The sequence below is a fragment of the Protomyctophum bolini genome (assembly GCF_963924005.1).
Source record: "Protomyctophum bolini genome assembly, chromosome: 12".
Classification (NCBI taxonomy): Eukaryota; Metazoa; Chordata; class Actinopteri; order Myctophiformes; family Myctophidae; genus Protomyctophum; species Protomyctophum bolini.
The window spans coordinates 21,440,104-21,512,192 of NC_137873.1; the positions used below are offsets into that span (position 1 = coordinate 21,440,104).

General features: G+C 42.5%; 1 protein-coding gene across 1 annotated transcript; it reads right to left on the bottom strand.

Annotated features, from left to right (window-relative positions):
• Nucleotides 1-13,329: 13,329 nt before the first annotated feature.
• LOC308326139 (long-chain-fatty-acid--CoA ligase 1-like) lies at nt 13,330-34,542 on the bottom strand (the record flags this gene model as incomplete). Its single annotated transcript, XM_080778946.1, has 7 exons — nt 13,330-13,544; nt 13,635-13,656; nt 29,734-29,868; nt 30,671-30,805; nt 31,534-31,611; nt 33,490-33,563; nt 34,530-34,542. 7 exons carry the CDS (start codon nt 34,540-34,542, stop codon nt 13,330-13,332), a joined length of 672 nt encoding a protein of 223 aa, XP_080635072.1.
• Nucleotides 34,543-72,089: the final 37,547 nt, after the last annotated feature.

Sequence of the window (72,089 nt, forward strand, 5' to 3'; positions counted from 1 at the left end):
AGGCCCGAAAATTAAGGCCCGGCCCTATCTGGGCCCTCATCAAACCCTGTACACTCAAGAGAATGTCCCTGCTACCACCCTTAGATCTCCATATACTGTATGGAGCTGACCTGCTCTGAAATTCCATATGTTCATCTGGCCTCATCAAGCCCTGTACACTCAAGACATGTATATGGCCAGTACAGAATTAATTCCATGTTGATCTGACCCCACATGACAAAGTGCCAGCGCTCGCCCAGCAGTATGCCGTCAACGAGGCAGATGCGTGCACGTGACCTCGCCCTGGTCGCTTCTCGCCCTCAGGTGTCTTACTGGTACAGTATGTTGAAATATATGTATGGAACATTTATCACAAAAAAGTAACACAGTTTAAAATGAATGCATAGACTGAAATCCATATTTCAAATTCAAAAGCAATTGGTCCCTCAGGCTTCAAATAATTAGCAATAATGGACAGAATGTTCCAAGCAATGCAATTAACTTTTTTTTTTACTGATTAGGCCTACCATTCATAATTTCTGTAATTTCTTCCTCTAATTTAGAGTGAGCTAAATATATATCCAGTTTGGAGAACATCTAGAAACAGCAAAACACTGGCATTATAGTTGGAGTTCAGTTGGCCCATGGATGGCACTAATAATGATACTAATTATGTTTTCCTTTTTTAAACACACATGTGATATAATGTCCTTTGCATTTAACCCTTCCCTTCCCAAACTCCATGCAGAAAGTTCCCATGCAGTCAGGTTTAGGTTCAAGCCCAGGCATCTTCTTGATGTGAGGCCGGCATGGTGCTATAGACACTGAGCCACCGTACACTTACACTGTAGTTTAGGATGACTTAAATGCATAAGACAAGCTCTAGCTATGTGCACATGTTAACAAAGAAAGATGTTTCTTAAATGTAAATGTATTTATTTTGAATACGTTTGCCCATAGCCTAATGCTATGCCCAAATTACCACGCTTTGTCATTAGTATGGCCGTGCACTCTGCAAGCTCTCATGAATTGTTCATCGACTAGGAGATGTAATGAAGACTTTCTTATAATTTGGCCCATCAATAATTAGAACACCTCTCGGACTGGCTCTTTAGGTCTCTGGAAATGACGGCTGTGAGAAATCCTACAGCATTAATATTTCATTGACCTCTTCAGGCTTATTAAGAAGGCCTGGTCCTTAATGAGCCGATAGCCCTCAGTGTTGTCAATATTTTATCTGGTAGGTACCGCTGTCGATTAAAAAGGGCTTCATGCATTAAGGGAAGGGTAATGACCCCAAAGATCGAGGTCCAAAAGAGCAGTGGAGAAGTTTAGTTTGAAAAAGTAAAACAAACTGTAAGAGAACATTTGCAGTTATTAATACAGTACTATAGTGTCATTAGGAAGATGTGTCTTTGGGTTCGATTTTTTTTGTGGGGGGGGGGGGGTGAGGAGGGAAATCCATAACTCCCATAATATCCCCCTTCTGATCCTTAATCTTTATCAACAGTGGGGATATGATTTATTGATGCTTTAGTTAGACTGAATTCATATCTTCCTGTACGATTGAGTCTCTCATCCACATGAAAATGCGTAGATTGCAAACAGTAAAAGTTACACATACAGGACATATGTACAAAGTATAACAAGTTAACAACCAAACTAACCAAAGCAAAACAAAACCTCAACCCACTAATGTACGTCTGCTTTCTCTTCTCTGACTACTTGGCACAGATTATATAAGGTAATTAGCAGTTGTGAACAAAATGATTGACATCATCTGCCAGCAGTTGCAATAATGCAATCGCATACATTGCTCCATGAAAACATGCCTTGCGGGATCTCAACAGCTCAGTCGGCTGTTCAAGACCCCTTGGTGAGGGGGATTCTGCTCCCGCACATGAACTCAAAGTTCACTGTCCCAAAAATAAACTAGTTCACGTTCATTTATTCATTTTTTTAATGAATTGCTCCAAGCTATATTCTTTTTCAATAGAGCCTCCTCCTACCCCATTCATTTCCAGACTCCAATAATTGCCACTGCCAACTTCACAAACTAAATAAATTAATGTGCTATTGATTCACAGAGAATATTTGAATAGCCAAGGAAAAAATAACAATGTACTATAAGTATAATGTTCTACCACAATGGTTCATATGATGCAAAAACTGAAAAGAGGTGCAGCATAGCTATACCTTAATTGAAATGCAATGGAAATGACAGAAACACACAAAGCTGATTAGAACAGTGAGCTGCAATGCATGATCATGTGACCTCAAATACAGTACAAGTCTTCCTCAAACTAGAACGATGCATGCTCTGGTCTCATGTTTTTTCCCAAGTCCGTTTTTTGCATTCTTGGTATTTAGAAATGTGCTATACAGTCTGGTGTGCATCTTCATTCGCCAACGCTAACGGTGAGTTCCGTTAAGTCTTACAGGAGTTAATGACGCTCGCACATTCACATTCATTAGCTGCAAATGGATGGGCGACACTGCTCACCAAAACATGAGTAAGCCTACGTTCAATGAACATGGTCTTTTAGCATCTTCATGCACAACACTGGGTACCTCCAGACATACTGTACTATACATACACAAACCCGGTTCTTAAAAAAACCAAGAAGAGGCATAATGGCTGAAATGATATGCACTTGCGCGTGTCAACAAGGACATTCAACACCCCAGTCACAAACTGCTGCAGCCAATCAAGATTCAAGACAGGTGCATCAGAAGTCGTACGGCCAGACTTCTCACCAGTGGCAACCATAAGACTGATGAACAACCGCTGAGCCAGACACAGTCATCCACTCAGGCATATCACTTAATACACATGATTGACTGCACTCTCTGCTGCTGCAATAACACGATTAGTTTTGTATACTTGTGTATGATACAGTTGGTATCATACACAAGAAGACATGGTGCCTCAGTCAGTATCCGTTGCTATTGTTATGTTTTTCTTCAACCATGCACATGGAAGCGTAATTTCTATCCTGCTGCTATTTGATGTTTTTAAACCTAATGCTCAGTTTTAATATATTTACTGTATCCATATCACTAACCATTCTGTGATTTTTATATACCTGCTGCTTTTTATATGCCATTTTCCACCTGCACGAGAAACATTTCTGCCTTCTGTACCGGCCATTTATCCATTACTATTTTTAGCATGCTCCTGATGTATACGGGACTTTGTATATGTATTTGATTGTGCATTCTTGTTTGTCTTCAGTTCCTTCAGTGTTCCTTTCTTCTCTATCCTCTATTTCCCTATGATTGTACTGTAATTTATCCTGTAACTGCAATGTTGAGAGTTTGCACAGAAAAAAAAATAATCACGCACTCTTTTGCACCTGTAATCCTGTGATGTGACAATGAAGTTTCTAAAGCAAAGAGTAGAACTCTAATCAAGCCTTTCGTAGTAGTTAGTGGTGGTGACAGGGACCAGGGTAGTCTAGCTATTGAGAACACTAGACGCATTCACACTCTTCTTGAACGGCAGTTTGTATATACCTGTACTTATACCATGTACACATACTGCTAATGGCCTGCATGGAGATAGTTTCAAAAACTAGACCACAGAATGGAAAAGAACAACAAATAATGCCTCGCAGTAATTGGTTGTCTGGAAAAGTAATATGCAAATGTCAGAGCTTTTCTACTGCATAGCTTTGTAGTGCATATAGGCCTTTCTGTCGAGAGCAAGCATCCATTAGCAGTAGGCTGCTGGACTGAGGACATTGCCTTAACAGAGGTTTGAGATTCCCTATGGGGACAATTTATGAAAACTGAAAAGCTTTGTTCTCACATCTGCATGACAATACCTGTCATGGACATAACAGAACCCTATTGCTGTTTAATATTACTTGTAATAACAGTATACTTGGGGGAATCACATCATAGCGTGACTGCATGATAACATGAAAATGCAACTTGTGAATTTGAACGACCACAAACCCCTGGTGGCCTACATCGGCATACTCTCGGATAACCGAATTGTGTCTGTGGTACTGTAAGTCACAACACTGCTGTCAATACACAGTGATGGAAAACAATAAAGTTGTTATCCTCCAGACAATAACCTGACAGCTGACAACCTGTTATTATACAATCGGTGGGAGGTAATTTCCATGCCTGCCTTCAAAAACACATCAACACATGAAAAACAAAATAACCGCAAAATGTCAATCAATAGAGTGCCATTATTACCAAATATCCTGATATCGGCAGACACGCACGTGCAGGCACGCACGCACACACCTACGTGCACACACACACATACGTGCACACACACACACACACACACACACACACACACACACACACACACACACACACACACACACGTCATTCATTCAGTGAACTTTATAGGCCTACACTACAGTATTGCTTTATTTGCTTCATAGAATTGTCTGCTGTATGTGCATCATAAAAACGCCAAATCTGTAAACGGTGTTAAGCATTACCCATAATTAATTTGTGACTGACGCAACAACACTAATAGCCTGTTCCACACACTTTGGTCAGCATCCCTACACGACAGCCTGGCCAACACTCCGAGCACTTCACATTTTTTGGGGGGGACTTTCCACACAGCAAAGCATAGGCTTTGCTGCATGTGTGACAGTGCCCAAGACCTTGACTCAAGCTCCTTGAGTGATTAAGGTTGCCCAGGGCTGGGTGTCTCATCTGCATATTCGTGGCTCTGCATTTCTCCCTCCTTTTCACATAAAAGTGCCAGAGCTAGCTAATTAGACTTCCTGGGTCAAAGGGCACAGAGCTGGAGGAGGGGTGGATCCTCCAGGGAAGGCGATGGACAGATGTGGCCTTCTATTGCTTCGTACGGCAGGTTCTCATGCTTTATCACTTCCTCTGTTTCGCCGGAGCTTATCGTGGTCACGTGGCGACTGTCCTCAGGACCTTGGAGACTCATTTGGAGGCCATGTGCATGCATACTGTACGTGATTGTTGCGTTTTGCTTTCTCCTCTCTCTCTCTCTCTCTCTCTCTCTAAGTGTGTCGGATCGTCGTATGCCCACACATACATAATTCTTCCAATTGTTGTGACATAGAATTCGTCACAGATGTTGTCGCCAGAGAAAAGAGAAAGCTGTTTGATTTAAAGCTGACAAGAACTGGGCTGCTGCATCTCTCTGACACGAGTCAAGTCAAGCTATTGTGTAACATAAAAATAGGAATGCACCAATACAGATGGCTGACACCCCCCACCCCCCCAAAAAAAGAAAAAGGCCATCAATTACAAAAGCTGTGTCACTTTGATTCATAAGTGTTCCGCGAGCAATATCCCCACACATGGGCAGCCTCTTCATCATTTTCAATTACAGCGGTGGGGACATCTGAATCGGCAAACACATGCCGGGCAGGCCTGCTTTAAGATCACATAGACATGACAACAGCAGTGAATGTTGCATGTAACCAACCAAATATTGATGTTATGTGTGTCTATGCAAGTGTGTGGGTGAGTGTGAGAGTTTTCTGCACATGCAGTGTGTGTGTGTGTGTGTGTGTGTGTGCATGTGCGTGTGTGTGTGTGTGTGTGTGTGTGTGTGTGCATCCATAAATGGTGCATTCATATAGTGTCTTTATCCAAAGTGCTTTACAACATGCATTACATTCACACACCATTTGCAGTCAGAAGAAACTTTGCAAGGCACCAACCTGCTAGTTAGGGGTTCAGTGTGTTGTTCAAGGACACTGGTAGCATGCAGGCACCGAACCGGGAACCTTACCGTTTCGAAAGCTGCCGCTCTACCTCTTGAGCCACTGCCAGCTTTTTGTGTGTCTGTGTCTGTGTGAGCGTTCGTGTGTGTTCTCTGAAAAATGTAGCAGTGCTGTGCCATGCCATTAGTCCAACAGCCAATTGTTACAAAGAACCATGGTCCAACGCACCGGTGCACATTATAATTAAGCTTAACCCTAACCTTAACACTAACCTTAATCCTAACCTCACACTAAACCCAAACACTTTCAGACTCTTGGGACGTCGGGATAATGGGCCCTAGGACTAATGGGCAGTCCAGCTCAGTGCTGACATCAGTACCGTGAGGAAGGCTAAAACTGATGATTGGAACACTTTGTGCCGTACAGGAGCAGACAGCAGGCAAACACTGATACGAGGCTTAAGGCCTATATCCCTGCATGGATAAAATATTCACAGCTCCCAGTAATTGCATTATCCAATTTACATCTTTAATGTTGAGACATAATAGAGAGTGCAAGTGTGAGGATAAATGCTCCGGCACCAGACGAAGAATTGTCCTATTAATTGGTTGTTTATTGCGAAGGCACTCCGCTCACATTTCAGTGAGCTCATCCTGGTGGAGGGATATTTTTCCATTTGTACCACATCTGCGTCTGGTCCCCCCCGGGGTCATTGAAGGGGTTCCAGGGGGTCTACAAGCTCACAATGTGTCACGATGCGTTGTGAGCTTGTAAAACCAATTAAAAATAAATAAAACTAATTGTAAATGAATTGGGCAGTCCAGTCCTTGACATGACAAAGTTTGAGAACTATTGCTCTGACACAATGGTTCTCAAACATGTTCATGTCGAGGATTTTGTTGTTAAATGTGTTCAAAACAGCATTTTTCAAGATCTTTCCAAATGTTTTGAACATTGCGATGCGATGCGTTGTGAACTTGTAGATCGGCTATTTTCGAATAGCTGAAGTAAACAAAAAATGGGAGTGGTTAAACTGATTTGTATGCTTTATTAACTTATTTTCCTGGGGAACGGCGTAAAGGACCGCTGGGTATACCCAGACCCCACAATAAGAATAATTGCCGTAATCACGTCATCCATGCATCACCATCAGACCATCCCCTCGCCCATCATCCCATCATCATCTGTTTACACCTTCATCCCTTTGCCCCTCATCCCTTCATCCCCAATCTCTTCATCCCCTCATCCATTGTTTGAACTATAGGTGTGGCCTTTATTAGTGAGCAATTCTCAATTTCTCCTATTCGAAACGGTATTTCAAATGTGGCTGCACTCTGCAAATTTGTCCTGGTGGAGTCCTAATATCCCCTTTTCTTGGTCCTTTCTAACTCCTCTCTCCATTCCTCCTCTCTCCTCCCTCCTCCACCTCTTCCTTCACCCTTCTCCCCGATGACGTGACCCGTATGTATGTACCGAGGCAGATTGCAGTGGTTACTGGTTACGCTTTTTTCTGTACACTCGCAGTATGGAAATCCAGCTGCAGTGGTGGGGGGAGGGTGTGTGTGTATGCACGCGTGCGACTTGCGTGTGCATGGGGGGGGGGGGGGGGGGGGGGGTGTCATGTTATCAGGCAGTGGTGAGGTATACCAGTCTGCAGAGAAAGCTACTTTATTCAGAAATCCAATTTGAGAGATTGGCTTAGCTAGGGAGTCATTGAAGGTAAATCCAATGGTAATTATAGGTAAATCAAAGGTAAGAGCTTGCAAAAGATGCACGCTCTCTCTCTCTGCATGTCTCTCGATCCCCTCACCTCTTTTATAGGTATTTTAGGTAAATCAAACGTAAGAGCTTACAAAAGACGCTCTCTCTCTCTCCTCATCCTCCTTTTATATGTATATTTTATAGATATTTATAGGAAAATCAAAGGTAAGAACTTGCTTAAAAATCATGCATACACACATACACGCACAGATGCACACACACAAGCATGCCTCTACCGTTAGCACCGGGGTTATGCTATGTTAATTATACTTAAAAAAATTAAATGTCCTGGGTTCGATTCCCACTGGGGACGCTGTGGGCGCTGAATGGGCCGTGTTCTCGGTTCCGCATCATCAGCGCCCATACCTGAGGTGGGGTTGGCGAAAGGGCCTTTCTGTGTGGAGTTTGCATGTTCTCCTCGTGTCCCCTAGGGTAGGTACCCTCACAAAAAGGATGCAGTAATCCTGGTCTCTAAACTACCTCCCCCTGGCCAGCCGGGGTGCCTGATGGAGGGGAAAGGAACTGCAGGTCGGAATAACGTGTTCCTTCCAGGTGCTGTGTCCGGCCGGGGAAACTCCCCCCTTTCAGGTGAAAAGAAGCAGCTTGGACTCCTCATGTATAGAAGGGAGCATGAGGTCAGTCCGCTGCCCCCCCCCCCCCCCCCCAGGTTGGCAGAGGAAGTAGCGCCCAGGATTACATTAGATAATTGACACTGGCGTGAAAAAATGGGTTTCAAAATCGTGGGATAAAAAAAAAATATATATAATGTTGGAAAACTTTGGCACTACTTCACACTTTCACCTACAAACTAACAATTTTACACTTTCACCTAAAAACTATACATTCAATATGTAACAAATTCACTTCAGCTTACATTGGACACACACACACACACACACACACACACACACACACACACACACACACACACACACACACACACACACACACACACACACACACACACACACACACACACACACACACACACACTAGTCGATCTACGTGTTGCTGCAGCTTGGGGGCAGCGAGCCTTTACTGAAGGGATAAGGTTAAGGAACTGCACCTTTCCTATAGTGTCAAAATGTAAATGTCTAAAAAGTTGAACCCATAGAATATGGTTCAACAACCATAACAACTGGACAGAATGGAAGAACCTGCCATTCCCTCTTCTGAGCTCAGGATGTTCAGTATAGGTAATAGCCGTCCATTACAACCTTCAGCGTGTGAGGACTTAAAACAGCAGCTGTAGAAGCAGTTCATTATACTGTATACACCTGCAAACTATAGGGACAATGTTGATTGTGAGAGCCAATTTTATCAGATGAAGGCTAATAACCTATATTAGGAAGACTAGGTGTTTTGTGATACTCTGACATATAATTCATGGTTTGACATTACAGAGTGACATTTTGAAAGAAGCTTCCTTGCTTTCCTATTTGTTCTGCCCTCTGAGGGGAACGGTGAATTCATAGATTGTAGAAAGATGGGGGGCTAATAAATAGCAGAGCCAGCCTCTCAGAAGTCATTTATCGTGACCTTTTATTTCAGGCAAAAATCAATTTACTGTTAATACGGCCCCAACATAACATAATATGCTTGCCTCTCAAACGGCATTGATGCTTTTTAGGATGGTGGTGGCAAAACATGTGTTGACTAAACTACTCTGCCCTGAGAGGAGAAAGATGATCGTTAACAAGCACAACAGAAATGGGCACATGGTAAAAAATTACACCTGTGCGAACTGAGCAATGCAGTGTGTGTGTGTGTGTGTGTGCGTGCGTGTGTGCGTGCGTGCATGTGTGTGTGTTAGGTCACCCAGGGGTATTGCAGCTGTTGCTACTCTAAACATATAGGAACATACATATAGGGACACACGAAGCCAGTCATTGGAGCAGCGTGCACCGCTCATAAAGATAATTTTGGGGTGCACTGCAGGCCACTGCAGGCACAAAGGAGCAACAGCACACATGCATGACAACAGACAGCATGATTAAATTGTTTTAATTCACACTGTGGTTTGATGCGTACTGGACCTATAACTCTGCATTTGCACATTCACGTGGACTATGTTGTCTGAATGCAGGATCCAGCATACCCCACACACACACACACACACACACACACACACACACACACACACACACACACACACACACACACACACACACACCTGACCTTTACTCTATTGCCATCCTTCGTCCACAGTTTACAATAACACAATATCTAAACATCTAATGTCCAGAATGTGATGAAACATATTGAGCAGCACCTCAATGAAGGCTAATCCCTAACCATGAGAGTGACCCCATGTTCTTTCCTCTAGTGCCTCCTTCAGGCCAAAAGGTCTACTTTGCATCTCATCTCTATATCTCATAATCAAATTTTGAACCCTACAGATTTTGGTGATCTCTAGTGCAGGGGTTCTGAACCTTTTTTGTCGAGGACCACCCCCCCTATTTATCATTGGTTCATGGATTGCTGGGACCAGATTACACAGATGACCATTTCTCTTACGTCATCACTGAGAGCTAGTCATACATATACACACTTACGTCATCACTGAGAGCTAGTCATACATATACACACCATGTACTCTGGTCGCAGCTCTCAACGATGACGTAATGTGTAATCTGGTCCCAGCAAACCAGGCACAGATTTGCATACACATAAAAACGGTTGAAAAAGACGGCTGTCACTTTTTGGCACCAAGTAACCACAGTATACTGCTAATCAAATTACAACTACATACTCTATATAGTATAATGTATATGTATATGTATATGTATGTCTAGTCATTAGTCATTGCTGGGACGGTGCATACGCATCGAAAAGGCTGGGACGGTGCCATTTATGGCCTACTAGTGTGCAACAAGCAAGTATGCACTCGGCAGAGTGCAGTTCTAGTTGTTTTAAATGTTTGTTTATTAATAAAGTGCGAAAATTCTGTGCTTTATACAACATTTAAAAACGTTAATGATTAAAGTATTTAGCTTCAGTAAATCCATATTCAAATAATTCTGGATTAATATTTCAGACTGTGACCAAATTTGACTGAGGGACTGCCATTGGATTTTTTTGAATCTTCGTTTTGCCATGTCATATGAAAGCAGGGAATCATAGCTTATCCAATTGGCCGAGGGGGCCACCGACATACGCAGCGCTCCCCACCAAAAATACACAATCCCTGATTGGCAAAGCGACAACACCGACTTCTGTGGATGACGTAACCAATTTGAGTTTCAAACTTATACTGAATAGGACACAAAACATTTAGAACCCATGTTAGGGTATAGGCCATTCATTGTTGGTAGCTCGACAGAAAAGTGGTTTAGTGGTTCTTTAAGTATACCTGGTTTTCACCCTAGCACCCCCCACGAACAGCCCACTGTTGTATGATAATAAGGAGGGGTTAGGAAAGGTGTCTGGGTTATGATGTCACAAAATGTGGTGTATTTCGATTGAGCCTTTTGACTCAAAGGCTCAGTTATTTTTCTGACATAGAACAAGTGGCGTTGGTATGGGAAGTAAAGGGTTTGCACTGTCAGGTGTGTTTGTTTATTCAATGTGCAAATAGTGCAGAGTCACTTACGAAACTTACTGTAGCTCGATACGATCTCATTTGGCCAAACTTTCCAACTCCGGCTCCCCCCCTGGGTAAAGTGATGTTTACAGGTAGACTGATTGGACTCTATCTACACTGCTTTGGGAATAGAAACAATCAGGTGTGGGGGTTGGAATGGATAGATAAGATACTGTGTGATCAACCCTAAGAGTGAATGGAAACCGATAAAAGGGGGTCTTGAGACTAAGTTTCTGAGACAAAACAATCAAGGTGGGCCACGGCGACAATATGTTGGAGTGTGTGTGTTTGACAGCTGATGTGGTACAAGGGGACCTGCTTAATCTCCCAGGGATTGAGGTGAAGACATACATCAGCAGGCCCATTGCTATAGCCATTGTCTCCAAATGATTTATTCCCTGCCTCTCCCCCCAGTGAGACACAAACAGACAGCACGAGGGTTCCACTGGGCTCTGCAGCTGTATTATGGAGATTTGAACCACAGGAAAAAAAAATCTGCAAACAAGCTTCAAGATCACAAATGCCAGCCTTGCTCATAGCACAAAAACCTTGTAGAGCCTCCCTCCTCGCCTCCACCCCCACCCCCTCCCTCCTCGCATCCACCCCCACCTTACCTCCGCTTCCCAATTTATATGTAAATTCCGCCTTCCCTAAACAATGCTATACTCACTTCTATCCTTTTGTGGCAGGGGGCCAAAACCAGGGATGAATAAAAAGTCTGAACCCTTGCATAGGAAAGAAGAATGAATCATTGCAATTTAGGGGTTTTTAAACTGTGACCTTGCGAAAACACCTGATGATGCCTTTGATGCTGCATTTTTGCCTCAATTTACGACTGGCAAATGTAGTACTAGTGCTCTGATTATCAAACTGTGCATGTTCCAACAACCCCACACAAACAAAATAAAAGAAAAGAAAGGGAAAAGGAAAGGAAAGAAAACAAAAAAGCAAATTTTCACACAAATGGGTAGTACATTTGTATGATCCGAAATTTAGCTATTTGTGAATGCTTGCGGGTTGGGTCATAGTGTTTTGACTCCCAAGTACGGGTAAGCTTTAATTACGACCGCAGGTTAACTATGGAATCTAGCATTTCCCGTCAGTGTGTGTGTGGGTTGGTTGGTTGGTTGGTCAACCCAGGCAAGCCCCCATAGGCCTAAATGGTGCCATCATCGTGACATCACGTGACATCAGCCCACATACAGTATGGTGCCCACGTCATCGTGACATCCATCCCTGATGTACGGCTTTCACTTCTAGTGATTTTTACTAGTTGACTCGTTGCCTAGTTTGTTTTTTTAAATAATATTTGTACATTTTAAAGCTGTGTACAGCTGACTATAATCTAACATTCTAGCTGAGGCCTACAAAAACAGGAGGAAAAAAAAACTAGTTTTTTTGCTTATCAACTAGTCAACTAGTACCAACGAGGTCAACTAGTGCATTTACTAGTCGACTAGTTGAATAGTCGACTAGTTGCTTAAAGCCCTACCCTGATAAGCCCATATGGAGATCCCTGATATCATCAATATTGTCCAGCAACTCTACATCTCGACCTCAAGCCCTTAGATCTCCATATATGGATATATCAGAGCCTGTTCTCAACAGGCCCACCTGTCCATTCAAACTCTAGCCGGGCCTGCCCCAAAGTTATTAGTGCAGCCGCACTCGGCAGCCGGCGAAAACTAGAGTTCTCAACAGGCCCGAAAATTAAGGCCCGGCCCTACCTAGGCCCTCATCAAACCCTGTACACTCACGAGAAGTGTACAGGGTCCCCGCTACCACCCTTAGATCTCCTATACTGTATGCAGCTGACCTGTTCTGACATTCCATTCCATATTCCACGATTTTGTAACCCATTTTTCACCCCTGTGTCAATCATCTAATCATGTGATCCTGGGCTCTACACACCCTCCACCAACCTAGTCCCCATATATGGGGGACAAGGGGAGAGCAACGGACTTGAACTCATGCTTCCTTAGTTCCTTCATGCCTGACTGTCTCGTTAAGCCTATGTTTTATTTTCACAGTTTTACCAAATCGATGTTGGATCCTTAACTAAAAGGCCTATCTACACTTCGGTCTCCTGGGACTTTATTTAGCAACGGCTCTCATCATGTTAGCTATCTGCTAAGCAAAAATGCAAGAGCAGAATAGTGGTCCTATGTATCCAATTCATTAACAGAGCATATAATATCAACACATTAATACATGCAATCAACAAATATCGGTACTAACAAATACAAACAGATGTGTTTTAGAGTGTTACCCGTTTGTTTAATAATATAATATTCTTAATATTCTCTAATATCTTTAAATTGTTTACACCGCCAGTGGCACAACTTCATAGAACTGAAGCACTGTATTATGATCCAATAGGGTCACCGGAAGGTCAAAACCCCACATCAAAACCAGCAGCCGTATATGGAACTCCACTTGCCTCACAGTGTGAAGGATGTCATCTGACATGCTTTCCCTGTGTTTCATCCACACTAGAGTGGGGGTGCCAATCTCCTCTTGACAGGCTTGGAGTATACCTGCGATAGGTAGTGGATTCATGAAGCTGTGTGGCAGGCAGTATACTGCCTGCCACACAGCTTCAAACAGTCAAAAATTTGACTTTGTACCTGTACAACGCTGGGTACCCTTCTAGTAGACGATAAAAACATACACAGAGTTTAGAGGTCGGAGCCGTTTGGTTTAGGTCTGTAATACTGGTAATCTCGCAAACCACTAGCCTGTAATCCAGACTAATTCGGGCTAACTTTTATCATTTTGCTTCTCAGTCTGGCCGTCTTTTTCTAGTCTCATCCTATCTTCCCTCTCTTCTCTTCATTTTCAGTAAAGAAAGTAAACAGGATGATTTTAGATACTTAATATCAAACCTTAATTCACAGCAACAAGATGCTAGATATAACTTTATTATAAACACAATAATTAAAGTAAACAAAGTTGGATAAATCTCTCACAACGACAAGATGCTAGATCTTTAACTTTCGGATAAGTTTTGTTGTCAAAGATGCTAGAAATCTTTACCATTAAAAATTAAATGATTATGTTGTGTACACTAATTTAACAACCTGTATAATGAAAATTGATTTGTGTGCATGCCGTCGCGTCTCCGTCTCCGTCAGGGAATGTTCCCTTTTGAATCAATTAAGGGTGGCTCCACTGCCCGCGTTGCGTTATCATGTTATGTTGCGTGACTGCATTACGGTGGGGCTCCACCGGGCGCGTTGTGTCTCCGTTGCATGCGTCAAAAAACGAAAGGAAAAGGGAACATTCCCTGACGGTGACGGAGACGCGACACTGACGCGCCCGGTGGAGCCCCGGTGTACGATTCGATGCTGCATTTGTCATGACATCCAAGCATGAAACATCATTCCTGATCACTTGATTGAAAGTAGCCATATCATGATGGGTGGCCACTGTTTAAGCTAGCGCGACCACACAGGAGCTATTTGAATCGTCAGATGTTGTCAAGCAGTCCACTGGTAAGTGGTAATGTTCTCTCTCTCTCTCTCTCTCTCTCTCTCTCTCTCTGTCTCTCTGTCTCCTGTCATGCTTCACAAGGATTCAGTGGTTGCCTGTGGGGATTCTTCAAGTTGTTGACATGCAAGAAACCACATATTGAGTAAAGATTTTGCAGTAACGAGTAACGTGCTGCACACTCAAGGGTTACACACACCGTCTGCGAACGCCGCACGTCAAACCAGCCGCCTCCGTTATTTTCAATGAACTTATCGCACACGTCCGACGCGCGTTCACGCCTCGCCTGACGCTCCGATACGCCACTGTTCTATTTTCCAGGCGTTGCCGAGCGGCAACGCCTGTGCCGCGTCGCTGCGCACCCAGTGTGTGTAGGGCTTCACACACCCACACAGTGCACTCATATATACGAGTAAGACGCGCAAACGTGGGAAGCGAACGCAGATCGTAAATTGCAATAACAATTCACCATGACTCAGCCATAACCATATAAGGAGTCCCCAAAGCAGCTATATGTCCAAATATGGAGTGTGTTGCATCAATGACAAACAAATCACTCAGCTCCATATACGGGCACAAAGGGGGGACGGACACACACACAGACATGATCTGCTAGGTCTCATAGTAAGTGCTCACTGCGTTAGCAATCACTGCGTTCGCAATAAACAATGCTGCCCGGAGAATGAACAATACTGAGTTTGGTGGTCTCTGGCCTTTGCTCTTCTAGCGCCACCAGAGGAAAGGCCTCTTGTGTGCAAATTTCCAATTTGCATGCAAGATGTGTCAAAATCAAAAAGGGGAGATTGCTATGAAACTTGCTGAGTGTGGCAGATGAACACTACGCATTTGAGAGACACCATGATGTATAGCCAATACCAGCCTCAGGCCATCTTTACACAAGAGATCTCAGTCTAATTGAAGGATGAATCCTACTGATTTTGGTAACCCAGTAGCCTGTCCTCCGAGTGCCTCCTTCACTGAATGTGCAATAAAGCAATATATGAATGAATGCATGAACGAATGAATGGTTTATTTCGATCTTATGCCGTTGGAAGTTTGGAACATTACAAGAAGAATCATGTATTAAAATCATTTGACATGATCGAAAAGGTATAGGCGGAAGCTGGTAGCTTATTAATGCTAAAGTGTCTTATATTTGCATGCTTCTAGTATGTCTATAATATAGAGACATATGTCTAAGCTTTTAACTGTTTAAGTGGCTTATTAATGCCTATCCTTATGTATCACACCTTTAGTTGTCTATGTTCTGTGCATAAACATTTCAATAAGCTGTAATTCTACAACTGTTCAATCTAAGCAAGTGATACCTCAACAGTGAAAAAAATGCAATGCAAACATCTTCAATGATACAACTTGAGTGCATCTCAAAAGCCAATAGTGTCGTGATTTATTGCGATCACATAATTCACCTCATAAAATCTCAACTTTGGCAATCACATTTTTGACTAACTACCAGATCTTTCTTGTAAAGTGGGTGGCCCTGTGATGATGCACCAGGCCTCGTTCTGCCATGATTATTATAACAGCTGATCATTGTAAATGGTGCTGCTGAAAGACCATGCACCATCTCCAATGTTTCTAGTACTCCCCAGAGTCCTCACCTACTTGAAAACTCAACTGTATGCTAATTGATTCAACACGTTGATGACTTCCCAAGAGGCGAGGGTCAACTCCCGGCATAAATATGCACACACTAGGCGACCCCATCACATGATGGGACCTGCACTGTTATTGGCAAACTGTCGTCGGCCTACTGGATTTGCCACTTAAACGGTTAATAGCTTCCTGTAGACATACTGTAGTATGTCTCTATATTATAGAGACATACTACAAGCATGCAAATATAAGACACTTTAGCATGTATATATATTCATACATGTATTATTCAGGGCACACTACAGCCTAAATGTGCACATACAGTAAACACATATACACAACACATACAGTAAACACATATACACAACACATAGTGGAATAATAGTGGGCTGCCAATTTCAAGTTCCATTATTTGCACGCCAAGGAGGAGTACTCAGCCTTAATGATCATTTATTGATACATTCATTAAACATTTATCAACTTTAACTAATTGCCATTTGTAAGCTTTTAATGATTAATGACCCCAAATTAATAGGGATCCCATTGTTAGCTTGTGGTGCATGTGTGTTTCGCACTCACGCACGCACACTGGCATCGCTCAAGTAATGGCTTACTGATGTTTTTTGTCTATAATTAGCAGTTATCAGTAAATGGTCCGTCTAAACTAAACACTTTCCTTTTTGGAGCACGTCCACCGAATAACAAAGCTTGCTGATGTACCCAAATAAAGATTAACTTTGTGATATTACCCCATGCTGCAACTGAGGGTTTTCAGAAAACAAATGTGATAAGAATGTTTTTTAATAGCTCACAGACATTCCGCGGTGAGTTGCCAAAAAATATTTTGATGGATATGCTTTTAAACTTTTCACCCCAACACAGGCTCCGTCTGTGACGAGCTGACGACCATCCCCATGGCTAAAAACGGCAATGTCTGCCAACAGCAGGTGGCCGGGCCAGAGGAACAGATTCATCAAACATTTAGATTTTCCTTTCAGAGAGTAAACTCTGCGCCCACTAAAGGTTGACCAAGGATACAGTTGAATTAATCCAGCGGCCACATTCAATTCTACATAAAGGTCTAAACTCAATAACGCATAATAAGAATAAGAAACAACACATCCATGACGAAACTTGTTCTATATCAGCACAACTTTGCGACTTCAGTGTGAAATATCACAACACACATCATCTTTGACACAACACAGCCAAATAGCGGAATTGTTTCTCAGCACAAATAAGAAACAGATCAATTGCAAAGGACACACTGCAATAAAACAGTCAATCATGGTCCATAAAAGTAGGCCATTTGTCACTGTTATCAACGCTATATTAACCCTACATGGACTGAACTAGACTGAGAAAGTCAGTCCTTTAGTTTGCTAATTAGTTTGCCTCGTCATTATGATGATCACAGGAATCACACAGCTGGATCTGAAATAAATAACCCATGGGGCAATATACAAAACAAATATTCAGCCACTACATGTCACACGTTTACAACATCTTTGTTGCATAAGTTTCGCTGTTTCGCCTTCACCTCTATAAGGTAGTAAAGGCCGCAATCATGGAGTCTGCAACATGATGAATGCACGATGCGATGCTGCACGATGAAAACTAATTCACACAAGTGTGTGAAAAGCAGCTGCAGGTTGTGTGAGGAGGATGCTGTTGTGGCCTAGATGCTCCACAGAGCGTTAAACTCTGTCGCCTCGGTGTGTTGAGGTGTCGACCTAATACCATTTGTTTCCTGTGCCTCGGCTGAATCACTATACGCTGGATTAGGTTTTGCCTTTCTGTCCTCGCCCTCCATCCATCTGAAGCCTGATTTATGCTACGTCGTACACCAGAGTCGCGCAACCAAAAATAGCCCGATCTACAAGCTCACACCACTATTTTCAGCAACAAAGCATACATTCAGCATGAGGAAAGGCAGCCCACCTGCCAGCCAACACAAATGCAGAGACCACTGCAGAGCTGTCCGGCAGGCGCGTGCGCTCACACACACACACACACACACACACACACACTCACACACTCACACACACACACATCACAGTCTCCCATTGACCAGCGTATGGTGCCTGGCTTGCCAAACGCTCTGCTGCCCAAGCACAGATAGGGATTAATCCATTGGCAGCTGGCCCTCTAGATTTCAGTTCACAACCTCGCACAACGCACACAGACCACACACACACACACACACACACACACACACACACACGTGTGTGTGCACTCTAAACATTATCTCATCTCCATCCTCCTCTCTGTCTTATTGATTCTTAAATGCAGATGGTTAATTTGCCGAGCTCAGTTGAAGCCTGGAAGCGAGAGGATGCGGAGGAATGACGGTGGGATTCTGATAGACCTGTGGGAATAGGGCGTGTGCTACCTAACGCTGTTGAGAGGGGCAAACACATTTAGCCTTGTGGGTCTGTTATGACGGTTATGACGGTGTGACCTGTTCTGACAGTATATGTTGATCTGACATCCTCAAACCCTGTACACTCAAAACATGCCAAAGCCGTTAACGAGGCGGATGCGTGCACGTGACTTCGCTTCTTCCCCTTAGGCAGAAGGCTATACGTTTATTGGGACTCAGGTCAATAAATGATGCTGTAGGCCTATGTTTTTATTTGTTTCAATAATTTTTATCCCACGATTTTGTAACCCATTTTTCACCCCTGGGTCAATTATCTAATGTGATCCTGGGCTCTACACACCCTCCCCCAACCTGGGGAGAGCAACGGACTTGAACTCATGCTTCCTTCATGCCTGAGTGTCCAAGTTGCTCCTTTACACCTGACAGGGGGGAGTTTCCCTGGTTGGACGTAGCACGTGGAAGGAACACGTTATTCCAACCAGTTCCTTTCCACTCCATCAGGCGCCCCGGCTGGCCAGGGGGAGGCAGTTTAGAGACCAGGATAACTGCATGTTTTTTTGTGAGTGTACCTATGGTTTTTAACTAAGATTCCGTCATCTGGCTTTCTGCTGAAATCCTCGATTTCATTCTGAATGAACCAGACAGATTGACAGATTGTATCTAGTAATTTTCACATATTATACATGCATTTCTGTATCCGCTCCATGCCCAGACAGGATCAACAACCTGCAAAGTGAACTGATCCAGTCAAATTTTAATTAGATAAGATAATTAGATTTAATTAATAAATCTAATGTCAACATTTTCCTCAGCTATAGAAACTGGTACATACTGTATGCTAGGATTATGAAATCAGAGAGGGAGTGAATGATACAGTTCATTACATTACTCTACCAGGCAATACTGTTTCAATTATGCAATAGCACCCTCTCTGGTCATATAGCAGCTCACATGCAGTAGACAGATAGACTGGATGTTAAACAAATAAACACACCATAAAAGATCAAGTGATTCAATGATTTCAACTCCTTTTTTTTCTGACAATGGCAAAAGATTAAGGTACCTTATATGCCACTAATGGTATAGGTACTTACTTTGTTGCCTACTGTATTCCTTCACTTAACTCACTCAGCAAAACATAAGTACCTTGATTGCTAGTCATTACCACGCACCTAGCAGCAACTAAACAATGGAGCAGGCGTGGAAAAAATGATAAATTGAGGCTGGTAGAGACTCGCTACTGTAACACTTTTACAGTAAGTGGCTACTTGATGAGAATATGTCTGTGGAGTGTTTTGCTATGTTGTGGACAGGCCTTTTCCCCTTCTTTTTTACACAATGTGTAGAGTTTGTTGTTAGTAGGAATGAAAACAAAGACGTACCACCGGAAGAGGAGGGCTGAAGAAGGATGAACAGGCCGAGATCCCTCAAAGGTAGGAATTAAGGAGTCATTGTTCCAACCTCCCGTTAGTCTGACCGATTACTAACATCATCCCAAACCAAACCCTAACAGTCTTAACCGTCCACGCCCCAGTCTTAACCGGCCCCGTAGGTTGCTAACCCTAACCTCAGTCTTAACCGGCCACGCCCCAGTCTTAACCGGCCCCGTAGGTCGCTAACCCTAACCTCAGTCTTAACCGGCCACGTAGGTCGCTAACCCTAACCTCAGTCTTAACCGGCCACGTAGGTCGCTAACCCTAACCTCAGTCTTAACCGGCCACAAAATATACAAAATATATCCCAGTTCCGTTGGGGCACAGACAGCAGCCCGACCGTGAGTCAGAACACAATAAGACAGTAGGTCTATAATATTAACATTAGCAGCAGCCTGCAGCAGTCGGCAAACACACAATAATAAATGACCCTCACATTCCTCCTCCTCCACAAGAAGTTAAAAATGGAGTGCCACATTTTTTTTATTTTTCCAGTTTTTCATGTGTCTATGAGGTGACAGTACTTCATTAGACACCCTGGAGTTGTTTTTATGTGCAATGGTGTATTAACTTTGTATTTAGGGCTTCTTCCTGGAGGCTGAACCCTTGACAGTCAAACGGGCCAATGAAGTAAACAGTAATATAGTGACGCCACACTATCAGCCCCTCCCTTAACCCCTCCCCCTTTATCATACAACTACAGCTGTGGGTGCAGCTTCAGTTCAGGTGGATCACCACCCATCACCACCCACCAGGCAAACCAGGCATACTTAATGAACCGGTGGGCGTGTCCACATAAAAGCATGATTTTAACAAATACTGTACACTTTTTGGAAAAAGTTCTTCCCCCTTATTGTAAAAATACCTGATGATCATGTTTTAGGGTGGAAAAAATGGTGGTACTCCATCTTTAAAACTCCTCCGAGTGAGTGACAACAACTCTCCACAAAGTCCTCAATAATCTCCTCATCATCAATGCTAGTATTTGCTAACTCATTTTGGATTTAGCCCACCAAAGAAATCCGAAATTATTTTCTGAGCCATGTTCTCTGTCACACACAGACACACACACTCTCTCACACACACACACACACACGCACATGCACGTGTGTGCGTACAACCTTGCATGAGCACACACGCGCATATAAATGCACACACAAGACATTGAAGCGTGCATGCCTGCTGTGTGAAGGGTGTTTCATAAAGCAGTGCATTATTGCTATTAGAGTGCAGGCTCCGTGCCCAGTTGCTGGTGCCGGGTTGAGCGGAAGCAGTCATTAAATTTAAATTGAGCAATATTTTCTTTTTGATGCTTCGGGAGCCTGTGTAGGGTGAATTCATATTGGCTTGGCACTACTCGTTTATTTGTTGCATAAACCCAACTTTATTTGCTTCAGCCATATGAATGTGTGCATTCATCACGGGGACACTTTAATAAACCCAAAGCACAATGCTAAATTGCTAACCTATTAGCATGCTGCTGCTGATGGAGTTTATTAGCATTGTTGAATGTGGTTTTATTAGCATTGTTGAATGCGATTTCTAATGTAATAGCTTCGGGAGCCAAGGTTTGTATACAGTAGCTGCGTTACACAACATAATGGGTGGAAGATAATTACATTTTTTCATTGAAAATGTTTCTGGTAATAATAATAATAATTATTATTATTATTATTAATAGTATTACAATTATTATAGTACTATTAGGAGTAGTGTATTCACCTAGCATCTGTTGATTCGCAAATTCGCTTGGCTACGCGAGGCTACTGCTGGCCGACAACTGCGGGTTGGGAGGGGGGGGGGTTAGTAGAGGGGTCGTTAGAAGCGAGTGTATTTACAGTATATCGAGATTGAGATTGAGATTTTTATTTTATTTTTACAGCAGCTGAAGTCCTTGTCATGTCATCTCTGTCTATCAGTCCCTCCACTGCACACATCACTGACCACTTTCACGGTGAGGAAGGCTTGACACCGAAAAGCTATTACCATAATTATGACGTTTTTCTCCCTCGCTCGCCCCCTCTCTGTCTCTCTCGTTGACTGTTCCTCTCGGGCACTCCCTCGAGTTGGTGTTGCTATACTGTATATCATGGATTGGCAAGCCATGATATGCTGCACATTGCCGCACAGTGCACATTGTTGTGCACTGCGGCTGTTGTTGTGCACATTGCTGTGCACTGTGCATACAAGGTTATACACACAGGCATTCTGAAGCCCGCTAAACCTGTCCCTAACCGTAACTGCACGTAGAAACCATGTAGTCAGAATGGCGGTGCGTCGGCATACCACTAAGTCCCCGTGTACAACTGCACACACCACTTCACACCTATAGCTTTACAAAAACTGCTGAGTGTCAATTGCATAATGCATATAAATGGTCCATTGTGACCTGTAGTAGGCCTAGGCCTGTAGACACTGTGGATGGTAAAAAGTCAATGTGTGAGCTACTTTACATTCATTTTGATACCCATTGAAGTTAATGTAAATATGGCCCGCTCGGTGGCCGCATGTCCCACGCGATGGCCGCATGTCATTTCTCCTGGGTGCCCGAGCGAGAAGGCACACGCAGGAACTGCGCCTATGCTTGGTGTAGTCGCGCGATAGCTCAAATACACATGCAGAGTGGACAGCACTGGCATTAAAGTCAAACAGCTTTGTGCATCAAGTGTGTTTGAATTCTGCATGATGCTTTGAATTCGCACCTTGGATGCTGGATGAATGACAGAGCACCTCTCCCACCATCCTGCCAGGGGAAGGTTGGCAGAGCAGTTAGCTGGCGCTCTTGCTTTGATCTTCCCTTGGCATTCTCTGAGCCTGAACCCCCTTTTTTCATCGGTGTGCATTTGCTCACAAAGGAGTGGGGGAGAGAGGATAGATATCTCCCTGAGAACAGAGGGATCTCCACCTAGGGACTTCAAAGCAGGCTTTGAAGTTGGGGCAGCAAACAGCAGCACCCATAGAGCCCCAGCAGCAGTGCAGTGGTGATGTCCTGCCCCCTCCTATCCATATCATTCACCACTTTGCTGACAAACAGAAAGCATTTCTATTCAATAAATATTTGCAGAAAAAGATTGGTTGTTAATAACAATAACAATAATAATTATTATTATTACCCTTATTATTATTACTAGAATAGTGCCCGTTGTGAGTGATCAGGTGTGCTCAATTGGCTAATAATAGGGCGAGGTCGCACCTCATTGTGATATCAGAACATCATTGTGATGTCAGAATAGGCCATATATGGATATCTAGGGGTGATAACATGAACGTGCACAATGATAGTCAACGGCCCAGCACTGGCTCGAGCTGCAATACCAAATTCGGCCACTATGTCCATTTCGCCTCAGGGTTTCCTCCCGGTGCCGTCTCTATTATACTCTAAGGTCCAGAGCCTGGGCAGAGGCCTTTTGTGGCGGTTCTGGAGAACCGTGGGTCTGACTGCACTCCTGTGGTGGTGTGGAACGTGTGTGTCAAATTTGAAGTCGGTGGGTCAAACAGTTTCCGAGTTACGTGGATTACAGACGTACGTACAGAGACTTGGTACTTTTATGCCCAAATATGCAGTCTATGCAGATATTAGAACACCATTGTGATGTCAGAACAATCATTATTGATGTCAGAACAGGGCACCTCCATAGATATAGGTCCCGGTGCCCGGAACCCGGGCAGAGGCTTTTGTGCTTTGTTCCGGACAACGGTGTATCTGATGGAAATGTGAAGTCGGTGGGGCGAACGGTCCTCGGGTTACGTGGATTACAGACATAGACATACGTCGTACGAGATGCAGGTGCATAGGTTAGCCTGTTGATGTGCAAATCAATGATAAAATAGAACAATACACCCACACAATGTTGATCTGCTCTGTGCAAGAGGATAATTTTAGGGTCACTGAATTTATCATCTTAAATGTTACAGTGTTCCAATATCTCTCTATACAGTATATATGTTTTCATCACTTCCAATTTCACTTGTTAATGCTGTATCCTATATTAGTTCTCTTTCAGAGACAGGGACCCCTAGTTACTGAACAAAAACACTATAGAGCTATTTAACACGTATTAAAATGTTGCATTCATTGCATTGAACTAACATTATAACTCATGGAACAAAGATTATGTGTGTTTATAATTTCACTGATGGCAAAAATAGCAGACAAAAATATGCTCATATATAGCACGTCACTTAGTGCCACGCTGTGAGCTTGTATCACAGACACAGCATTCACATAGTCACTCAACAACGAGTACATCCTCAAGAAGGCGCAGCAGCGACTGTACTTTCTGAGGCGCCTTAAAAAATGTGGCTTAAGTACAAAAGGTCTAGTGAATTTTTATCGCTGTATAATTGAAAGTGTCTTAACTGGCTGTATCACAGTGTGGTACGGTAACACGACCGCTCAGGATTGCAATAGGTTGCAGAGGACCATTAAAACAGCAGCTAAAATCATCGGCACTACAGAATTACCCAGTCTCCATAACATCTACACCACTTGCTGTATGAAAAAAGCCCATAACATCATGGAAGACACCAGCCACCCCGCAAATACCCTGGACAAACTACTCCCTTCCAAAAAACGCTACAAGAGCATCAAATCTCGTACCACCCGTCTCAGTAACAGTTTTTACCCCTAGGCAGTCAGGCTGCTGAACAGCTGACCTCGAACTGTATTGCACTTCACTTCACTTGCACTTTTCTTTTCCTGTTTTTTGTCTTTTTCTTGCACTATAGATGTTTGTTTATGTCCTGTGTATGTAAGACTGAGAGTGCTCTGAGCAAAATAATTTTCATTGTATGTATACTCTGTATCTATACAAATGACAAATAAACCTGAACCTGAACCTGAGCTATTTTAGAATAATCATGAAACTTGGCGCTAATCTTTGAGAATACTGTGTGTGTGCGTGCGTGCGTGCGTGTGTCACTGTGTGTATAAGTATAAATATATATATATAAGCTAAAACCTTTAACTCAAATCTTTGCTTCTGGGCATCCCTGGAACAAAAATATTTTAAAATGGGGGTCAGCGGGCAAATCTATATCTGTTGGGGGTCCTTGACATGAAGGAGTTTGAGAACCACTGATACAACAACATACGTTTTTCAGAAAAGTGATTCTACAAGAAGACATGGTAAAATCGGCCCTCAGGTGTTAATGTGGTTAACACAACGTTAAAGTCACGGTACCTAAAACAACCCACTCTGTGTTTACTGTTGACTGACCTTTGGCCTCATTCTGCGGTTGTGCTCAGGGTCTCCGTTTGAAGTTGTGATGAGGGAAGAAAGCACCTATACAGACGTCCCCAGAAAGCACCGCCAGCAGTCCGACTCACTCTTTATTTCATATGGTGTGGTCCCAGTTCTACGTCCCTCAGTATCCCACTGTTCTTCTTCCTGTCAAAGCAGTACGTAGGTCAGATATTGATCTGAGAGAATGTGTGTAGACAGTATGGCATACCTGGGAGTTAGATCAAGCTTTCTCTTCTCTGCTTTTGTTACCATGCAACCCTGTTTTCATCACCGGTATCCTCACAGGGCAACACACCTTATGTGAAAGATATATTTGTGAATGTGCAACTCGTACAAATTATTAAATTTAGGCCTACAGTATTTCACTATTGTTCTTGATTGCCCAAAACACTAGCACTAGCATCAGTAGCCACAGTCATACGGTCATTTCTTTTCCATATAAAATATGAATATAATTACTACAGTACAACAGTAGATAAGTGCTGGGGTGAGTTTCTTACCACCGCGGCTCAGTGACGTCATGTTGTAGTTTCAGTACAGACAGAAGTTTATAATACAGTAACTAAACCTGGACTCTACTGAAGACGAGTTTATAATACAGTAACTACACCTGGACTCTACTGAAGATGAGTTTATAATACAGTAACTACACCTGGACTCTACTGAAGATGAGTTTATAATACAGTAACTACACCTGGACTCTACTGAAGATGAGTTTATAATACAGTAACTACACCTGGACTCTACTGAAGATGAGTTTATAATACAGTAACTACACCTGGACTCTACTGAAGATGAGTTTATAATACAGTAACTACACCTGGACTCTACTGAAGATGAGTTTATAATACAGTAACTACACCTGGACTCTACTGAAGATGAGTTTATAATACAGTAACTACACCTGGACTCTACTGAAGATGAGTTTATAGTACAGTAACTACACCTGGACTCTACTGAAGATGAGTTTATAATACAGTAACTACACCTGGACTCTACTGAAAAGATGAGTTTATAATACAGTAACTACACCTGGACTCTTCTGAAGATGAGTTTATAATACAGTAACTACACCTGGACTCTACTGAAGATGAGTTTATAATACAGTAACTACACCTGGACTCTACTGAAGATGAGTTTATAATACAGTAACTACACCTGGACTCTACTGAAGATGAGTTTATAGTACAGTAACTACACCTGGACTCTACTGAAGATGAGTTTATAATACAGTAACTACACCTGGACTCTACTGAAGATGAGTTTATAATACAGTAACTACACCTGGACTCTTCTGAAGATGAGTTTATAATACAGTAACTACACCTGGACTCTACTGAAGATGAGTTTATAATACAGTAACTACACCTGGACTCTACTGAAGATGAGTTTATAATACAGTAACTACACCTGGACTCTACTGAAGATGAGTTTATAATACAGTAACTACACCTGGACTCTACTGAAGATGAGTTTATAATACAGTAACTACACCTGGACTCTACTGAAGATGAGTTTATAGTACAGTAACTACACCTGGACTCTACTGAAGATGAGTTTATAATACAGTAACTACACCTGGACTCTACTGAAGATGAGTTTATAATACAGTAACTACACCTGGACTCTACTGAAGATGAGTTTATAATACAGTAACTACACCTGGACTCTACTGAAGATGAGTTTATAATACAGTAACTACACCTGGACTCTACTGAAGATGAGTTTATAATACAGTAACTACACCTGGACTCTACTGAAGATGAGTTTATAATACAGTAACTACACCTGGACTCTACTGAAGATGAGTTTATAATACAGTAACTACACTGGACTCTACTGAAGATGAGTTATAATACAGTAACTACACCTGGACTCTACTGAAGATGAGTTTATAATACAGTAACTACACCTGGACTCTACTGAAGATGAGTTTATAGTACAGTAACTACACCTGGACTCTACTGAAGATGAGTTTATAATACAGTAACTACACCTGGACTCTACTGAAGATGAGTTTATAATACAGTAACTACACCTGGACTCTACTGAAGATGAGTTTATAATACAGTAACTACACCTGGACTCTACTGAAGATGAGTTTATAATACAGTAACTACACCTGGACTCTACTGAAGATGAGTTTATAATACAGTAACTACACCTGGACTCTACTGAAGATGAGTTTATAATACAGTAACTACACCTGGACTCTACTGAAGATGAGTTTATAATACAGTAACTACACCTGGACTCTACTGAAGATGAGTTTATAATACAGTAACTACACCTGGACTCTACTGAAGATGAGTTTATAATACAGTAACTACACCTGGACTCTACTGAAGATGAGTTTATAATACAGTAACTACACCTGGACTCTACTGAAGATGAGTTTATAATACAGTAACTACACCTGGACTCTTCTGAAGATGAGTTTATAATACAGTAACTACACCTGGACTCTACTGAAGATGAGTTTATAGTACAGTAACTACACCTGGACTCTACTGAAGATGAGTTTATAGTACAGTAACTACACCTGGACTCTACTGAAGATGAGTTTATAATACAGTAACTACACCTGGACTCTACTGAAGATGAGTTTATAATACAGTAACTACACCTGGACTCTACTGAAGATGAGTTTATAATACAGTAACTACACCTGGACTCTACTGAAGATGAGTTTATAATACAGTAACTACACCTGGACTCTACTGAAGATGAGTTTATAATACAGTAACTACACCTGGACTCTACTGAAGATGAGTTTATAATACAGTAACTACACCTGGACTCTACTGAAGATGAGTTTATAGTACAGTAACTACACCTGGACTCTACTGAAGATGAGTTTATAATACAGTAACTACACCTGGACTCTACTGAAGATGAGTTTATAATACAGTAACTACACCTGGACTCTACTGAAGATGAGTTTATAATACAGTAACTACACCTGGACTCTACTGAAGATGAGTTTATAATACAGTAACTACACCTGGACTCTACTGAAGATGAGTTTATAGTACAGTAACTACACCTGGACTCTTCTGAAGATGAGTTTATAATACAGTAACTACACCTGGACTCTACTGAAGATGAGTTTATAATACAGTAACTACACCTGGACTCTACTGAAGATGAGTTTATAATACAGTAACTACACCTGGACTCTACTGAAGATGAGTTTATAATACAGTAACTACACCTGGACTCTACTGAAGATGAGTTTATAATACAGTAACTACACCTGGACTCTACTGAAGATGAGTTTATAATACAGTAACTACACCTGGACTCTACTGAAGATGAGTTTATAATACAGTAACTACACCTGGACTCTACTGAAGATGAGTTTATAATACAGTAACTACACCTGGACTCTACTGAAGATGAGTTTATAATACAGTAACTACACCTGGACTCTACTGAAGATGAGGTTATAATACAGTAACTACACCTGGACTCTACTGAAGATGAGTTTATAATACAGTAACTACACCTGGACTCTACTGAAGATGAGTTTATAATACAGTAACTACACCTGGACTCTACTGAAGATGAGTTTATAATACAGTAACTACACCTGGACTCTACTGAAGATGAGTTTATAGTACAGTAACTACACCTGGACTCTACTGAAGATGAGTTTATAATACAGTAACTACACCTGGACTCTACTGAAGATGAGTTTATAATACAGTAACTACACCTGGACTCTACTGAAGATGAGTTTATAATACAGTAACTACACCTGGACTCTACTGAAGATGAGTTTATAATACAGTAACTACACCTGGACTCTACTGAAGATGAGTTTATAGTACAGTAACTACACCTGGACTCTACTGAAGATGAGGTTATAATACAGTAACTACACCTGGACTCTACTGAAGATGAGTTTATAATACAGTAACTACACCTGGACTCTACTGAAGATGAGTTTATAATACAGTAACTACACCTGGACTCTACTGAAGATGAGTTTATAATACAGTAACTACACCTGGACTCTTCTGAAGATGAGTTTATAGTACAGTAACTACACCTGGACTCTACTGAAGATGAGTTTATAGTACAGTAACTACACCTGGACTCTACTGAAGATGAGTTTATAATACAGTAACTACACCTGGACTCTACTGAAGATGAGTTTATAATACAGTAACTACACCTGGACTCTACTGAAGATGAGTTTATAATACAGTAACTACACCTGGACTCTACTGAAGATGAGTTTATAATACAGTAACTACACCTGGACTCTACTGAAGATGAGTTTATAATACAGTAACTACACCTGGACTCTTCTGAAGATGAGTTTATAATACAGTAACTACACCTGGACTCTACTGAAGATGAGTTTATAATACAGTAACTACACCTGGACTCTACTGAAGATGAGTTTATAATACAGTAACTACACCTGGACTCTACTGAAGATGAGTTTATAATACAGTAACTACACCTGGACTCTACTGAAGATGAGTTTATAATACAGTAACTACACCTGGACTCTTCTGAAGATGAGTTTATAATACAGTAACTACACCTGGACTCTTCTGAAGATGAGTTTGTCCCAGATGCTGTCTCTCCTCACGATGCCTCTCTTTAGCTCCGCCTCTTTCCTCCTGTAGGCGAACCCCAGTATCCAGCGCTTCAACGGGGTGTTGGCCTGCCCATAGATCTGCACACACGCACACACACACGCACACACACACACACACACACACACACACACACACACACACACGCACACACACGAATTAGAGTACCGAAGTACTAGAGCTACAAATTACAAAGTGCATTGACACCCATTAACCCAGGGACCCCCATTTGGAGAGTTATGCCAGGGACCCCCATAAGAGAAGACTTTTCAACCAGTTTGACCTGCATTAGGCTTCGGACCCCCGTTTGAAGGCATTTCTCTGAGACCCCCATTGTAAAATCAATGTCGATTGAACTCTGCGAGTGTACAAATGGAACTGGAACTCCCTCAAGGACCCCTGGGGGTCCCCGGACCCCACTTTGGGAACCACTGATAGAGGGAACACATTACAAGCAAACACCTCACCTTGTCAAACATCCTGTTGAGCAGTCTCTACTCTCTATACGGTATGGGGGAACACATTACAGGGGAACACCTCACCTTGTCAAACATCCTGTTGAGCAGTCTCTATACGGTATGGGGGAACACATTACAGGGGAACACCTCACCTTGTCAAACATCCTGTTGAGCAGTCTCTATACGGTATGGGGGAACACATTACAAGCAAACACCTCACCTTGTCAAACATCCTCTTGAGCAGTCTCTATACGGTATGGGGGAACACATTACAAGCAAACACCTCACCTTGTCAAACCTCCTGTTGAGCAGTCTCTATACGGTATGGGGGAACACATTACAAGCAAACACCTCACCTTGTCAAACATCCTGTTGAGCAGTCTCTATACGGTATGGGGGAACACATTACAAGCAAACACCTCACCTTGTCAAACATCCTGTTGAGCAGTCTGGGGACCACGGGGAACACGGTGGGCTTCAGAGCCAGCATGTCGTCCATGAGCAGACGGATGTCTCCCTGGAAGAAGCCGATCCTGGCTCCATGCACCAGCAACACCGCCTGGGGGGGGGGGGAATTATTAACCCCTTATTATAAGACCTGAGGACCTGATTCTACAAAATATCTTCCTGACGCCTGACGGTTTTCTGAAAAACCTATGTTTCTATATCAGTGGTGCTCAACCCTTTTCAAGGACCCCCAGAATGATCTGTATTTGGCCGCAGACCCCCATCTGAAAATATGTTGTTCCAGGAACCCCCCCCCCCCCCCTCCCCCCCAACATGATTAAAAAGAAACTGACTATAGACATACTGTGTACCGATTTGCAAGGTGTTTTACAAAAGTTAAAAAGTTGCAAAAAATGCAAATTGGCACTGCCATCTCGTCCTCGGCTTAGTGATAATGTGCGTGCAAAATTTCAAATAAATTGCACGGTGCATTCATGATGAGAGGCATTTTGTTCAAAACTGACCAATCCTGCAAATCTGTGTTGATCCCACTACTATAAAGTTAGTGTGTAACGATGTGCGTGCTGTATGGATAAAATGTGTGCGAGTAATTGGAACATTTGGAAAACATTTTGCGACAGAGGTTCGTCGTTGGCATCCAGGGAGTGCGTGTGCGAAGTTTGACATGGACCGGGCCAAAGGTGCCGGAGACTAGCTGTACACACAGACTGCAATACATACTCTCCCCCACGCCTTCGGCCTGGTGGAGACAATAAACCACAAAATAATGAAATAAATAAAGGTTTGACGTAGGTCCACAGGTACAGATGACAAGCATACCTGTACTATTCTCTCAAACATATGAGCCAGAGGCAGGTAGGATATGTGCACGTCACTGGTTGTCCACCGACTGCTAGCCTGCAGGACAGGAAAATACACACACACACACACACACACACACACACACACACACACACACACACACACACACACACACACAGTAGGTAAGTCATTGTTAAAACACTATCAGTGCCGGAAGTGCTTCAAAATAGGAGCTCTGGGTGGCCGGGGTTGTCTCAGCGCTTTTACTCTGAAAGCCATGACCCGGAAACAATCTACTAAAAAAAAGTTGACTTTACATTGCTAGCTTACATTGCGATCATTTTAATTTATACGATATATGATCCAAAAAGCGTTCATATTTTGTCGGGAGAGAGGGATGAGGAGCAGAAATGAAGCGCCAGCATATCGATCCGTTCATAACCACGGAGAGCGCCCTGGATTAGGAGAGACGAGTCATTCTTTCCGCCGCGCTAACATGTAAGTCAACGGCAAGCTAATATGAGCCCAGAGCCTAGCATACGGCAGCCGAAAGGCGAACGGGCCAAAAACAAAATAGGAACAATTCTGAATATTCTTATCTCGCCCCGTATCATTGAGGATGCCTTAAGACGTCCACAGACGTCTAAGGTACAGCTCTGTTCGAATCCTTATGACGGCCTGAGGCGTCCTACGTACAGAATGTGTGAAGGATGTGTCCCTCCACCACACACTCAAACATGTGGGCCAGTAGAAGAAAAGACATTATAACACATCACATCTTCTGTTGTCTTGTGATAGTACGACTGGAGACGAAGCATGGGAGGAGCTAGGGTGACCAGATGTCCCCCCTTTGCGTGGGACAGTCTCACATTTCCAAGACTTCTCAGGCGTCCCGCAAATTGAGACCCTGTCCCACATTGTGACTGCCAGGCATCACTGTTCAAATGCCCTAATATAGTCCCCTAATAGTTGGCTTTCTGTTGTAAATCTCTCTCATTGTCTCTTTTCCTCTAAGATGTGGTTTTAAGCCTGTTAAAAACAACACGATAAATATCCCGTAGGATGAATGTGAGACACCAGAGGAGTTTAATAACAAAAGGATAGGCAATATTAGGCCTATATGGTTGAATATGACATCAAGGCATTCAAGTTATACGTTGCTAACCCCGTCCCGTCCCCACTGTCCCACACAAGTGATACTTCAGTCTCTCAAATGAACAGTTTGGATCTGGTCACCCTAAAGGTGTGTTCAGACCAGGGGGGCAGTCAGACAGATATTTCGTGAAGCCACTAAGGAAATCGGGACTTCCTGAAAGTTCATATAATGGCCTGTTGTGGCGCTGTCATTGGGCCCAAAAAAACCCATATCTGCATAGAGGTCCATGTATTTGGGCCCAACTTCACCTAGACTGTATTACCTTAATAAACATGGTCATGAATACTTTCTGCTTCCAGTCACTAGTTTAAAGTCTCATTTCTCATGTCATAATATTCTTTTTGGAAAATTATGGTCCCATTTATCAAAAAAATAAAGTCGTGTATGTTCTGAGGTGCGTGGCTACCGTTACAGTCTATGACTGAACCCCCCGTTGAGTCAAAATAAAAAACCGACGAAGAGTAAGGGGGGAAGTCCCGCCTCGTTGTCTGGGCCAGCCAATGGCCAGCTGGGCCCAAACGGATCTAGAAATATGGTGACTTACAGGCTTCATTTTACGTCCATGTTAGACCCGGGGAACGCTTTGTCCATATTTTCTATGGTTCAGACTAGACTCGACTCGTTTCGTCCCGTTTGTGCTGTGCCTGGTCGCGCCGCGCCCGTTGGCGGGGCTCTCACAACTTTTCGTCTTTGCATCGTCTTTGTATGTAATGGCGCCGCTCTAACCATCCAAGTCTGAACGCACCTTTACAGGAGTGGCGAGGAGCAGAGGTGTGATGCCGACATGATGGACAGTAGGTACAACTACAGGGTGTTACCTGAGTGAGGCGGATGACTGCTGAAGCGTTGGACACGATGTTCCGATGTGTCAGCATGGCTCCTTTAGGGTTACCTGACACAAACAACAGTATAGAAATCACACCCGTGAGAACTGATACTCAAAACAAACATTAAATAACTCCTGATAAAACAACTTGGCATTCATTTGACAAAATATAACATATGGATGTGCACTCCAGTCTGTAACTTTATCACCAAAGTTGAAATAAACAGTGTGTCATTTAACCCTCTAAGACCCGCTTTGCACTACTAGGACTAAGACTAAAAAATATGTAAAAAATATATCCCCCAAATTTACATTTGGGGGATATCTTTCACAATAATGAATAAAACATGTTCTAGACATTCTAATGATCACAAAAAAACATATATTACAATTATTTTACCTACCGTAATTTCCGGACTATAAGCCGCGGCTTTTTACCCATGATTTGAACCCTGCGGCTTATACAACGGTGCGGCTAATCTATGGATTTTTACAGCTAACGCAGAGCCATCTAAGGCTCTGAGCTAACGTAACGGCCACTAGGGGGCCACCTGCGGCTTATAGTTATAGGTGTGGCTTGTATACGGGATTTTCCCTAAATTTGGCTGGTGCAGCTTATATTCAGGTGCGCCTTATAGTCCGGAAATTACGGTACTTTTATTAGGGTAAAGGTCAAAAGTCATAGGTTAAAAAATGTTCAAAATCGCACAGAGACCAGACATTTTTTATTTGTGTGAATTTCAGCCTCTGTGGGGGGTATTTATATGCAAATATCATGACCAATGGCAATGAAATGGCATTGAAATGGCATTGCAATGAACATCACTGATGACGTTTAGGTGAAAAAAGAACAGAAAAGAATAATAATAATTTAGTAATTAATTAAAATAAAATTGTTGCTAAAAAGCAACGCTGGGTCTTAGAGGGTTAACCGGTTGTGTGTAGTCCTGCTATGTCCTATGCATGTAGAATGTAGTAGTGCTGAAAGTAAATATAAATTAAACCAAAAAGACAACTCCATGTTTTACCAACTTTGTGTGGCCATCATGTGTGGCCATCACAGTGCCCTAAACAAACAGACATAATACATCACTCCTCGTCTCTGTTCTTCCACTTTCTAAACCCCATCACCCCCCCGGCGATGGTCAGCGCCGACCCGGCCAGAGAAGTAATAATGACCGTGATGAGGACGCCAACGTCGCCATGACCGTCATCTGGCTTATCGTGTTCCGGCCTTGGCGTCACTGCGGTAACGGTGACACCAGGTGTCACACCGCCAGGTATCACACCGGGAGCAACGGTTGTAGGCGCCGCTTCTCCCGTTTCCTCCTCAGTGACCGGGTCCGTGGTTGTGGGGGGTGAAGCCGTTGTGGGGGGTGGAGCCGTTGTGGGGGGTGGAGCCGTTGTGGGGGGTGAAGCCGTTGTGGGGGGTGGAGCCGTTGTGGGGGGTGGAGCCGTTGTGGGGGGTGGAGCCGTTGTGGGGGGTGGAGCCGTTGTGGGGGGTGGAGCCGTTGTGGGGGGTGGAGCCGTTGTGGGGGGTGGAGCCGTTGTGGGGGGTGAAGGGACACGGACGGACCACGATACATTCGAGTAGACGTTTCCATCTTGATCCTCAAGCGAGCATCGATATGTTCCCTCGTCCGTGGCGTTCACATCTTCCATTAGGAGGTCCGACTGATTGTGGGCCAGCAGATGGTCATAGCCTCCGTCCGATAGATCTTTGGCCCAGCGGTACTTTAGCACCATGTCTTCACCACTCCACACCAGGCCGTGCCAGGGACGAGCACACGACAGACTGAGGTTACTGCCCGCTCCCGTCTCCAGGTCAGAGTGGCCACAGTGTAACTCACCATTAGCAGGGGGGCACTTGTGTGGTTTAACCGTTTTACATGGATGTGAGTCTGGATTATCTCCCCTACAGGTCCTCACCTTTTGAATAAGCATTCCACATGTGTGTACGCAGAGCGATTCATTCCTGCGTTCCTTCAGGATGTCGTAGGCGTGGTCCATTAGGTTTTCAAACTCTGTAATTAAATCGCCTGCAGGGTACGAGGAATTCGTGAAATTGTTCCATTTCTCCTGGAAGTGAGAGGCAATGCTGGTCCTGGTCGCTGGAGTAATTACATCGGGTTTAAATTCTTTCATGATTCTATTTTCTGTTGTTTGAAATATATCGTTCAGGCTGTTAGAGGTGTCCGGGTCAACCTGTCTATTGATGAAATCCTTAATTGTGTTATGGAAAAGACTTTCACATTGGAGACATCCGCTGGTGGCCTGGACCCAGCAGAGCAGTACCAAGATTCTAACACAAGTCTGAAACAATCGCATATTTAAATCCTGCTATGCTTGTGTCCAAAACATTAATTGATTATAAGAACTACAAAACTTTTTGTAACTGAATTGCATGACACACACTTGGTATATTTATCTTAGCCTGTGATGTCGTGACAGTGATGACATCACGCACGTCACCATGCTTCATCGTCACCAGGCAACGCTTCACTTCAAACCACTAGATGGGGCTGTGGTGAGGAAAGAGTTAAGACCCGCTGCATACTGTAGGTGATAAGGTGACCACCGCGGTGGTTGGGAAACTACAACATGACGTCACTGAGCCGTGGTGGTAAGAAACTCACCCCAGCACTTATCTCTACTATAATCATCTGCTATTTTAACTGCCTTTAGGCTTTAACCATGCACCTTAATTTTACTCATATTGTATTTGTAGGAATATTTGACAATATTCTTTCTATCTCTATTCTTTTACATTCTTGAAAATGGCAAATGATGGGAGCTTGTACGAGTCAGTACGACAAAGAATTTCACCTCTTTTATTACAGCTGTAAACCTGTGATGTGAAAATTAAGTTGAAGTTCAAGAATAATGTTTGTTCTAGTTCCCCGAGTAGCCTACATAAAAGCTTTAGTTGAACAGGCAGGATAGAGCAAGAGCACAACTCTAAATATTTAGTTGAACAGGCAGGATAGAGCAAGAGGACAACTCTAAAGCTTTAGTTGAACAGGCAGGATAGAGCAAGAGGACAACTCTAAAGGTTGCTGTAGGAGTGAAGCTCACAAACACAGAACCACCAAGCATCTAAATAGGCTAAGGGAAAATGCACAGAAATATAGGCAAATGCAATCACAAATCATCAGAGAGGTTAACCAGTGAAACAGATGAGGAAACAGGACAAGAGACATCTGCTGGACTGCCATGGAAGCACCCGACCAAAGGATACAGGGAATAGAATAGAATAGAATTCAGAGCAGCCATTTTTACAGAGACACCTAAATTAAACACACAGTAAAGGTCCCTGCACACTGGGCGCGTTTTCGGATTTTTAGCTGTATTTTTCCGTCTGTTTTCCGAAAAACGTGTCCAGTGTGTGCAACCACCTTTAGCATTAGGATGCTTTCTCACGTTACCACATACAATATAGGACCCAGGAACATAGGGATGACCCCCTCTGCACACTATGCTATTTAGGGGTGCACGATTATGAAATTATGACCAATAACGGATCTCCGATTATTTGCAGGGTCATATCTGCCAATACCGATTCTAAATAGCATAATACTTTTCCAAGTGTCTGTTTTCACAACTGAATGACTAATAACTTAATTTATTTTTTGCTGGTGAAAACCGATTAAATAATCTGTATTATTTTGAGACCATTCGGATACCGATATGGCTTTTTTTATGGCCGACATGGCCAATTCCGATTATGCTACCGATTAATTGTGCATCCCTACTATTTACCCATTATAACTATTAGTTGAACAGTGCCTGGAGAGCAGTTGTGGTTCAGTGCCTTGCTCAAGGACACTTCTACACTAAGCCAGGAGCAGCCGGGGTTAGAAGTGGGAACCTCCGTCCTGAGGAACTGACTCCCTACTTAGAAAATAAAGTAAGCTATTAGTTTATCAGAATCAGTCTGTTTGTTGAATTGCTCAAATACAGAATAAAATGCTGAATACATACAGATGAGAGGAATAAAGTATAAAGTAAGTATAAAAAAAGTCTATATGCGGTAAGTATAAAAGTAAAAGATAGGAATAATAACAAGAAAGAAAGAAAGAAAGAAAGAAAGAAAGAAAGAAAGAAAGAGAGAGCAATACACCTACAGCAGCGGATGATGGTGCCTTGTTATGATATTATGACATTCATACCTCCGGAATATTTCTTTTCTCCACCAGCCTAGAATGACAGGCTGAGGGGGTGGCTTAGCAGTAATACACAGAAATTATTTGAGTTGTTCCTTGGTCTTGCTTCTATTCCTCCAACTGTGAGAGGCTCATTTATTTTTAAAATAATTAATAGCTTCTTTAATCTATGGACCTCTAGTTTTATCAAGGAATTTTCAGACATCATTATCATTATTTTGCAATGTTCTTATTTGTAGTGTTTTTCCCTATGGACCTGCCATATGATTATTTTTAACCTTAACCTTAGTTTCTGCCCTACAGTATGTGGTTTTTGAGTGGTGCAGCCACTCCAAGGAACAGCGATGTCCGTGTCCGCCTATGTGTTGTTCACCTATGTATTGTATGTGTTGGTTAATGAGCACCAGTAGGTGTACCAGTAGGGGCGCTGTTGTGCCAGAAACAGAGAGAGAGAGAGAGAGAGAGAGAGAGAGAGAGAGAGAGACAGTGCTGCACTGTTGCCTGCTAATGAGAGAGAGTGATAGGGAGAGGAGGGGGGGAGAGGGTTGTTGCACCACTCGGTTCACACAGGTGTGATTTTTCTACACTGTCTAATCATGCATACCTGCATTTCTTTCTCCCTGCTCCCTGTGTACATGGCTTAAGTTAATAGAATACACCAGTATTTTCAACCCTTGGATTTGATCCGTGTTTAAGTCCCAGTCAGATCTATTTTTCAGATGGATACTACCGTACATATAGTAGAAGATCCTGTTCTTTTGAAAATGTATCAATATTCAAATATATATGGAGAGAGCAATAGGATCACACTCCCCAATACATTATTTTAAAACCGACAGGCTTTGTATGGACTATGGAGGGATATACTGTATTTCCTTTCGATATTGGAGGGGTGAACTTTGATAACAAGAAAGAAAGTTTTCTAGGGAAGCTGCTCGAACTGAGCACTTCCCTAAAAACTTTCTTTCTTGTTATCAAAGTTTCAATCAAAGCACACAACAGAACCACTGCACTGTAAAATGTGTCTTGGAATTAAACTGACACTCAGGATATTGTAGTGTAGAGTTTGTGCTGGGATGGATATTTGTAGCCCCATGCCTCAGTCATTACACCTTGCAAAATGTGATACCATAGACTTTGTAACAATTCCTTTATCTTTGTGTTGCTGCAGTTGCTGTGGGCTTACAATATTATACAATAAATTGAAAACAAAGCCCAGAACAGTAATATCTTTCCTTGCACATTTTCCTCGTCTATGTGTATGGCCTATATTGCTGTCTATAAAATGTGTTTTTCCATCTTTCTTAAGAAATGCCCTTGTGGTTCTATTTTCAACTTTGGTCTCAGTTGTAGAAGCAGACGCAGGCCATGAGGCCAGACCTTTCTGTGTGCGCGCAAAATGAGTCATTTCCACTTTTGGCCTTGAAATAAGGTCTCATAAGATGATACACTTTAAAAAATAACCCAAAGAGGCATTTGCCGTATTAATTAGATATTTATTCTGGACGGTTGCCACCTACTGCACGTCTGCAAGTATGTTTTTAATTTCCCCTGACCTCCTGGCAGGGTAGAATAACAAATGGACCATTTTGCATTCAGAACTTTGTTCCCTGTCATATTTCACCCACAAATGCACATTTTAATGAGAGTCGGGTCAGGTTAAAACATCACACTCAGGAACCCCAGAAGGCATGCACAGTGGTCTGGAGGTCTGGTCTTCACGCGGGCCTGGGTTGTAACTTAACCCTTAGCATACTCTCAGCAGCTATCCCCATTAAACTAAAACAACCACTTTGCACAAAATCGTATTGTTGCAACTCAAAACAACCACTGAAATTGCTATTAGTATCAAATTAGTGTTATAGTACTGAATACTTTGATAGTTATTTTTTTGTTATGTCTAATTGTCTTCTGAAGACACTGTATTCATCAAGAGCTGTTGGAGGTGTGCATATAAATACAGCTTTACAGAAACTCTTAGGGTAAATGAATTAGGGGAACAAAACGTGGGTATTAATAGCCAGAGTAAAATAGACAAGGAATCGGATCACTCGTATTGCAACACGACACTGGGCTTGTTGCATTTGGTAACAACATGCCCTGATCTTCGTTCACTAGTCCATTCAGTCGCACCAGAGGTTCTCAAACATTTATTTATATGTGACAAACGAAATCATTATAACCACTTCTTTACACGTGTGAAGTATGTGTTAACTTGTGATGTGACAATAATATTGATTCTTGTATTTGGCAGCAGACCTCCATTTGTCCTAGCCTCCTATAGGGACCAAAAATAGCATGCAACATAAATGGTAAATGGTGCATTTATATAGCGCCTTTATCCAAGGCGCTTTACATAGATTGTGCATTACAATCATACAATCACCCATTCACAGACACATTCATACACCGATTGCAGCAGAAGCCATGCAATGTACCAACAAGCACAACGAGAGCAATTTGGGGTTCAGTGTCTTGCCCAAGGACACTTTGGCAAGACACTGTAGACAGGAGGAGCCGGGATTTGAACCGCCGACCCATGGATCATTGGAAGACCTGCTCTACCTCCTGAGCCACAGTCAAAGTATGTTGTCAAAGTATAAAATAGGGCTCAAGTGGTTAAACTGAATTTGATGCCATTAACATTTGCTGGGGAACTCCCTCAAGGATCCTTGGGGGGCTTCAGACTCCACTTCTTTAAACATGCGAGGCTTGTTCCACAGACACTGAAGACTACATACCACTGTGCTTTCAGATCAGGCAGTCAGCCTATCCTTCCTGAATGATACAGGGACCTTTGGGAAACCTTTAGGAAAAGCCTCAGCATTTCTCTGAGTGATTTTAGATCATGTTTGTGGTCTGGTAGGAGTGAATAATGCAGGTTCTTTCATGACAGTGACAGTGGCAGTGGCAGTGGTGGAAAATAAGTAGGCCTACTGTATGTGCACTCAAATATTTTCAATACTTTTACTACTCCATTACATTATCTGAGACACAAATATTGTACATTTTACTTCGCTACAATTGTGACTTTGCAGATTATAATTATATTGCAAATAAAATAAGCATAAAATCATGGTTCCCTCATGCATTAGAAGGACCGTTTTGTACATACTGAAGCCCTAATTTTGCAAGCTCACAACATGTTTGATGCGTGCATTGTGAGCTTGCATTTGTACCACTTGTATTTATACAAATAATGGACATGAAAGCTTATCAGATTCTTTAGTATGCATGTTTATAATAGACGTGTGATACTAGTATAGTGTGTGTGTGTGTGTGTGTGTGTGTGTGTGTGTGTGTGTGTGTGTGTGTGTGTGTGCGTGCGTGCGTGCGTACGTGCGTGCGTGCGTCACGAGTTACAGAGAAAGAGAGAAGAAGAAGAGGTAGCGAGAGCGATAAAGAATTGAATAGTGCATATGCCCGAGAGAGAGACTTGAGTGTTGGTAATGCAGCTGGGCTGGATGTATTATTGATGTGCTGTTAGCACTCCCGGGGACTTGCAGCCTCATCACAGTTTGTCTTGGGATTAACAGACTCAGAGAAGCCAACCATGGAAACAGAGGGAATGCATATAGAACACATCCCTCTCCCAAATCTCTCTCTCTCTCTCTCTCTCTCTCTCTCTCTCTGCGAAGACGCATCAATTAAGAAGAAGGGGGTAATGGCATTATCTTATATGAGACATCTGGTTGTGTCCACGGCAGTGGAGTTATTGATTGGGTTTGGTTTTATTCAGTACCGCTGGTGTGCTACGTCTCCAAATAATTCACATTCGCTACGGCCTCATACACACATCAAACGCATTTTCTGTGTTTGATGTGCCCATCAAACACAAATGTTTGGTCAAACCTGTGACTATCATTGGAATTGCATTGTGGTGGCCATTAAACACAGACAGAACACATAAAATGCGTTTGATGTGTGTATGAGGCCTATGGGCACACCGCCAGTGGACAAAGTCGGAGATGATCTCCTCTATAGCTTTCAGCCTCGTGCATGCTCTACTCCCTCGCACGCACACATGCGCGCACACACACACACACACACACACACACACAATGATGCAGGCAGTGGCAGTGCGTCTGTGAAGGCCAGTCCCTCCTCCCCTCCCTGTCATTCTCTCTTATGGTTTCATTAGGCCATAGCCAAGCACACACACATGCGGAATGGCTGGTCGGACAGGCGTATAGGGTGTCATCCCTTATTTTCCATCCCACCAATCAGGGCCAGAGTGAACACATTTATTTACTCATACATAAATGCTCCATTTTGGTAAATGGTTCATTTGTATGTAGTCTTTATCCAAAGCGATTTTGACATCATATTCACCCATCGAGACACACATTCACACACCGATGTCTCCAAACACGCAAGGCACCAACCTGCTCATCACAAGCATCCACCATTTCTGTCTCTCCAGCATGATTTCCCTCTCTTTCTCTCTTTCCCTCCCGCCAATAAATGACAAACAAACAAACAAACATAAAAATAGAAGAAACAAATTCACTTTGGCCACATGCCATTCATAATACTGCATTGATTTGATTATATTTTTGTGCTACTCATTTATATCGGCATGGAAATAAATTGAGTCTTCACGAAAAATTGACTCTTCACTAACTGAAACCCACCAGGTACCTGGTTCGGAAATTGCAAATAGATACACAAATTAAATTAAATACACCAATGCTGACAGACGTTCCTTTCCAATTACCTGGATGGGCTGGATGTGCATGCACTCTGGAGATTGACCTTGTGATAGAATTAGTGGAGATTTCTCCAGAGTTTATGAGTGCTCGGAACTGGACTGAGTGCATGGTTCCCTGCTTAACTGATATTTACCATCAGACAGTCGGAGTGAGCTGTGTATGCGTGTGATTCAGCGTGCGTGCGCCTTGCTATGCTGTTTTATGTGTGCATAGTGCACAAGAATGCCTTCACCATGGGGGGCAACTTCAGAAGGCAGATGCAGAAGCAGATCTCTTACCCGTCAACCATCACCATGGTATAAGGAGGTGTCTAGAGCAGTTAGTTCTCAAACATTTTCATATGAAAGACGCCCAGATTCATACAGTATGTACAGTAAGCCTAAGCCACATACACTCATTTGAATATATTTGGTGCCAGCAGTGGCACCAGTTGGTGCTGCTGCATAATTGTAGCCTACCTGTAGCCTTTTTCCAACACATTATTGTATAGTGTATATATAAATAAATATAAGTATTTGTTATACATAGGGGAGTTGGAAAAATAAAGTGCCCCCTTTGGAAAAATGTGCCAAGGGCCCCCGCAAGAGAATATTTTAGTTGTTAGATTAAGTACATAATTCTAGAGCTGTCTATGTGGGGAGAAAGAAACCTATTGTCACGGTTCAAGTCAGGAGAGCTTGTAGGACCCAAATGCAGGAGAAGGGAGAGGCAGAGCAGGTCATTTCAAAAAGTTTAACTAAAAAAAACTAGAATACAAGACAAGACACACGCAACATAACACAATGAACTAGCAAGGAAACACTGGGATCAGGGGGGGTATAAATACACAAGGACACAGGTGAACACAACTGAAAATCAACACTGCCTGGAACCCAGTACTGGAATCCCGCTCAAGGACCACTGGGGGGGCCCCGGACCCCACTTTGACTGTGGGATGCCTTGCCTGGTTCTCCACCAAAGATCTATAATGAAAGATTGATGATGCCAGGCCCTTCTGGCCTTGCAGATCAAACAGAGCACGTGGCTGATCAGCCCGGAGACTCACGCTGTGAAGCCAGAAAGTCTCTGCCATTCCAATGTTAAATTATTGACATTCCCATCGTTGAGAATAAGATAGTGTGTGTGTACTGTATTGTAATGATGATCAGCCAGCTGGAATGCAACAAGTATACTGCTGGATGAGAATGTGAATTAGCGAATACCATAATTTAGTATTATGAACAAAACCTATATAGGTATGCATGTCTTTAAAAGCTCTGTTGTTTATTTTTTCAGCTGTTTATTGTTTTTAGCTGTAGGCCTATGTTGTTTCCATAGATAGCCTGTTATTACAGTATTACATGGAGGTCACGCTGGCAGATTCATCTGGTTTATAGGCTATTCCAGAGCCACCATGGACCAATGTTCACAAATAAAGTGCACATTGAGTGCGATGTACAAAATTGTAAGTGCCTCCTGAAACAGTGTTTGGCTGAAAGTGACATATGATTATAACCATCCATCATCCAGTGGGATGTGTCAGTCCTAGTTGGTTACCATTTTGGATTAGAGTGTATTTCATCAGTGGAGGTGGAGGAGAGTTCAAAACTATAGACTGGCTATGAGACATTGCTGTGCTTGGGCTCTGAGACATTGCTGTGCTCACTTTCACACTTCTTTTTCACTTTACAAATCAAAATGTCTTTGAACTTCAACATCCTCTTTGTACTGTAGGAATCGACGAGTCTGCCTGGTTGTCATAGTGACGGAAAGTAAAATTGGCTTTAAAGGTCACGTATTATACTCCTTTTCAAGAAGTTAATATAGGTCTCTGAGGTCCCCAAAACATGTCTTTGAAGTTGTTTGCTGAAAATACCATTCAGATTAAGCTCTTTTGCATCCCCTGCCCTCTACAAATGCAAATGAGCAGCAGCTCTCCACGCCACATATGAAACTGCTTGCATCTACATGGTTCGCATCCATGATTGCTTTTTAATTCAAGGACGTCCAGTATGTTTTGCACTCCGTCCGAGTGAGTCTGTATGTGTGTGTGTGTGTGTGTGTGTGTCCGTCCGTCACCAGCTAATCTCTGGTCGATGCCAAATTTTGCGCACACACTCCCTGGATGCCAACGATGAACCTTTTTTTTATATTATATAATTATATATTCCTCCAGATTATGTCCAAAAATCCCACAAATCGTTACACAGTATCTCTATAGTCATGTGTTAAAGATGGATCTGTCCGATATTTCATATTCCATCCTAATTGGCTAACATTGGCTTTCAAAGTTTGCAGGATTGGCCCATTTGAACAAAAAGCCTCAATTCATGAACGCAGCGTGCAATTTACGTGAAATCTTCCACTGACTTTCCTACTAGGCTGAGGAATATTTCCCACCCTTTTCACATTGGCCTTGTTCACATTGGTATAGTGCCACCAACAGGTGGATTTTTGCAAAACATATTTTTGGAACAAAATGCCTCAAATCATCCAATTGCCATTCAAGGCGTAAGAAGAAATGCCACCCTTCTCACATTGGCCTATTATAGTGCCACCAGGAGGCCACAACCTGACCTTCCCAGGTGGAGACCTGTGCCCCCCCCCTCCACCTAGTTTTTTCTGGGACACCAATCTACACTGTAAAATCCTCAGTGTTCTGAGAGTGTAACAATGGAACTAAATCGACTCGTGTCAGGGTTTTTCTAAGCTCGACCTCTGAATCGAAATCCGTATTCTTTATTAGCCTGCACAAAACTCAGGGTGGCAGGACTGACTGCATACACAGGTTAAATAAACAGAGGATACGGCAAATACACCGAAGTAAACAGACATATATATATCCCCTGCAGGGAACTAACTAGACACAGGTGAAACACAAAGACAATCGACACTGGGGATCAGGGGCAAATAGCATGTGTGAAAGAAAAAAAAACAGCAGTAAAGTCAAATCTAAGCACACCACAGAAAACTAAGATATCACTACAAAATAAAACACACAATGTTTGTCCTCAAATAAATCACACTTCCAAAACCCACTTGCTAGATCTTCATCCTCAAAAATAAACACTATAAACAATATTCTGAAAGTGCTTAAGCTTTATTTCAGCCGTAGCTGAAAAGGGCAGCTGCGAAGGGGCGGTGCAGATGCGCTGGAAATGATCGGCCCCCTCCGGTGAGCGACTGACACTCGCAAGTCGCAACACCAAACGCCAACGGCAGTGCTTTGGACATCACAGACCACAAAGGCCGTCCGCTCCTTTGTAACTGACAGCAGACGAGGCTCTCCACATACTATGTTGTCAGAGTTGCCCGCGTCACTCCGCTCAATAATCCTAATGTGAGCCTTTGTGCGCTGTGTTAAGTCTGTTGCACTCCATCAAGGTGTACTGTAAGTGCTTTTAGACTTACGTCGCCATCCCGCCGAGCTCGCACAGCATGCGGTCAGCTCAAGTGTCATTCCCTATATTACTTTCTCTGACTGATGCCCAGAGAGAAAGAGAGAGAGAGAGAGTGTGTGTGTGTGTGTGTGTGTGTTCACACGCGTGTGCGTGCGTGTGCGTACGTGCGTGAGAGGGGGAAGACTACTCACAGTTTCTGGGTCTAGCCAAGGGAGTACAGCGGGAGCGAGAGCTGTGATTCTCTATTAATATTGGTTCCTTCCTGGCTTTGGCTGCATCAGCATCAGAGGAAATGGGGAATGTATTACTTCGATAAGACTTAAAGACCAAGGCTAATGGAGGAGTTAAAAGAGAAGGTCAGGCTGCCGGGTAAACATAAAACCTGGTCCGATGATAAAAGTGCTACATTGATCTATGGCATTTCTTGCTAACAAGCCTGGTTCGTGAACACCTATACCTTTCACACAGGACTCATATTTAAGACTGTAGAAACCCATAAACCCCAAACCAGCTGCAATGCATGGTGAGAGTGTTCATTGGGTGTTCAAGAGTGTTCATTGAGCTAAAATGGACTAATTCTCTTCAATGAAAAATTTAAAAATACCAAAATGTCATACTGCACAAGAGATTATGATGATTATATGAGTTGATGGGGCCATTAATGCATGTTGTCGTTGTCCCCCCCCCGTCCCGTCCCGTCCCCCCATGTTGTCACCCACCTGCTGCAAGAGGGAGGACTTGCAGCAGGTGGGCAACGTTACAGTTGGCAGGTGTGTTGCTGGGGAGGGAGCGCAGATCAGATGTGAAGCAGATTGGATGAGCCATATTCTTGGGAAAGATACAGTACAAGCAGCCATAAGCAGACCACTGTCCCCAACATCACTGCAAGCAACACTACCGGGGGACAAACAATCTGCCCGCTCCAAAGAGGCACACATTGCAAATGGACATACACTTTCAAACATCCACGTGCCCAACAATGCTTGCAAGCAGCAATACCGGCAAGAGCCAAGCCAAGTCCATTCCAAGCCAAGTTCATTCCGAACAGCCATGCCCCGAACTGGCACTGCACTAGTCGAGTCAACTTGTAAAGACAAAAGCAACTACCTTATGTGCTGCCACCTGTGGAGTCTCACGGAGACGCACCCAGGCTTTCAACCAGGTGTCCCTATATTTTGGGATGCCAAAATAAGGATTCCAGATTTTTAAGTACTACAAAAGTTTCAATAAGTTTCAATGTTCAAAAATAGCTAAAATAGAAGCTACCAGCTTACAATGTGGCAAATTGACACATTGTGAGCTTTGATTGGCTATTTCATTTCACTTGCCCAAGACCCGTGACAAACCGGTACCCAGAGCCATTGAAAGGAGAGTTCTGCCAATGGGGGCAGAAAACAGCCCGGTCATGTGGTTCATGTAACTTGTTTTTCACACTCTAAAGCCCATAGACTCCAAATCCAATGTATTACATAAAGCGTCTGGATTGTATACTCATTGATACAACGGAGCGCTGCTTCTCCAACATTCCAGCGATTTATCGCTGATTAGTTTTGAAACTGTCAATATTCAGAATCAATGTGTGAAAAGTACGTACTGCATATAACAGAAAACAACATGGATGGAAGAGGGACAGAGAGTGCAGGCCTAACGTCATACCGTGCTACTTACATGATGTTCTATTGTATTTCTTAAAGGAACACTTCACCACTTTTCAACCTATCTTCATATAATAGGTCCTCACTAATAATCATGATAAAATGGCAAAACATTTTCTACTCAGTCTGTGTCTCATAGGAGGGCTGTGGCAGTTCAGAAACCGTCTTCCAGTGACATCATCATTATGCAGATCTTTTTTTAAACAAGATCTTTTTTACAAACAGTTTTAGATTTTAATTATTGTGAGAACGAAGCTTTCCATTTTCGCATTGCAACTTTTCAGGACTAGAAAGCCTGCTGTTTCTATTAGCTTGTATTCCCCATCTATGATGTCACTGGAAGACGGTTTCTGAACTGCCCACAGCCCTCCTATGAGACACAGAAAGAGTAGAAAAAAATTGCGCCATTTTTTCATGATTATTAGTGAGGACCTATTATATGAAGTTAGGTTGAAAAGTGGTGAAGTGGTCCTTTAAGAATTAAAAGAAAACTTGGTGCTCCCAAGTAAAAAGAAAAAAAAACATTTTGATTACTGATGTAGCCTACAGCACAGCACATAACCCAAAGGTCTGTAAATACTTACAGTGCTCACATCTGGGTATACTATGGACTAGTTATTGTTATTGTTATTATTATTATTATTATTATTATTATTAATTATGAACAGATCTAATATTGATTGAAAATGTATTTAATGGGTTTACATTGCAACAGGACAAAGACCATGTTTACATCAGGGTCCTCCATTTTCAATTCATCAAAAACATGTAAAGTATGTATGAAGTATTTAGATCTTTAACTCGTGAAACCACATGGACCCTTACAGGTCCATGTGTTTTCATCTTTTACGCTCTCAAAAGTTACATTACACATAGACTGCATTAATACTTAATTCACCAAGTCTACACACAATTAGGGACTGCAGAATAATTGTTATTTTGATCATTTTGATTTGCCTGTAAGATATCTCCTATAAATGGTTTATTGGTACCACATCAATACAGCATGCATGGACACTTTGGATCTTTATTCAACAACACAATATTCTAAGACTGTCTGAGACTAAAAATGGCATCAAATGGTGGTCCGTGCTTAAATCAGTGGTTCCCAAACTTTTTCATGTCAAGGACCCCCATTTGAAGAGATATGCCAGGGACCCCATAAGTGAAGATTTGTACGGCTCTAGCAGTGATTCTCAACCAGTTTAATTTAAAGGACCCCCAATTTGACCTGCATTAGTATACGGACCCCCATTTAATGGCATGTTTTATCTCTGGGACCCCAATTCATATTGTAAAATAAATATTAATTTAACTCTGAGTGTACAAATGGAACAAAATGGAGTCCATTTGCTTCCATTTGTACAGTTACTGACCCATAAGGGTCCATTGGGTTGGGTTCCAAAGTAAACTATCATTTAGCATGGGGACCCCCTGGAACTCCCCCAAGGACCCCTGTTTGGGAACCGCACTGCCCTATGCGCGCTCTTTAAAAACCTCCGGTAGACATGCCCCCTACCCACACATCGATTTCTTTATTTGAGTCCACATTTATAAAATACATTATCAAGGGCACAAATATTTTCAGTTGCTTCTGATATACTACGCACTCGAAACATCACGTGTCTCAGTGCTTGAGTCCAAACAAGCCCTAAATGTACAGAATATAGGCAACACATGAACTTATTCACAGCAAACATTGGTCACTTCAGTCTGTCATATTACCAACACCGAAAGTAAATCATGGGTACAAAAAGCACCTTCTCCTCCAAATAGACCGACTGCCTATAATGGAGGAGATTGAACAGTATGTTGCAAGCTGCTTTGCCTTACACTTGGACAACCCTATAATCCTCAAGCCTCTGACCACTAGCCTTTGAAACATAGGTGACACATCTTTGGCAATAATGTTCACAATTCTGTCATGCACACACACAGTCTCACACACACACACACACACACACACACACACACACACACACACACACACACACCTGCTGCAAACAAACAAACACAAACTATTTGTGGCTGAGTTTGTTTTTATCTTTCATGTCATATGAAAGCAGGGAATCATAGCTTCAAATTGACATATTGGTTGTTCAGTTTGACCCACCAGTTTTGGAGAAATGGCTTATAGAGAAATCTCTTGCCGAAAACAGCAAGTTGAGAAAACATAACAGATATCTACATTCTCTAATTTTAAATTAGAATGTAATTTATTCAATTTTTGTAAATTTTTATTTGTGTTATTCATGTCCTCACTGTATTGCATTACTGCTATTATTTTTTTAATGTTTTATGCCTTGCTTTTATTTTCTTTCTTTCTCCATTGCTCTGTAAAGCTGCATTTCATGTCATGAAAGGTGCTGTACAAATAAAGTTTTATTATTATTATTATTATTCAAAGAAAACAGCCGTTCAAACTCTTGGACCTTTGTGCCCTCGGTCCGGGCTGAACTGTTTGTTCCGTGGCAAAGTTAACCTTGGCTGTCTGGAGCCTCATTACAAGTCCTGCTTATTCCATACATTACCATTGCCTGCATACAGATGGGCGAATGTTAAGCAAACTCACTCAGGCATACCTAATCGCTCTTGCAGATTGGTCCATGATTTTTAGACAGGTAGCTCTTAGAGTGGCTTGAGTGTATGATTATGTGCATAAATATGTGGTTGTACACAGGGCACCATTGTCTTAAGTGGTTCTTTTAAGCAAAATATGAGGCAAGGTCGTGACATGAAGCCCCCCCCCCCCCCCCCCCCCTCTCCCCACCTGGAGAGCATGTGTTTGAGTCAATGCAGAAAAAAGGAGAGAGAAAGAGAGAGAGAGAGAGAGAGAGAGAGAACTATCTCAAAATGAGTGTTTGTCTTGGGCGTAATTGTGCCCACCTCGTTCCCTCTCTGTGTGGGAGGTTTTAGCCTTAGCTGTCTACGGCTGACTAATGCTCCCCATGCAGCATCATTAAGTTACCGGTCTGAAGTTACACAATAACTTAACTTCCCGTTGCTCAAGAAAGGCTGCAGAACAAACAGAGAAACTTCCACTTGTGATTCAGCTTGAGAATATATATATATATATATATAATTATTTTCTGACAATAGAAAGGAAATGATGGTTAGGTATAGGCCTAATGTCTGTAGGCTACATCATCGATGTCTGTTGGAATATTTTCCAAAACTGTTACTTTTCTTTTTTTATAAAACCCAGAGACAGACTAAACCACTTTCACTGATCAAGAAAAGTAAAAAAGAAATAGGAGATGTACAAGCTCACAAAACATTGTGCATTGTGACACATTTGAGCTTGACAGCTATTTCTGATCAGCAATATTCGGCGCAGAGCTGTGGTGTAAACGTAAAAAAGGATGGGAACAAGTATAGATCCCTGAGGGACCCCGGTCAAAAAAAAAAAGTAGTGGTTAAAACATTTATTAGAGAGAAATAAACAACATTTCTACCTTCATCAGGCAACCTATTACCATCCGAAGGATCAAAACTGAAATCGCCGAATACTCTCGTTTTAGAATGCAGTGTGCATGAGAGAGTGTTATGGAACGATTTGTGTACGACTTGAACTGAAACACTGACAGATATTGAAGGTTGACTTTGTCATTTGTACACTGAGTGATTTCCACATCGTTGTCCGTCTTGTAAAGTGTCACTGTCCTGCCATTGTCCCACAGTACGTCTTGTAAATTGTTATTGTCCTACATTTCATGTGGCAGCTTTATTTTCCACAAACAATTCCTGTACCTACACACTGGCACGCACTAAAGTGATTCTGATGGGCCATTATTCTGGGACCATGTCAACTGAATGCTAAACCAAACTTAGACCCAGACAGACAAACAGTACCATCATGCTAGTTATCAAATATTAAAGAAACACAATACAAAATGGACACTGGCAGCTTTGTATGCTGCCAGTTTAGCACTCGCCCTAGCCCAACGACCTTACAGACGAATGCAAAGGCTCAACTTATGTAACTTAGTGTGACCAAGCGGGTCACAACCCAGGGCACAGAAGGACACGACACAGGCAGTTGTTCTCAAACACTGTCTCCGTCATTAACAGGAGCCAAAACTAAAATGTATCAAGTCACAGTATCCTCAATGTGAATCCTATAACCTCAACTTAACAGTCACCGTGTGACATTAAACATCCAATTCTAGCAGGCAGGAACGTGGAGTATTGTGTGGCTCTGTCTGGACCCAGCCTCTCACTGCAACAGCTAACACAAGCACATTAGCTTCCTTATACACAGCAGCTGTCCTTCATTTAATTGACACAATCTGCTGAAGGTGCGCCTGTGAGCTGGCAAAGCCAGCCCTGTCACCCCACTCACAGACACCTTAGATAGCATTGTATGTAGACCAGGGGGGCAGTCAGACAGATATTAAACATGGTCATGAATACTTTCTGCTTCCAGTCACTAGTTTAAAGTCTCATTTCTAATGTCATAATATTCTTTTTGGAAAATTATGGTCCCATTTACTTAAAAAATTACCATAAAGTCGCGTATGTTCTGAGGGGCGTGGCTACCGTTACAGTCTATGATCGGGATTCCCCTCCCACTCGAGTCAAAATAAAAACCAACGGAGAAGAAGGGGGGAAGTCCCGCCTCGTTGTCTGGGCCAGCCAATGGCCAGCTGGGCCAAAACGGATCTAGAAAGATAGCGACTTACAATACAAGGACTGACAGGCTTCATTTTCCGTTCATGTTAAACCCGGAGAACGCTTTGTCCATATTTTTTACAGTCTATGTCTATGATGTAGACATTATACTATATATATAGGCATAGTTTCATTATATAGATATTCCACTGTTATGTTCTTAGCTTAAGTATGATTCATGATAACTAGTCTTTATGTATGATGTATCGCCATGTTTGTGTTCTTGCTTTAGTAAATTGCTCTGGATTAAGAGCGTCTGTTAAATGCCTAAATTGTAAATTGTAACTCCGAACCAGCAAAACCATGGCTGTCGGGCAGAAACCTCTTATCTATTTTGGCTTATGTTGTTGTTTTTTTCTTGTACTTCTTTTCTTTTTTTTGTAAAGTAAAGCCCTACGAGCTTGCAGATTGGCTGTTTTCACCATTTTAAATGTAAATTTCTTTTTAACAATGAAAAAAAGGAATGATTTTGGACTCCACTCGACAGCCACGGAATGGAACAATAAATGGGAACAAATGGAACCTACTGACACTGAGGACTTTAGAGTTGAGATTGGGGTCCCAGAGATAAAAAGAAAAAACTGTGGCTCCTTGAAATTCAAAAGCTTGAGAATCACCAAACTACGGCATAATGCATCGCTTTATCGGTTCTTGTCCTGATTTAGAGACTATTCCTAGGAGACACTTTAGACAGTTTTAGTGTTTTCCTCTGCATTCACATCTCCTTTTGGTGCGGGTTGCCATCCAATGGCTCCAGCCTGACAATTCAATCCACTGTGTTTTTTATGCACTGAAGGAGGCTGGCAGCAAAAGCACATATTGCAAACGCAGAGTGGCCTCGACTGTAAAATGAGTGCCAGACATGGCAGTGTGTGTGTGTGTGTGTGTGTGTGTGTGTGTGTGTGTGCGTGTGCGTGTGCGTGTGCGTGTGCGTGTGCGTGTGCGTGTGCGTGTGCGTGTGCGTGTGTGTGTGTGTGTGTGTGCGTGTGTGCGTGCGTGCATAGAAGCAAGCAGCCTTCATAGTGTGTTTTCAAAGGATCCAACATGTGTATTTTGTGTGCGTTTGTGTGTGCTTGTGTTTGCTTGTGTGCACTTGTGTGTGCTTGTGTGCGTGCAGCTCCTAGGAAATCTATAAAAGCAAAGCACAGTACTCCAGAGAAACGTGATTAGGTTTGAGCCCAGAAATCAAAATTAATTTGGGATACGCTCAGGCTTCCCGCCATTACCTGAGGCAGGCCATTAAGTTAAGAAATAGCTGCTCGGCCTCATCATGTACACGGTAAATCCAGGCTGAGCTGATACAGGTCTACCCATCACAAGTTGGCGGCCGACGCTGGCCTCCGAACTATGAACTAATCAGTATCCTTAACCAGATCAAGGTTCCAGATCATTCCTCACCTTCCCGGTGCAGATTACCTACAGTAACAGGAGCTGCATGTGCACAGTAATTCCGTCTGTAGTGACAGGCCCTAACATGAGAATTAATCATGAAGACATTTTCTCATTCAAGGAATCAATAGTTTACTTAGTCAGAGACGATTATGTTCAAAAAGTGACTCATTTTACACTAAGGGATATTCATGTATCTTTGCATGTCATTAACTGAAATAAACGTTATCTTAGGCGTGCGTGTGTGTGTGTGCGCGTGCAGGTGGCACATGTATAGTGCACACACACATTGTGTGTGTGCGTGCGTAGCTTGCAGTTGGACCTACAGTATAACTAACCACACTACAGACAGCGGTTTTGAGGGAAAACTGCACTTTTTAATTCAAACTGTGTGTGAAAAAGTGTGTTCTAATTTCTGTAATTCTCTTATCTTTACACTTTGTGGTGACTTAAAGGGTGACATTTCCATTTGTTAAACTTCACTGAGCTAAACACAAAATACTGCTGTGCTGTTTTTTTATGACAGGGCAGAGCTATAAAGTTATCTTCAGCCAACTAATAAAGAAGTGACATTTTTACAGCATTATTTATCAAATTATACAAGTGAGAAAGCAGCGCCCACAGCTCAATACAAATTCATGAGTAGAGAGCTAAACTGCAACGGCTCAACATGGCTCACAAGGACAGCTCACTGTCGGATAAGGAGAAGAACAGCTTCACAAAGAAATATCTTGTGTTTATATTGCATCAAAAGTACATGGTCAAATATTTTCCGTCTGCAAGGAAAGGCTGGAAACGGCAATATCTACCAAGCTTTATTCATGACACAGCCTTTGATTATTTGAGGCTTTAGGCAGACATGAACAGTTCTGATATGAGCGCTGTATGTCCAGATATCCCCCAGCCTAGAAATTAAGCTCGGTAAACCAGCTTTTAGACTAGAGATTCATGATTTTCAAAAATCAATCTTCTCAACTTCTCTCCTGGGTATAAAATGTAGTTATGGATGGATGAGCGATATATCCATGGATGCGATACGGGGTGTAGTCTGGGCCTACCCCGCTCTCCTCTTCCATTTCTCATGGAAACCAATTTCAGAGCAAATTTAGATGCCTATGGATTCCAGAATCCATTTATTTACTGTAATGTGATGCACACGTAATCACGCCATGCTCCATCATCATTTTTCCACTGGCAGAATGATGCTCGGCCTATAGCTTTTTCCAATTTAAATGACTGACCTTAAAAAAGGCAATAGTGCTTATTATCACACTATTAACATTATGCAGATTAGTATCAGTGTTACTATACTACTATACTATACTATACTACTGTATTTTCAATAATGCGTGAACTAGCAGAACCACAGGGATCTATACTAGGTTTGCTAGTATTCCCCTCAACAAAAAATGTCTTCATTGAAAATAGCTACAAGCTAACAATGAACACGCTGCGATGCATTGCGAGCTTGTGAATCAGCTATTTTTACCCAGAAGAGGGCTACTATATTGTTCAAGTGGTTAAGTGAATCATACATTGACAAGAAAAGAAAAACGACTGTTGTTCTCACTTCCAACAAGCATTGTGTCTTCTGTGGCACACCAGCCGGTGACACTGATTCGCTGCCACGTAAAAGCAAGCTTTGAGCTGCGATATATGGCTGCCAGCGCTACACCGCTACAAACAATGGTGCGAGATTCCCTAAATGCATGCTGACTGAAACCATTTTGTTCTGCAGCAGATCAGGGTAAGAAAATACCTTCAAAGGGATTGTGATGAGAGTGAGACCCTTTATCATCAGCATTTGGCTGAACTCTCATTGTGTGCAGGGGAAGAAGACGACAGCGAGAGACAGCGGAGAAGAGCAGAAGAATAACAAGCCATACGAAGACATACGAAGGCTGCAGAATCTGCAGTTGGAACCTTTTTTTAATTTTAGTGTTGCACCTACTCTGCTTTTTTCCAAGGAAGGTTTTATTTTATCATAGATTTCTACCTGACAGATTCAGGCGAAGCTTGGAGAGCAGACAAGCGAAAGGGGTGGTGAACGTTAGTGGAACAGGGGTGGGGGCTTTACAGCTAATGAGCGTACTAAAGGGGCACATTAGTTATTTATTTCTAGAGCGTGTTTCCTTAAGAGAAGGGCACAGCAATTAGCTTTGAGGAGGTGACATCCCCGAGCACCCTCGTGCTTGGCTGCGAGGCAACACGAAAGTTGTCTGAAATGTCAGCCGAGAAAGACATGCAGACAGAGGGAAAAAGAATAGTGGCTGGCTAGAAGTTCACAATGCCACGGAACTGCGAAAAGCTGTGGACAGAGGTCTTATTGGGAATGCAGCCATGCATATGAAAAAGGGTCTAATGTTGCATACCTCTACTGTCTGGAAGAAACCACCTAACTCAAAAATGTTCATTTTTCAGTGGAGTTTAGGAGGTTTTTGTCGAAACACTTTTTAATACTTTTCATTTGTCAGTTTTTGCTTAACACTATTTAATACTTTCCATTGGTTGGTAGCATTGGTTGGCAAGGTAGCATTCAGTAGCATTGATTTATGAAAAGAACAAAAAAAATCCAAAACCTCAAACAACGATCATGAAAAAAGGGTCCAATGGTGTTTTTTTATGCTTTTCTCATCGTCTTTCTGTCCCCAACGACCTGACATTCAACCTCAGAGTTCAAACTACAGTATTTATTTATTTTTCTCTGTTGTGAGAAATTTTAATTTTAATATTAATGAAGGTGGGGGTAGTGGGGAAGGGGGTGGGGGGGGGGGGATTGGAGCATGACCTCTCAATGGCAAAGCCAGTGGAATTATATGTCCCCGTTAGTGGATGTGGGGCTTGAGGAAGGCAAATGTGGCCAAAGTCTGCAGCCAGACACAGACTGCACGCACGTGTGCACACACACACACACACACACACACACACACACACACACGGAATATGCAGCAGAAAAAGACTGATGAGAGACTGTTGACTATTTTGTTTTATATCCAGCAATCATTCAGTTTTGTCACGGTGTGAATCAAAAAGGTAGGACCCATGTGCAGAACAAGGCGCAGAGGCAGAGAAGTCTAAATGCTAGAGGGTTTATTCCAAAATCCAGGATACAAGGTATCACACTTAACATACAACAATGATCTGACAAAGGAAATGAAAAACCAGGGGAGTATAAATACACAAAGACACAGGTGAAGTCAACAGATAATCAACACAATGATTGGCTAAAAGACTAACAAGACAAGGTGGAAACACTGGGGTACTGGTGAGACAACACAGGTAACAAAAGCAACAGAGGAAACCAAGGGACCAAAAATACTACAAAACAAAAGCACAACAGAAAACGTCACATATCGTGACAAGTTTGGCTGATTGGAGACTTCTTATTAGAGACTAATTATATTAATTTGATTCAGTTTTAAAAGGAGCTGGCTAAACAGATTGGGATCTTTTGTGGGTGGAAGGGGCCCGGTTGAAAAGTAATATAAAGTAATATGTAACTATATTACTCTTGATTCCAAGTAATAAGTAGTTATAAGTAATAAGTAACATATTACTCTCCTAAGTAATATTGCCCAACACTGGTATTTCAACTGTAAAACATGCAAAAATAAAACTACATTTGAGACTAAGAGGTTCCAGATACAATGCTACTGTTTGTGTCTGTATTATCAGCATCTCTAAATTGGGAACATACCGGTAGTATAACATTCTGACACCAAACAATGCATGCCAATGTTTTCCGCATGAACACAGAAGCTTTGGTGTGTGTGTGCGCGCGCATGTGCGTTCGTGCGTGCATGTGTACACAACGTCCATTCCCAGGTGTGCATGTTTGATGTATTGTGCAGGCATGCATTCATGTGTGTGCACATGCCCTTTTCAGATAAACATATCAAAATTGTTTTCTGTTTGTCAGGCATATTGTCAAGCCTGTGGAGGATTGGAGACAATAGGAATGTGTATATTCACTTGGCTTATCGGCTTGGAGCCATATCACCCCCAGCCACCACCGACTGCTCTGCAAACAACCTCAATCTGTTTAGCAATGTGCTTGTAGGTGAGTTTGTGTGCGCGCGCGCGTGTGTATGTGTGTTGCCGTGTGTGTGTGTGTGTGTGTGTGTGTGTGTGTGTGTGTGTGTGCGTGCGTGCGTTTCTGCCTGTTTGCACTTTGTTCTCACAGAAGCGTTTCCTTTGGGATGATGTAGGAACCATTTTATGCTTCCCATGAAAGACAAGCATCTTTTTCTTTTCTTTTTTTTTTGCCACATATGACAATATGTACAGTGAAGTACAGTACAATAAAGACACTAGCGGATGAGGTCCATTTATTAGCAAGGAGGAACCACTTTGTGGGTCACTGGGCACATCAGCCTAGGCAACATTAAGCATTCGTCGAAGGAGTGTAATTAATGTCAACTACTTCGTCATAAAACAATTTGAAGGGCACAGGGGTTGCTTTATAGAGAGAAACATGCCCCGCGGCTCCACTGTCATTGTAATTACACCAGCGGTGTACCGCTTCAGGGAGAGACGTGATGGACAGGGAGGCAGAGAGAGAAAGTGAAGAGAATGGGGTCATTTTTTACCTGATCCTCCTTTTCATAATGGCTCAGGTAATTGGGCGCACATCCCTCCACTGCGCGGACTGATTGCCGCTGTTTTACGTTTGACAGTGCCTGAGAGTAAGCCTATACTCCAGGCTACTCACGTTTTGGTCAACGGTAGCGTTTGGTAAGGGTAGGCTGGAAGACGTCGGTCGACGTACTGTAGGTAATAGACGGGAGGCCTCAAAAAAACAAATTAAAGAATAGTCAGATTTTCTCCTCGGCAACCCACTATAAATGCAAATGCCGGAGGGCTGACTTAGAGAGGGAAGGAGGGAAAGAAGGAGGGAGGGAGGGAGGGAGAGACAGAAAGAGAGAGACATGGAGGAGCTGTGAGGAGCTCGCCGATGTGTTAAGCGGGCATTTTATTGCCGTGGCTCCTGTAGCTGTTGGGAACAAATTAAAATGACTGGAAAGAATATCCTCTCTTCTTCACCCTGTTATTGTTTGGTTGAATGGCGCCCGGCTGGGTTTGTGTTCACGTGTGTGATGTGTGTGTGATGTGTGATGTGTGTGTGTGTTGTGTGTGATGTGTGATGTGTGATGTGTGATGTGTGATGTGTGTGTGATGATGTGTGTGTGTGTGTGTGTGTGTGTGTGTGTGTGTGTGTGTGTGTGTGTGTGTGTGTGTGTGTGTGTGTGTGTGTGTGTGTGTTCATGCGGGTGTCTATGAACGCTACAGCCTCAGAATAAGATAGCGAACATTGCAAGCTCCTAGGACATCTATTTGGGACTGTCTTTGCTCACAAAATTATTTGATATGTGCTTGGATGTAATCTCCAGCAGGGAAGGGTGCCCATGGAGCTACCTCCAGTAATCAGAGGCAAGAAGAAGAATATGGTGTAAATAATAAGTTCCTTTCCTGTAGTTTTTCTGCAGAATTCAAAGCTTTATTTATCCTGCTTCAAATACTTACAACCAGTAGGTCTCCTACCCCAACACGCAGGTTCAAGTGTCTCAATGTAAGAGTAAGGAGACCACCTCCAACCACTGCAGACATGCTAGTTTTAAAGTAGGATTAAAGTTTCCACACAGATTGGTCAAAACTAAAATTATATTAATTAAAATTTGCCCTGGATTGTCCTATCCTGCTACCCTAATAGACAGGGGGTACATAACACACATGGCCGTTTATCCAAGAGCTTTCTCTGACCGAACCACACTTTTACCACACATAATCTACATCTATATGCAAAATAAATTCGGCACGCTCCCAGAATACATATAGGCTACATTTAATTGAAAGAAATGTCTTAATTACTGTATAAATATTGTTTTACATCACCACACGATCCCATGGAACAACTTTCTGTGATGTCAAAATCGTCATGTTTGCCAAACTCTCCACCAGCACAGAGCCTCCTCCCCCTTTCACTGCTCCTGTGTGCTGTGTGTGACCTACTCTCTGACTGCGCTGTACTACTAAACGGACTCGCCCACTCTACAAACAACAAAGTGAACAAACAAGACTCATGCTTGCCACCGCCAACAACTGGACTGGAATACATCATGCCACGAAGAAAACGCACCGCACTTTCTCAATACACGCGTGCCTCCAAACATTTGCGAGCCAGTCGCGCCGGTGTGTGTGTGTGTGTGTGTGTGTGTGCATGTCAGCTTCTCCAAACATTTGCCTGTGCGTGCTTAATCGTTTGCACGCCCGTGCATCGTTGGTGTGTGTGTGTGTGTGTGTGTGTGTGTGTGTGTGTGTGTGTGTCGCGTCGCCCTCCAGCTGCAATTGCGAGTGTGCAGGGCACACTACTGAGTTTAAAAACACAGCTGAAACATGAAGTGGAGTCTGTCAACTCCTGCAATTTCCTTCTTCCCATATTGCGCTGCAACGTAACTAGGATGTCGCCGCCCTTCTAGTAGTTATAATAGAAAGCTTAGGGCGATAGATGATGGCACTTGGCATAATATATAGAGAGCTGCATACACCGTTGCCTGATTGCCGAAATATTCAGAAGTGAGTCGGTATGACTGTATACGCATGCCCCCGTGGTAATTATGCTGCAGGGTGACGGGGGGGCACCTGACTTGCTGGGAATTGTACCACATGCCTGAAGGGTTTGATTGTAAGGGTACTTAGTCATCAAGCATGGAGTGCACAGGCTGCCCTTTCATATCAATAATCTTCACGTGCGGAAAGCACAGCTCATTTATATTCTGCAAGGTTTTCAGGTGCTCTGTGTTATTTTCTCAAGAATAATATATTATTCTTGACAAAAATAGGCTGTAGTCATTCCCCGTATTGACAGGGGGGTCTCCCACCCCTTTTGCAAAAACTTTACCGACTTCTGTAATGTACGTGAAATGCATGAATTAAAAATAATTTGTCCTCAAACACGATTGTCCTCAAACCATCCTCTTATCGCAAAATGCAGCTTATTATCCTTTATGCGAATCAATTAAACACAAAGACCTTGGTAAATTTACACAGCAGGGCATTAGCTTTGATGAGAGGGTCACATAACCAAACTATTTACCTCTGTAATGTTTACCCTCTCTGTTTACCCTCCAAAATGCATTTACCACGACCCCTCCCATCTCCCATCTATGCTTTATTACCAGAGCATTACAAAACCATTTGCCACAGTGTACATTTTCATTAAACTGGTCTCTCCCGTCTTATAAATGCATGGACGCCTGTAATTTAAGTAAAGATGCAGTGAACCACTGCAAATCTTTAATTTCAGTTTTCTGGTGATGGCAGGGGGTGCGTGCGTGCGTGTGAGAGAGAGAGAGGGGGGGGGGGGCTGAAGAGGAGAGTCGCGGTAAAGAGAGAGGCAGGCTAGTTCAAAGCAGGATCTTCCCACCAAAAAGCTGACACAAACTCCAGCAATAGAGAGCATGGAGCATACATTTGTATAAATTATCATGAAAAAAAAAAAGAACCTGTCAAGGTCAAAGAATGCTGGCATTCATATTGGGTGAATGGAAATTCAAGGAGCCGGATGGCTTGCTGGTGTGCGTGCATTTAAATCAGATCTCTCTTTTTTCTTCTTTAGAATATATTATAAAGGCTCTGTGGGATCACTGTCAAACCCCATCCCATCACATGCCTGACTCTTGTTCTACACCTGCCAAAGATTTGTCAAATTATATTCGTTATGTCATGTCCAATGTCAAATGAAGGCACGGCACATCCATGAATGCGGCAGTGGAAATGTTACACACTGCTTGCAGACATGTTGAGAGCATAATTTCCCACCATGTGTGCTGGTTTGCATTAAGATAGCAGTATCGCCAGCCTATTAATCATGGCGGGCCTTAGGTGTTCTTATCTCCCCCTTGCCTATCAGCTTTGGCCAACAGCAACTAAGACGATCTCCATGGATTTATTTCCCCTCAGTCAACCAGTTGTGAGATGGTCCTTCAAATTAAACCTTCAAGTGATGAATCCATGGATGTAAATTCACAGCCAAGGGTCTGCAACTCTGCACACCACCGTGGATTAATATATACACTAGCCATGAATTAATCAGCATGAAATGCCGGAAATAATGCTTAAATCATCCCCACTGCCGCAACACTCAATATCTGGCATCACTTTTATCACACTATGAAGTAAATGTCATGAAGTGTTTTAGCCTCAGTTACATTTCATTATTGATTCGGTATTGTTCAACACATTAGCAGAGACACGGTCACAACAAGGTCACACACTATAATTGGATTGCAACCATCAACAGATGTTTTTCATCACAGAATAGTAAAGGCCATTGGATCTCAACGTGTGGTCCGGTGACCACCAGCGGTCCTTGAGGGGGTACCACTGGGTCCCCAGCTAAAATATGAATAGTTAGAGTAGGAACCAAGTGGAAATATACAGGTCTGTAAGTAACAGTAACACTGTTGGATATTACTGTTTAGATTGCGATGATGATCCCAGAGATAAAACTTATGTCAAATCCAAAGCCTAATCATTAGGCCCTAATGCATATCAAACTGGGCATCCTTGAAATTAAAAAGAGAATCACTCACTGGTAAAGGCCATTCAACAAAACAATAACACATATACTACTGTATGGAGAGCCTGTGGGTCTGTGTGGATTGGTTTGGCATCGGATTAAAGACAAATAATGAATCTCTACGTGAGACGTAGGGACGTGCTTGAGGGAATAGGACATATACTATGGGGAATATCATCGTGTTGAGAACAATCAACTGCTTTTATTGGTAAACAATAAACATCACCAACTTTCAATCTAAATCCATTTGTTCTGATGTGAGTAAAGCATGATATATTGATTTTGCCGTGAAAAATGTCCTCTGTGTATTTCTCCAGCAAAATGCGGAAGTGTACGCCTGCGACGTTCAATGCATTGTTCCATGTAATCATCAGGCGTACACGTCATTTAGCATTACAGGCGTATACTTTTAATTCTGGACACAGCATCTCACCTGTGGTGTGTGGTGTTCGTTTAGCTATAGGCTATACACTGTTTTGATCTTTTCTGTTCTTTTAGTGATGTATTTTTTCTAGTTGTGTACAATTGCTGTTTTTGTACCAGTGTTTTATTCTGAGCACCTTGAGATAATGTTTCAAATGTAAAGTGCATACTGTAAATAAAATATATATTTTTATTATGTACGCATTGCATGCGATGAATACACAGAACAGAAGACATTATGGACTTTATATGATCTATTCACATCAGCACAATGGAATTTAGGTTCAAAATTGGTAGCCTTGTGCATAGACTCTCGACGCCTGCCTGCCAAGAACAATTACTGCGATAGCGTGTTCGACTCCTATAAACATTTGTATCCACCTCCTCCCCACTGCAGCCTCTGCTGTTTCTGCCTCTCCGATGGAGCCTGGCCCGCACTTGACCCACGAGCACAGTTTGGGAATGAGCAGTCATAACATGTTATGGCCCAATCATAACATCTGTGGACAGAAGCATATGGGAAAGCTCTTATTATGGGCACTAATGACAAGCGAAGCCCCAAGCCGGAAAGGACAAGAGCCACAGAAGAGCAGTAATATGCACGTGGTGATTTTTATTCCCCTCTGCCGTGCTGGTCAGCTGTCGGGGGCGTTTGTAGAGGGGTTTTGATTTCACCCTTATAAATCAGTCGCCTCCTGTGGGCAGCTGTTGGGCCACGTGGTCCTGTGAGACCCAAATGGCAGGGGTGGGAACCTTGGCTCTTAAAAGGCAGGCGCGGAGGACCCACATATAATCCGGGGAAGACAGATCCCGTGCCGTCGGAACAACACAATGACCAAAATACAAGGATGCAATGACCAACACTGGCTCAGTAGCTCACGAACGACAAATTCCAGGCAGAATATCACCACCAAATTTACATCACACATCATGCACTTATGATTGTACTGATTGTATTGTAATATCACCACCAAATTTACATCACACATCATGCACTTATGATTGTACTGATTGTATTGTAATATCACCACCAAATTTACATCACACATCATGCACTTATGATTGCACTTATGATTGTACTGCAACATTTTCTTGCAAAAGAAACTAGCCTACTAATTAGCCTACTTTTGTGCCCAACCCATCTTCCCAAGACCATCTGTAAACAATTCCCCCCCCTATCAGTAATGTGATCTATTACTGTACATCACATTACCCACACTGAACAGCATTTGCTGTTCATATATTCAGAACGGGTAAGGACTAGTATATGTTGATTAGGTGATGTAATGGTGATGTAAAACAAACGGTGCAAACACAAACATTAAACACCATTAACAATAAAGAGACAATATGACGTACTGTAAGTGACACATTATGACGTCATTTTACCTTCATTGTCAATGCGTTTACAAAACAAACATTGAACTAAAGACAAACATTAAACCTGTGTATAGGCCCCTTAAAAATCAGCGCTACCTCGCAGTTACAATATTAATGCTTCTGATGAAAGTGAAAGTAACGATCGGCAGATTAGTTAGGGCAGATTCTTACTTCCGGTTCATTCGGGGTGAATTCCGGGGTTTTCAAAATAAAAGACACCTTTTCTACGGCCGGCAATGAGGGACATTTGACTGAATCACGGGTCTGCAGTAAATTAGTTTTGTCTCCTTTTGTGTTTTCTTTCTGTAACCGTGTTTTTAATTATGCTGACGGCTGTCTTGGCCGCAGGTGTCCCACGCAAAAGAGACTATTCATCTCAATAGTGGTAAAATATGAATGGTTAAATAAAGATTAAATAAGAAAATTAAATAACACAAAAGTAAAAAGTAACCATGTCTTTGCTGTGATGGCCGTGGTCCTGTGGATCCCAGGCTGGGCATATCTGTCTGGAGATGCTAATGGTACATTTAAATACAGATTAATCATAAGGGCCTAATTCATCACCGTGACACCTGGCAAAAAAACATCTTGCCAAGTCCCTGTCCACTACCTCCTCCAGAGAGGACGGTGTCCCCTCTGGTCCTTTTATGTTCTCCCTCCAAAAAAAAAAAAAAAACGTTTTAAAAATAAATCCCCAATGTGTGCACGTAGAATATGTATGGCTATGAGGACATTCATATGCTAATAATGGCGGAGGTGAGCGAGTGGAATTAACCAAGCTTGACGGAGGCCCCTGCGACCGCCCGGAGGTGTCAGGAGGCCTGGGAAAACATCGATCATGTGACACCGGCACAGTTGAGGCCGGAGCAGGGGGGACGCTCAAGATGGATGCTCCCTCGGCTAGCGCTTATAAATCTCTGGGAGGGGTTCTGAAAATATCCAAATTAGAACCGAATTATAACAAATAACTTCTCCTGCCGCTCCCCGGGAAATGCATCATCTATCCTCGATCGTCTGCGCTTATTGGCAGAGCGCGGGCTTGTGTGTGCGTGCGTGTGTGTACGTGAGAGAGAGCGAAAAGGAGAGGAACAGAGACAGTTCTTTCTCACTGCCTGCTGCCAGGTGTTAAGGGTCCTCAGTTCACACACACACACGTCAGTGTTGAAGACATAAGAATAAACACCCAAGTATCCCCTGCAGCTGTGTGTGTGTGTGTGTGTGTGTGTGTGTGTGTGTGTGTGTGTGTGTGTGTGTGTGTGTGTGTGTGTGTGTGTGTGTGTGTGTGTACGTACGTAAGTATAGGTGTGTGTGCATGCAGTACATTCACTCAATACAGTAGAATGATTTTTAGTACTTCCATTTTGCATTAAAGTGCATTTTGGTTTAAAGTGCTAATGTGTTGGTCGCTTCTTATGGGGCATAATTGTTTTCATAGAAACCGTTTGCTCATTTATCTCGCAAAACATGGCAACACTGAGACAGACTGAGTCACCTCCCCGAGGCCTGGCTGCATGCCTTCCTCTCTGACCTCAACTGGCCTCTTATTGAGTGCTTCCAGGTGAACCTATTGACGCAAAGCTACTGCAGAACTTGCCACAGAGTATAGACAAGGTGCTTTATGGGTACTGTGCTGCAGCGGTAGCAGTCGCGCCCGGCCTCAACCTGCAGTGAAACAGCCCATTCCCATCAAACACTGACATTCACACATGGGCAAAATGACTCATGAATCATTCAAGTCTTTTCAACACTTGAGTGTGAGGGTCTGAAAAAGCTGCACTCCGGGCGCAGCCAGCCGTAAAAGGGGATACAAAGCTTTTAATGTAGAGTAAAGTGTATACACAGTCTTGCTGGATGTCTTGTGAAGTTACACCTTTAGTTACACTAAAAAAAACTGCCTTCCAATGTCTGCCATCTGCTATGTCAAGAGGAAGACTGTGCATGATGTCCGTCATTATTTAAGACCGAGAGGAGAGTGGGAAGTGCCCCCTCTAGTGGAGGAGGGCAATGCTGCCACGGGTTGATTATGCTGCCCAATGTATGTTCTGTTCTACATTTAAAACAAATTATATCTTAGAACAATACAAATGCACGGTAAAGCCAGTCTCCCCTGTATAGTCCGGGAGCCGAAGGCTGATTTTTGTCTGAATGTGGTTTCGTCAGATAAAGTTTTTTTCTCAACTGATTATTGTAGCTTGTGGTCACCTCAATTCAAGTGATATCCCTTGAGCATTTTTAGTTATTAACCCCTAAATGCCCGAAACATGCCCGAAATCCATCCAGAATAGTGTTTTATGGTATTTCATGCAAAAAACTTCGTCTAAATGCATCACATTTACTTTTATGAATGTGGATATGCACAATGTATTTGATTTATGATTAATGCATTATTAATTAACGCATATTAACCCCTTAATGCCCAAAAACTAAATCCCATAAAAGATATCGTTTGAGAATGTATGCACAATAATCAAGTCAAATGTATCAAATCTGCTTTCTACAATCTGTATTAGTGAAACTGTAGCATATTTAATTTCAGGTGTTTGCATATTAACCTTTTCAGGCCATCTATCTTGAGCATCTTGCACCAAACATCCACCAAACATTTCCCACAAAAATAGGGTTACAAGATGAAATCTCATAACCCTAAAGATACTTCAATCAAAACCATCAAATTTACATACTCCAAGATGTACTCATACATCATGTTTAATGTTTTGAATTGAGTACTTTAACCCCATTCAATAATACAGGTCTATAGAACACAAATATTATTCCACCAAAATGAATAAAGTCTCCCCTTGTCCCCCATATATGGGGACAAGGTTGGTGGAGGGTGTGTAGAGCCCAGGATCACATTAGATGATTGACACAGGGGTGAAAAATGGGTTACAAAATCGTGGGATAAAAAATATATTTAAAAAAACAAAATGAATAAAGTAGCATTTTTCATAATTTCATCATTATTAAATCATTACAGCGAATATTATCAATTCATTGCAGGCTACAGATTATTCTACAGTTCATACATTTGTAACTTTTATATTATATATATTATATATACACAGTAGGCCTACAGTAGGTTCACTATTAGCTGAAAGTGGGATTTCTGGTGTTCTGTGACTGTCAGTTTTTGCCAAGATGTTGAATGGGAAAGAAGTTGTACCAGATGACCTGATGAGAGCCTTGGGTCAGATTGCAATTGCTGATGTACAGTACATCTAGTCTGAACATGAGATGACTGCCTTCTCCATCTGATGTTATGGGCTCTACTACCTGAAAAGCTAGCTCCACATGTTCAAACGTGTGCCATTGCTGGAGCATGGAATGGTGGGTGGACCAACCAGTTCATAGAGTTCACCTTCATGAGGTTAGGGCCACAGTGCAGCATGGATTATTAGAAAACCCTTGAAGCAAGACCTGAGTTGTCAGTCACATCTGCTCCAAGATTGAGTCAGACATGGAAGAGATGGAAGAGGAGCACAGGGATACTGCAAAGTCATGTCTGATTTCAACACCCTCCTCACCTTGTGCTAGGCATTCCAGGCAAGTGGCATCTGGACCTTCAGGTCCTGTAACGTTAAGGAAACTATGGAGGAAACTAGACTTCTAGTCTGGGAGAAAATAATGGGAAATGGGAATGGGCATCTATACTTCAAGCCTATAGCTGCAGCCTGCACTACCACCAACACATCAATCATTAATTTTGAATGTTAAAAGGGCCCACTTTTTTGGCAAAACATTGATGGGATCTTCCACCAGCATGGGACCCAGTAGTTTGGATGGAAAAAGACAGATCTATCAGGCCACTGAGCCCTACAAAATACCTGAAGATTACAAACCTGCCCCATTGTGCAATTATAAATCAAATATATTGTGCATATCCACATTCATGCACTGTAGAAAGCAAATTTTATGCATTTAGACCAAGTATTTTGCATTAAATACCATAACGTTTTATTTCCAGGGATTTGTTAGTGTTAGTTAGTGTCGGTCATTAAGGGTTAATAACAAAAAATGCTCAAGGTATATCACTGGGCACCCTCTTCAATTCTTAAGAGGTGACCCCAAGCTACAAGAATCCCTGACTAGTAGTTGTAATGCCCATATCTTAGCCGGGCTGAATTCCAGTCGGTTTGAGTAATGCCTTTTACATGGGAACATATAGGGAAACCCACACGTGTGAAGTCCATGAGGTATTTACGCGGAAGCAGGGATTGAACCCGGGGCTCCCACTCGCCAGACCAACGCGCAACTTGTCATCCCAGGGCTGTCCCAGAGGGCTGGGTCTCGGCTGGGGGCTACATTTACCCCCCAGTTTTGGAAGCACGTCCTCGCGCTTCTCACTTCACTACGGATCGCTGCACACAATGTCCCTCATGTCCCTCACGCAAGGATATCACGCTCCACGCCCTGCCGACTACGCCAGATTGTAGTATTACTCGGAAGCGGGGATTGAACCCGGGGCACCCACTCGCCAGACCAACGTGCAACCAATAGGGCTGTTTGCGGGCTGGGTCTTGGCTGGGGGCTACACTTGCATGCTTCTTTCTGTGTCTGTGTCTACTGTACTGTATATGTATCCATATGTGTGTGTGTGCATCATCAGCAGAATATAAACATCCTCTGGCTCACTCATAAAGCCAAGGTATAACTGTGGCATAGATGCATGACAGGCTCTGGAGAGGGGCCTGATTTGCATTCTCACCACACACAGCATACTACTGTAACCTTTGTGGGCGTGTGTGTGTGTGTGTGTGTGTGTGTGGGCAATATATTGCATACTACTGTACTTCAAATAAACGTTGCGCCATCTTGGCTTCGATAGATAGATAGATAGATAGATAGATAGATAGATAGATAGATAGATAGATAGATAGATAGATAGATAGATAGATAGATGTGACAACGTGTGCGTTCATCACTTCCCGTTTGTAAGGCCCTTTAGGATTTAGAACAGCGCTCCTCAACAGATATAGAGAGTATGAACACGCTCCCCTCATCTAGACTGATTGGCAAAACATGAGCAGCATGGAGCATTGGCGTTTGGAAGTGCTCCTTGGAAATCACTTAATGGTCTTGCGTACCACCTGCTGTTTCTAAATTGCGCATAATGCAGGAGGCAGCAGGACATTGCGTTATTGAAAACGAGCACTTCCAAACTCTGACACTATCACCTGCACATAATTTATTGACAGAAAGTAGCTCATAAGATGTCTATGGTGGATTTTTATGAAACAAAAACTTTGAAAGACTTAGAGGACAATTCAAGCTTTCCATACAGCTACAATGCTGGTGAGTTAAACGTTGTTTAATATACAAACGGATGGGCTGTCAAGGCCAGAAAGTAGGTTTTTTTGCCACCCAGGCGTTCCTGCATAACTTCCAGGTAGGTTGACGTCAGAGGTGAAATTTGCATAGGGTTGGTGGGTTATGTAAACTGGCAAGGATTTTTCCCAACTTTTCCCAACTTCCCAACTGATTATTTCCCCAATAGTAAAAGTAGGCAGTCGATTTGAGGGGGGCCCCCGACGACCGGGCGTCGCTTCCTCCTCCCGCCCCCTCAAACCCTTTGGGGCAAAACTTCAGATTTACCCTGCTCTGTAACCAACAAAAATGTGTTCTTACACCCTCCATTTCAGCACTCTGTGAGTAATTGCTCAGATTCTGCACTGCAGCACATGTAATGCTGCTGCTGATGAATGAGCTTATAGATAAATAATTTTCGGGGAAATCGCAGATAGCTCTCCTGGGAAAAATGATTGGTTAGGTAATTAATACCTACTAACTAAAACTACAACAAATAGGCAAATAAAAAAAAGGCCAAAGTAACGTAACCGTGCCAAAAAGGTCAAAATTACAATGATCGAAATCACTATAAAAGGTATTATCGCCATTATCGCCCCGCACATGCACGCGTGCGAGCGCGCAGGCCCCTTTGATCAGAAAACCCATGGCTAGCCTATTTACGGCACTGGTTGATGTCACGTGCAGAACGGTCTTAAGGGGTTAAAGCCTGAACTTAATCGTGTGCCAAAATAGACAAAATTGTGAGCCTGTAGATCGATTTAGATAGATTTTCAGTGTGCGACAATGCGCTATACCAAGTTTCAATCAGGTGCTACTCAATAGACCACATAATACTGTGTCTGTAGCAAAACTAGTGCTCCATCTTCCATCCTGCCCCAGGTGTCTCCTTATTGCGCACATACTTTCTTCACATTATTTAGTGATGACTCCAAGAATACCACCTTCATTTAATCTAATGACTCTGCAACTAATTAGGTGTCTGTATGAATTAAAGTCTGTTTTAGAGAGAGAGAGAGAGAGAGAGAGAGAGAGAGAGAGAGAGACCATTATCCATGTGAGTGTGCGTGCGTGCGTGCGTGCATGTTTGTTAGTGTGTGTTTGTTAGTGTGCGTGTGGGATGAATGGTAGGTACTGTATGTGGGCGGGGGTCTAACGTACATGTAGATATTTTCAGAAGTAGGTAAATTGCTAGAGGAAGAGAATTTGTAATAAATAAATAAAGAGAGAGAGCGAGAGAGAGAGAGAGAGTTTTGGCACCTCAGCACTTTCAAGGCAACCACCAGATGCTGCCTTTTCAGAAAATCAATACCCTTTACCGTAGGCAGGTTTTTTACACTTTACGAGCCCAACACTTTCCCAAAGGCTACAACACCAAAATGTCTAAGTTTACTTCAAATAAGTCCTAACACAAAGGTTTACATCAGGGACTTGTGCTGAAGGATGAGAGCATGTACATACTGTAGAGCACCTTACTCACTACTGCAAAGAGAAGGCCACACATAAATGTCAAACCAATGTCTCTACTTTTTTTTGCAGTGAGGGCTATTATGAATAATTATTATGGTGCATTGGTGACACTGACTGAGGATTTCTAAATTAATGCCAAAGAGTATAGAGTACCTACAGTACTGTATAACAGATGGAGGCCATTTAAGATGAAGTATTTTGCTTTTCAACGTCCTGCCATATGGCCCCCCCAGTGAAAAATGATAAGAGTGGATTAAATGAAAAGCCTTACAAATAGTAGGGTATAGTCATCAGTGGATAAATTATTGAATACCTAATAATGAAAACGTGATGGTTAGTTACTTGACGGTGTTGATTGACGGAAATAGCAGCAAGCAAGCCCATGTGTTGCATTGCGACAGGTTGAGCTTGTACATCGGCCAATTCCAGCGAGTGATACCGTGAGATAAAGGATGAATCAGGCTAAATAGCCGATCTACAAGCTCACAAAGCGTCGATTGTGAACTTGTATATCGACTATTTTTCGATTTTTATACATTTTGAACTTGACTTGACAATAACTAACAATTAACTAACTTTAAGTGGATTTTGATTCCAATACTTTTGTACTTTTACTCAAGTGCATTTTTAATTACTGTAATGGAGTACTTCTACATTGCAGTATTGATACTTTTAACAAAGTACAAACTTTGAGTACTTTTTCCACCACTGATGGGTGGTGAACTGCCCCCGGCAGGTCGTCGCCTATACAACTGAAAGGCGTTTTAAGCCCAGCGTTGGTGCAAGCCTCTCACTGCTTTCAACTCGCAATGGCCTCACCTGCTCTGTATTTATTGAGACACCCCCAAAGCAATCTGCGATGGCATGCACAGATGGCTCCTCTAATCCAGGTAAATTGTCTCTGAACCTTTCAGAGTAAACAAACGCACCATTTCCTGAAGCCTGGTCTCTTTATAAGCAAGAAAGGGGGCAAAGCATATATATTACGTGTGCCTGTATTCCTGTGTGCATGTTTTGGTTTTAAGCACTTTGTTGCTTAAATGTGCGATATGTATTTGCCTTGGATGTGAGTGGTACACATGCACACACTCACTCACACACACACACACACACACACAGAGATAGGCCTACACACGCACGTGTGTGTGTGTGTGTGTGTGTGTGTGTGTGTGTGTGTGTGTGTGTGTGTGTGTGTACTGCCATACACATTCGTTAATTGTGGTGAAAACCGTGGCCATTTGCTGGTATTCCATTTTGAGAAATGTATGCATTTCCATTCGTCCCAGACCAGTGCAGGCTGCAGCATATTAATATATTGATAACGCATACAAACGCTTCTACATATAGTTGCATGTACAGTAGCATGTGTCAAATGCAGTCGCAGTCCCACTTATTAACTTAACCCATAATATTCATACAGCATCTACATACAATATACTGTACATGCAGTACATTAAGCTATGACAT